The 72,089-nt window shown below is 34.8% G+C and overlaps 1 protein-coding gene and 1 long non-coding RNA gene across 5 annotated transcripts; one reads left to right on the top strand and one right to left on the bottom strand.

Moving 5' to 3' along the window:
• Positions 1–22,650: 22,650 nt before the first annotated feature.
• LOC149562351 (RNA/RNP complex-1-interacting phosphatase) lies at positions 22,651–45,493 on the top strand. Of its 4 annotated transcripts, none has more exons than XR_016363925.1 (5): positions 22,651–22,836; positions 22,884–23,509; positions 23,644–23,796; positions 29,952–30,104; positions 45,118–45,493. XR_016363925.1 is itself a non-coding variant. In XM_089825874.1 (3 exons), the coding sequence occupies exon 2, from the start codon at positions 22,965–22,967 to the stop codon at positions 23,487–23,489; it is 525 nt and encodes a 174-aa protein (XP_089682000.1). In that variant the 5' UTR covers positions 22,651–22,836; positions 22,884–22,964; the 3' UTR covers positions 23,490–23,509; positions 23,644–23,959. The 4 variants fall into 4 exon arrangements, 1 of the variants encoding a protein (XP_089682000.1); XR_016363924.1 differs by lacking the exon at positions 45,118–45,493 and adding an exon at positions 43,314–44,529; XR_016363926.1 differs by lacking the exons at positions 29,952–30,104; positions 45,118–45,493 and adding an exon at positions 43,314–44,529.
• On the bottom strand, positions 29,377–47,881 carry LOC149562352 (uncharacterized). The gene is made up of 2 exons (XR_016363927.1): positions 47,266–47,881; positions 29,377–29,767 (listed from the first exon to the last, which is right to left on the bottom strand). It is a non-coding gene; the product is annotated as an uncharacterized LOC149562352 (long non-coding RNA).
• Positions 47,882–72,089: the final 24,208 nt, after the last annotated feature.

Consider the following 72,089-nt stretch of genomic DNA (forward strand, 5'->3'; position numbering starts at 1 on the left):
TCCCCCTTTTAATTAAATAAAATCCCCCTTTCTTCTAACCCACTTAATGTGCACACATAAAGCATTATTTCTATTTTGCAAATTAAAAGAAAAGACTTCTTTTGTCTCATATGCAAAGTCAACTCTTTGTTTATTGGTTGACTTGTGTGTGCACATGGATAAATCTCATTTTCAAACTCCACCCTTGATCTTGCATCATCTTGATTTGATCTCCACCATCCGTATGACTTTAAAAGAGAGAGATTTTCCCCTCAAAGGATCCACACTCTTGAGTACTGTTATGCTCCAGGTTTACTATTTGAAACCTTAAGAGCTTTTGTGGAGAACTTCCATTTTCTTGTCTAAATTCTCTCATACCATAGAATTTTAGTGTATTTGCATGATAGATTAGTTTCATTTACTATAATCTAAGATTACATAGCTTAAATAATTGGATTTGTAACACTCTCATTTTTGTTAACATAGCTGCATTTTGCATATTCATACTAGTTTAGTCTACATGTGCATTTCATATTTGAGGCATTCTATGTAGACATTTTCATTCTTGCATCTTGTCTCTAAGAGAACCTATTATTGCATGGTTTACTAGCAAGAAACATATTTCTAAGGCCCAGCTGAGAGCCCTCACACATTCAAATATACTTTCTTGCACTCCATGGATAGGGAGCTCTAAGCCAGCATCCAAGCATTCTGAACTCATGGAATCATTCAGATAGAAGTGTTTAGAGTGTGACACCTTTTGACTATATAGCTACAAGGTGTCCAGAGAAGAAGAATGATAGAAGTGGAGATAAATACATAGGTAAAAGAGATGAGAACAACAAAGACTATAAAGATAAAGGAAAGAAGGCTTACTACATTGCTAAAGAGGAATCAAAAGATGGATCTGATGACCGTGATGAAGTTGTGTATGTTTATATGAAAGATGATTTTTATGAAGATGAGGCAATTGCATTAATATCTTATGTGAACAAAAGTGATAGATGGATGATTGATAGTGGATGTTCACATCACATGACTATAGTGCTAGATTTGGTAATGATGCACCCTATCTGATAAAACGTAAAGGATCAATAAAACTGACATAAAAGATCATGTGTGACAATGCTTACTATGTCAAAGGACTTAACTATAACTTGTTGAGTATGTCACAATTGAATAGTTTAGGTTGTAAAGTTGAATTTGATAACATCAAAGAAAATATCTATGACAATGATGAAAAACTAATTGGAAATGGAGATTAGACTAGAGGTAATCTATTTTATCTTGACATGAATGATGCTACTTGTTTTGTTGTAGAATTTGATGATGTGTGGCTATGGAAAAAGAGGTTATGTCATGTTAACTTTGATAACTTAGTCATTATTAGTAACATGAAAAGAGTTAGACGTTTTTCAAAACTTAAAAAAACTTGATAATGTGATTTGCAAACAATATTAGTTAGGCAAGATGATAAAATCTAGTTTTAAATGTAAGACTCATACCTCAAAAGAAATTCTAGAATTAGTTCATACTGATTTATGTGGATCAATTGATGTTCAAATCTACAAAGGTGACAAGTACATTATCCTATTTGTTGATGATTATTCTAGGATGATGACAGTTATGTTTTTGAAATAAAAATCTGATGCTTATCAAATGTTTAAGTGGTACTTGCCAAGAGTTGAAAAGGAGACTAGTAAAATCTTGAAATGTCTAAGATCTGAAAGAGGTGGAGAGTTTACATCAAATGAGTTTGAAAACTTCTGTAATGGTAGAGGAATCAATAGACAAATTTCTACACCTAGGACCCCAAAATTTTTGTAATGGTAGAGGAATCAAGAGACAAACTTCTACACCTAGGACCCCTACAGAAAATGGGATTGCAGAAAGGAGGAATAGATCTGTAATGGATTGTGCTAGAACACTGATGATGGAGAAAATAATTGCTTTGAAATACTGGAGAGAAGTTGTAAGCACAACTGTCTATACCCTAAACCGAATACAAGTCAAAAAAGGTACAAAATCCACAACTTTTGAACTATGGTATGGATACTCACCCAATGTAAAATATTTTAAAGTATTTGGAAGCAAGTGTTACATTCTTAAGGACAAAAAAAATGGTTATTTTGATGCAAAAAGTGATGAATGTATATTCCTAGGCTATTCCACAAGAAGTGAATCTTATAAGTGTTTAAATACTAACACTAACAAAGTTGTGGAAAGTGAAAATAAAAAAATTGATGAATACATAGATGTGCATGAAGTTGAACCTAAGAAGAAACCTAAAGAGTACAAAACCTTCATGTACTACTATGAAGACATGAATGTTGGTGAAGCTGAGAACCAAGTTGTAAATCAACAATAATAAGTATTAGTGACTACTGAGTCACATATAATGGATGTGAAGTTGCATTCAGGAACCAAGTTGCAGACATAAGATAAGGTAAATTTTGATACTAAGATTGGTGTAAATGAAAGGAATGTCAAGTTACTTGATAGAAAAGTGCACAATGACTCTAAAGTTGATAGACCCATTGTAGAAAGAAGAGCAGAACCAAGATTGTCAAAGTATGTCAGAAGACATCACTCTACTAGACAAATTATTGGAGATAAAGAAGCTAGGCCAATGACAAGGAATAGGTTGAGAAATGATACATGTCTTTTAAGTATGAATAACCGAAGTCAGTGAAGGATGCATTCGAGAATGAAGACTAGACTAAAGACATGAAAGAAGAAATTGATTAGATTGAGAAGAACAAAAAATGAACTTTATTACCTAGACCAAAGAGCAAGAATGTGATTGGAACCAAGTGGGTATACAGAAACAAAGTGGACAAGAATGGTGAAGTCACAAGGAATAAGGCAAGTTTAGTTTGCAAGGGATATGCACAAGAAGAAGGAATTAACTATGGAGAGATATTTTCCCTTGTTGCAAGATTGGAAGGAGTAAAAACTCTACTTGCTTACTTGGCATACAAAGTTTTTAAAGTTTATCAAATGGATATGATGTCAGCATTTTTGAATGGTATACTAGAAGAGGAGTTTTACATAGAACTACTAGAAGGATTTGTTGATCTAAACAATAAGAACTTGGTATGTAGATTGCATAAAGCTTTATATGGTTTGAAGAAAGCCCCAAGAGCATGGTATAAGTGGCTTCACAACTATATTATGAAGATTGGTTTTGAGAAGATTGGTGATAACAACAATCTATACTTGAAGAAAAAAGGAGGTAAATGGATTTTACTAGCTGAAATATTTGTTGATGATATCATATTTGGAGGAAAAAATGCATTGTGTAAGACATTTGCAAATGAAATGAAAAAAAAGTTTGATATGTCTATATTTGGAGAGATAAAATTCTTTGTTAGTTTGCACATATATTAGATGAAATATGGTATTTACATCACTTAGTCCAAGTATGTGAAATAAATATTGAAATTTTTTGGTATGGAAGATTCAAAACCTATTAGTAATCCTATAGTGATAGAACACAAACTATCCAAAACTGATCATTCTACTCAAGTAAACCAAACATTGTGCAGGTTTATGATTGGCAAACTATAATATGTAGTTCATAGCAGACTTGACATTGCATTAGTTATTGGGATTTTTGTAAGGTTGTCTTCAAATACTAAGGAGAATAATTTAATAGATGTTATAAGGATCATGAGATACTTGAAAGGAACATAAGACTATGGTCTATACTACAAGAAAAATGACAAGTTTGAGTTGAGAGCCTATACTGATGTTGATTGGGCTAGAAACATTGATGATAGAAAGAGTACAAGTGGAGGAGCATTTTTCTTAGGAAAGAGATTGGTCACCTGGACCAGTAACAAACAAAATTGTATATCACAATCTACTGTTGAAGCTAAATATATGGTTGTTGCAGTAAATTTCACAAATGTGGTATGGATCAAACAATTACTCAAAGGAATGAAGGAGGAAATTATTGAACCTATGGTACTTTATTATGACAATACAAGTTCTATAAATGTATCAAAGAACCTTATGATGCACACAAAGACAAAGCACATTGCAATCAAGTATCATTACTTGAGAGAGTTGGTTCAAGACAAAGAAGTGTGAATGGAATATGTGAATACAAAAGAATAGATAGCTGATATATTCACAAAAGATTTACCTAAGGATGCACATGAATAACTTAGAGGTAAACTAGGGGTAATACCCTATCCAAAGCTACTTAAGAAGCAAGAGTAGTGCCCTGCATCAACTGAGTTGAATGTCATATTTTTAAAATTTGATGTAATGGATCTTACTTTAGGAGTTGCCTAAAGTAATGAAGGAGTTGAATCAAGAAATTTGTAGTCACATGCAAGGTGATAGAGAGAGAACTTGAGTTTATTATATCTTCATGTGTAGATGACAAGTCTTTGGCATTATTGTCAAAGAGGGACATAGTAGAGAGAGAGAGAGAGATCAAAGAGGGAGATATAAGAGAAAGAGAGAGCATATAACAAAGTGTTGTACCTAAAACTTGAAGAATGTATTGAGGGAGTTATCAAAGAGATCAAATAAAAAAAGTAAAAAGAAAGAGGCACATATATTGATAGGGGGCGAGATTTCAATATAATGTATTAATTTTCTTTTTAGTATTGTTGTTGGTATTGGTTTTCCATCAATGCTAAAGAGGGAGATTGTTGAAAAGAGATTGTTTGAAGTGTGGAACCTATCATGGAAAAATCATTATTTTATCAATGACATCAACCCTGCTACTTGTTTGTGAGACAACTTCTTTTTGGTTTGAATGTTTGATTGATGAAGAGGATTTGTAAAGATAAGATAACAAGAGTACCTAGAGAAAGGTTGAGTTATTTTGTGTATAAAAGGTGCACTAATACTGAGCAAGACATTGATATTATTATGTATTGTTGGTCTACTTAAGGATAAAGTGAATGGTTACTTTAGTTAAAGTTGGTTGAGCAAAATTTAGTATGTGTTGAGCATCAGAAAAATAGCATGTGTTGAGCATTAGAAAAATAGCATGTGTTGAGCATTAGAAAAATATAGTAAGTACTGAGCATCAGGGAAATGACAATATTGACCGAGCAAGGAAGACTTAGTTGATGCTGAGCAACTCAATGTTGGCTGAGCATCAGAAGATTGTGATATTGCTATCAGGATTTAACTGTGTGATTTTTGACTCAAACTCATTGACCCATATTTCATGAGTAGTGATTCAACATGAATTCATCTCTCATGAGAATAAATGGAACACTTAGCACTCATTGGATCTAGGTGATGCTCATAAGGGTGAAGCACCGGGACTTCCCGGGAGGTCACCCATCCCAGTACTACTCCAGCCTGAGTGCGCTTAACTGCGGAGTTTTCTCCATGGTTAAACCCAAAGCCTTCACCAAGTGTTGTGCCTTATGAACCATTCATTAGAAAGCCCCTTAAGCTCATCAATTGATAAGTAGGAGATAATTTCCACAGCAAGTCAAATTGTGATATTGCTATCAGGATTTAACTGTGTGATTTTTGAGTCAAACTCATTGACCCATATTTCATGAGTAGTGATTCAACATGAATCCATCTCTCATGAGAATAAATGGAACACTTAGCACTCATTGGATCTAGGTGATGCTCACAGGGGTGAAACACCGGGACTTCTCGGGAGGTCACCCATCCCAATACTACTCCAGCCTGAGCACGCTTAACTATGAAGTTTCCTCCATGGTTAAACCCAAAGCTTGCAACCCCATTTGCAAAACCTTCACCAAGTGTTGTGCCTTATGAACCATTCATTAGAAAGCCCCTTAAGCTCATCAATTGATAAGTAGGAGATAATTTCCACAGCAAGTCAAATTGTGTTATTGCTATCAGGATTTAACTGTGTGATTTTTGAGTCAAACTCATTGACCCATATTTCATGAGTAGTGATTCAACATGAATCTATCTCTCATGAGTAGTGATAGCAATACCACAATTTGACTTGCTGTGGAAATTATCTCCTACTTATCAATTGGTGAGCTTAAGGGGCTTTCTAATGAATGGTTCATAAGGCACAACACTTGGTGAAGGTTTTGCAAATGGGGTTGCAAGCTTTGGGTTTAACCATGGAGGAAACTCTGTAGTTAAGCGCGCTCAGGCTGGAGTAGTACTGGGATGGGTGACCTCCCGGGAAGTCTCGGTGCTTCACCCCTGTGAGCATCACCTAGATCCAATGAGTGCTAAGTGTTCCATTTATTCTCATGAGAGATGGATTCATGTTGAATCACTACTCATGAAATATGGGTCAATGAGTTTGACTCAAAAATCACACAGTTAAATCCTGATAGCAATATCACAATTTGACTTGCTGTGGAAATTATCTCCTACTTATCAATTGATGAGCTTAAGGGGCTTTCTAATGAATGGTTCATAAGGCACAACACTTGGTGAAGGTTTTGCAAATGGGGTTGCAAGCTTTGGGTTTAACCATGGAGGAAACTCCGTAGTTAAGCGCGCTCAGATTGGAGTAGTACTAGGATGGGTGACCTCCCGGGAAGTCCCGGTGCTTCACCCCTGTGAGCATCACCTAGATCCAATGAGTGCTAAGTGTTCCATTTATTCTCATGAGAGATGGATTCATGTTGAATCACTACTCATGAAATATGGGTCAATGAGTTTGACTCAAAAATCACACAGTTAAATCCTTATAGCAATATCACAATTTGACTTGCTGTGAAAATTATCTCCTACTCATCATAAGACTGTTATTGCCAAGTGAATAGTGTGGATGTTGAGTGATAGTAAAAAGAGTTTAATTGAAGATTTGGCGAATTTGAGCTGACAAAGTCAATTTCTTGAATTGTGTGAAGCATTTGAAAGATTTATATGATGGGTCAGTGGCATCGAATTCAAGATAAACCATTTTTAGGTGAATTTAAAGAGGGTTATAGAAGAAGTTTCTAGAAGGGACTAAAATGAAAAAGTGGGTAAATTCATTAAGTCTTACCTAACCCTAGAATGGATGATTGTGGTTAAGAGGCAAAAGAGCTAAATTCTCTATTTATAAAGATAGCAGGCCAGAAGAAATAGTTGTCATGTGCAAGATCTTATGGAAGATAAGAAGTCTAGGGTGTTGCTTCATATGGTAGCCAAATAGAAGAGTCTACAATTGGCATACAAAGAAAGAAGGCTTGAGAGGATGAATGCTTGAAGGATGAACAAGTTGTCAGAGATGAAGAGTATGAATGCTAAGAAAAATGGAGGATTGAACCAAAGATTTCTAATCTACAAGTGAGTTGTGTTTTATTATCAAATCAAGTCTTGTTGTTACTTTCTAATCATTGTATCAGTCTGGATAAATCCTTTAGATTATGGTTGACCTAACAGTCATTTGTAAATCCTTTAATTGGGTGACATTCTAATGTGAAAATTGGTAGCATGTTACATGTGGTATTTCCCAAATTGGGTTTCCACATAAAATCTTTGTGTAAAATTGTGTGATTGAGTTTTTGATATTTCATGCTTATATTTATGCAAAGTTATTTTGACCTAGGACAATGACCAAGTTAAGGTATTGGATATTCTAATGGATGCATGCATGATATGGTTTTATGGATATGAATTTGTTAAGCACTGAAAAGATTTATTTGTACATTTAGACCTTGGATAATTGATTCACCGCCTTCCCCCCCCCCCAGTTACTCTAAACATTCCAATATGAGATTGTTGCATGAATTAAGAGTTGTGGAGGAACTATGACTAGAGATGAAGTAGTATAGAAGATATTGAAAATTTTGACCCCTGAATATGGACACAAAGTTGAGATCATTGAAGAAATTATTTTTGTGACACCTAATTTCACCAGAGACATTACTTGAGACATTACAAGTATTTGAAAAACTTTGAAGAAGAACTAAGGAGTGACAAGGAAAGAGACAATCTTTAGTATACATAAAGACATAACTAAACTTACAAGGAGTGTGAGCACAAGTTGAGATTGTGCTATAGATTGGACTATTAAACAAGAGGAAGATAAGAATATTGATGAAGGACTTGCATTGCTTATGAAAAGAGAGCCTAAATATAAGAAAAACATTCTTTTTAGACTTGCAAAGAACTTGGTCACTTTTCATCACAATGTCCAAGAAAGTAAAAAAAGACAAAACCTATGAAGCCTTATAAGTCAAATTTTACACAAGATTGTGTCTATGTTGACGATGATGAAGAATTCAGTTTTATGGTGATAAATTTCTTGGAAAGTGATGATGATGATGAACTAGGATTTGTTCATATTAAGGAAGATAGTCCTAAAACGGAAGTGAAAGAAGTAGAAGAGAAAGCTTATGTATCACATGTTGAGAACAATAAGTATGATTGGATTATAAATAGTGGTTATTCTCATCATATGATAGAAGATATGAATAAGTTTGTTGAGTTTAACAGTTATGATGGAGGAATAGTTAGAGTTGGAAATAATGCATGATGTCAAATTGAAGGAAGATGATCTATTGCAATTGATGGTAAAAATAATGTTGAGGATGGTTACTTTGTTGATGGTATGAAACATAATATTTTGACTGTTGGGCAAGTTGTGGACAAGGGATATCAATTGCAATTCACAGAAAAGACTTGTGTAATCAAGGGTAAAGATGGTAAGTTGATTGGTATTGGTACATTGACAAGAGGTTATGTATTTCAATTGAATCCTATTGAAATGACATGTTTGGTAGAAAAAGTGGATGACAATTGGCTATGGCATAAGATATTTTTTCATTGATACCCTTGTGAAGATAAGTACTACACATGTAGTTAGAGATTTGCCTAAGATTGTGAAAACTTCTAACATGATTTGTAAGGAATGTGTAATGGAAAAACATAAGAATAGTTCATTTCCAAGTAAAGTATTTACTACATCAACAAAGTTCAAGATTATGCATAAAGATTTGAGTGGTCCTACAAGAACAAGAGAATTCTATGGAAAAAGGTACTTTATGCTTTTTATTAATGATTTTACAAAGATGATGTGGGCAACATTTCTTAGAGAAAAGTCTATAGCCTTTGAAAAGATCAAGATATTAAGAAAAGAGAAGAGAATGAATCTGGTTTAAATATTAAGTGTTTGAGATTAGATAAATGAGCAGAATTCATTTCAAATGATTTTAACATAATTTTTGAGGATAATGGAATAAAAAGACAAAATTTAGCCCCTAAGACACCACAACAGAGTGAAATAGAAGAAAGACAGAACAAATCAATTGGAGAAGCAATTAGATAAATGATGTTTGAGAATGATGTTGCAACATATCTTTTGGAGAGAAGTACTGAACACTACAGTATACACAATAAATAGAATACAATTTAGAAAAGGCATTGGTAAGACACCTTATGAACTTTGGTTTGGACATATACCTGTACTGTGAAATACTTTTAGAATCTTTGGGAGTAAGTGTTATATCAAAAAAGATTATGATATTGGAAAATTTAAAGGTAGAAGCAGTGAAGGTATGTTCCTTGGATACTCTTTGAAGAGTAAGGCATATAAATATTTGATTAGATATTGAAGACTATTGTTGAGAGCACTAATGTGAAAGTTGATGAAAAGTTTAGAATTTAGGAAAGAATAATTGATTACAATTTTGATGACAATACTAATCAAAGGACTGACAATCAAAATGTTGAGCAGGAATTATTTAATGAGGTTGACACTGATTTACAGACTAAAATACAAAGAGAAGAACATAGAGAAGAACCTACATCAAAACCTAGAATTGAAATCATAATAGAGAAATGAACGCTTAGTTATGTTGTGAGCAATCACCCTGTGAATCAAATCATTGAAAGTGCAAACAAAGGAGTGATGGAAATAAATAAGGTTAGTGAAGAATTATGTTTGATATCTCAAGTTGAACCTAAGACTACAAATGAGGCTTGTAAAGATGAATTTGGATTAAAGCTATGAAAGAAGAATTAGAGAGATTGAGAAGAACAAGGCTTGGGAATTGGTTCCTAGACCTAAAGATAAGAATGTTATTAGAACTAAGTGGGTATTCAGAAAAAAAAATGAATGGGAAAGGAGAAGTGTTAAGAGACAAAGCAAGGTTAGTATGCTAAGGTTATTCACAACAAGAAGGAATTGACTTCGAGGAAACTTTGGCCCCTATTGCTAGATTGGAAGCAATAAGATTTGTTTTGGCATATGAAGCTAACAAGAATTTAAGGTTTATCATATGGATGTAAAATCTACTTTTCTTAATGGTGATCTTGAGGAAGAAGTTTACATTGAACAACCTAATGGATTTCCTTGATATTAGACAATGATATGGTTTGCAAGTTGAAGAAATCATTATATGGTTTGAAGCAAGCACTTAGAGCTTGGTATGCAAGATTGGATAAAAATTCACATCATTTGGAATTCAAGAAAGATAATGCAAATAGTAACATGAACTTGGGAAAGAATGATGATGGATTATTGATTATTGTCATATTTTTTATGAATTATTTTTTGAGGAAATGATGAAGCTAGTAATAATTTTTTAGAAGAAATGAAGAATGAATTTGGGATGAGTATGATTGAAAAGATGAAATATTTCTTAGGATTGCAAAAAAATGAAGATGACATTTTCATATCACAGACCAAATATCTTAAGGATTTGTTGAAGAAGTTTGGTTTGGAGAATTCTAAACCAATTGGGACACCTATGGTTATAGAATGAAAAATTTCTAGTGAAGATGAATCTTCTAGTGTAGAACAAACAAGGTACAAATCTATGATGGGAGGATTGTAATATTTGACTCATACAAGACCTGATATATCTAATGCAGTTGGGATTGTAGAAAGATTCCAAGAAGATTCTAAAGAGATACATGTTGCAAGAGTAAAGAAAATATTTAGATGCTTGAAGGGTACACTTGATTATGGCTTATAGTATGACAAATCACATGACTTTACCTTATGTGTATCTATGATACAAATTAGGTAGGAAATGTTGATTATAGAAAAAGAAAAAGTGGCACAACATTCTTTTTGGGAGGAAGATTGGTTTCATGGTTGAGTAAGAAACAAAATTGCATATCACAATCTACAATAGAAGCAAATTATGTAGAAACATCAAATTATTGTAATCAAATTTTTTGGATGAAGTAGATGTTACAAGACATTGGTATTGAGTTTACTAAACCTATTATTATTCACTATGATAACACAAGCACAATTAAGATGTCAAACAATTCAATATTACATTTGAAGATTAAGAACATTGAAATAAAATATCATATTTTAAGAGAGAGAAGGTAACAAAGAAAGAAATCATATTGGAGTATGTCGGCATAAAGGAGCAGATAACAAATATTTTCACAAAACCTTTGCCTAAGGGTACATTTGAGTACTTGTGAGGTATGCCTGGGGATATGCCCCAACCTATTTTAGAATAATTGATCCAAGATTGCATCACTCCAATATATTCAAAGTTTAATCTTATATCTGAACTGTATGTTGGTGGTACTTCCTTGGGGGAGAAGTCACTTTTGAGAAGATATGTTGAGAAATCTTTAAGCATTATTTAATAGTGTCTTTTGAAACTTGATGAGATTTTTCATATTATTTTGGAAATGATTATTGTTAGCATAATGGTACCTTTTTCATTGATGTCAATGGGGGAGAGATATTCATGAAAAACATTGTTGATCAATGGGGGAGACTAGAACCTAGAAAAAATCTTTACAACATGTCCATATCTATAGTGGAGAGATATTTTTACAAGGAGAGATTTACATTCATGGGGAGCAACATGAAAGGGGGAGTAAAAAAATGAGGAAGAAATATATTCGGTATTCATGGTACTTTGATGTTTTTCATCATGTGTTGTCATTATTTTAGAGGGGGATGGCATGAATGCCTATGGGAGATTGACGAATGTCTTGAGGATACTATAAGAAGTATTTTAAACATGATTGAGTGCTTATTTGTTTCATTCATGACTTGGTTTGTCGTTGATGCCAACATATCATCTTTCTAGATAGTTCTAGCATATTAGTGAAAAATAGTTTTGTTTGAGAGGTCATAGGTTGTTGATTTTATTTCAATGGAGTTAAAAATGTGTTCTTGGATGTTTATAGATGCTATGCTTATGTTCACAGAAAGAGTTATGAAGTTTTTAGTGAGTTACAAAAGAGTTGGAGAGGACTTGTTGTACAACAATTTGCAGGAAATTGTATGTTGTTCTTTGTGATGTATCTTTTTGGCAAGGTTGAAGCTTGGTCAATGAGCTTGGATTTTGGTCAGAGACATGTTTGTGAAGCTATGTTTGAGATGGAGCAATCTATTTTTTTAGTTTGTGAAGACTTGTGAAGAAAAATGTGCAGATTATTCCTTGGAGATTGACTATACTTTGTAATTGATGTAATATACTTTGTAATGTGTGGAACCTAATTGTAATATCTTATGATGGTCATATATTATTCAATGTACACTAGGAAAGCCTCAAGGAAAAAGCAGTTAGTTTTGAGGATTTGGTATAAAGGTAAGATGTTTTTCTTGGTTGTAAGTGTGATAGTGTGTCATATAATGTTATGCAAGCTTTTGACACGAATCTGGTAAGGTTAGAGAAATGTTTGATGTTGAGGATAAGTGATGAACTTCAAAGGAATTGTATTGGAAAGATAAGTTGTTGTTTCAATTAGATCATTTTTCTTGGATAGGTTATTTTGAATTGTTTAGTGAAAATAGATCTAAATCAATTTGGACAATGGCTTTAGTTGTCTTCTTATCAACTCCTAACAGGTTTGACACATCTCCTAATTGGGTTGGAATCTCCTGATAAGGACTTAGGGTCTCTTAATAGAGACTCATATGTATTGATTATATCCATTAGAATCCTAACAAGGTCACAATATTTCAAAAGGAACTTTCTATATTAGTACATTTTCTTGTGGGAATCATTCCCATAAGGCTTTACCCTTTGATCAAGGGATTCCCTAGTTAACATATCATGTGTCCATTTCATGGTTATTATCTTGTGGTTATTGCAATCTATTGATTAAATATTTTAGTATTATTAAAGTTGATATAATCAAATTATTCTAGATTTAAGAACCTGAAGGCCAATCATTTTCCATCAAGCAATACACAAAGGGGGTTTTGTTAAGATGTTTTGTCTTCATGATGTCTCCCCATCCAGTTTGATTCATAGTTAGGCACTAGGCCCATTTTAGTTATTAGGGCTTTGATGTAAAGACAAGTCTTTCTCTCCAATTCTACCTTCTTCTAGGGTCTTCACTAGGCCACTTCTCTAGCCTATTAGGGTCTTTCACTAACCCTAACTCAAGAGGATTATATTACCAATCCTCCACCTCTTCAACTTGTCCACACCAATGATGAAATCTGCTCAACCCCTAACATGCTTCATGGATGCCTTCTTGCTTCACCCAGATCATGTGTTCAAATATGACCAAAACCTATCATCAATGGAGATGAAGTTTTTTTTCTAGGTCATAGGTCCATGACATTTATCATCAACCCAAAATACATTCAATTCGTTATCGATCTCAAGAATTTGCTTGAAACTAGGCCTAAAAGGACTACAAGGAATTAGGCCTCCAAACTCATCTTTTGGAACAAAACTTAGAAAAAAGTTTAACAAGGTGTAAAAAAACATCATATCCTAATGCCATTTTAAAAGATCTTTTAGATTCACCTGGTCTCACTTCCCTAACTTGTTCATACAGTGGGTTGCTAATTTTAAGCCTAAAATTAATGATTTTCCAACATACTGATAGAATTCACAAGGGTTTGTTCAAATTCCTAAGAAAACATGTCATCAAGACTTCTCCTTGGGAATAGGACTTCTCCACACTCATATCCTTCTCTCTATCCACTTGGATTGAAGCAACCAATGCACTCAACCCCATCAAATGTTGGTTCGACCACTGTGATCCCTAACCATGCTCACTTGGTTTGCCTAGGGCATCACTATAAAAGGCCAAACTTGATTTATATGACTCGAAAACTTGTGCACCTATAGTACAAGGATTCATCTCACACATTCTAAGAGACATAAAATGCCATGGTAGAAAGGTGAGTTATGACTCCATCTTCCAGAACTGCCTGGTTCAAGCCAACGATAATGCAAAAACCAAAATATTTACAAAAGTGCAATGAAATGGAAACAACAAACTATCTAATCACACATAGGATTAAGTACTTACATCTACCAACTTAGAAAAAAGTTACAGTATGGAGTTCAATCCATTAAGTACCGTAATGAAGCAAAAGACTCTAACTGTGGTAAAGCAACTCAACAAAAATGCTTGTTCATTAACCAAAATTTCATCAAAGTGTCATCCAACTCCTATCATATATTGAGGAAGGCCTTATATAGGTCCAACACACTTTTTCCAACTGCTTTGAGGTGGTTATTCCACCTAATGCTTGAAAATTCACTTTTTGCAATAAAAGTTTTCATGACAACTTTTGCAATTTTGCAAAGTTGTCATGCAACTTGACTACTTTTTGCCTAGTTAGATCAGACTTGGTCAAAACCCTATAAAACTCTACCAAGTTCTAGGATATGTCACTTATGACATGAAACTATCATTCCACCCCTCATTTATCCAATCTAGCCCTGTAAATGCATAATTTCCACCTTTGACAATGATGATGTCAAATTGCACATCAGCTAGAAACTTTGGACAAACAAGTAGTATTGAGGACCTAATTAGACCTCCTAATGGCTAAGTCACACTCTAGAATTCATTATCCCCTTTATTACACTAGTGGCATGGCTAAGGCCACTACAAGCCAAAACTAGAGTAGGAACCCTAGGTTACCAAGTAGTCTTACCTAGGTGCTCCTGTACCATGCTCCCCACAAAGTAGATCATGTTACTCTTGTAGACAAAATGTCATCAACAATTCCCAACTTCTTGAAGTTTTTAGCTACCACCCATGTTTCCTCTGACTCTGGTTTAGCTCTCCACTTGATGAGGTATTCCTTATACACCATGTGTCTAGTAGTCTTCTTGACCCTTGAATCCAGTACTTTCTCTGCCTCTAGTTCCAACTTTGGGGGTAAAACATTCAGTGTTGCATTCTTGCCAACCTCATGTTTGTTCATATCTACTTCTATTAGAGGCCCCTTAAATTTGGTTAGGTCTTCCACATTAAATACATATGAGATGTTCAAATCACTAGGCAGATCCACCTTATATGCATTAGCTCTATATTTAGCTATGATCTTACAGGGTCCCACTTTCTTCATATGTAGTTTGGTGGGTACTCCTTTCTACAACCTAGACTTATTCAAGTGTACCATGACATAGTCACCTATTGTAAACTGAACATCCTTCCTTTTCTCATCCACTATAGCATTCAATCTTTGTGTAGTCTCATGTATAGTCTTCTTCACCTATTCTTGAATCTCTTTCATGGTTTGAGTGAAGTCTTCTACCTAACCAATCCTATACTCCATAGTTCCAAGGTCTCTAAGTTCACACACACCCCTTGGGTGCATCCCATAAACAATCTCAAATGGGCTCCTATCTATGGTCTTGTTCACACTATCATTATATGCATACTTTTCTTGAAGAATATGTTACAAGCTAGAGTTGTCATTGCACCAAAAGATCGACCTGTTAATGTCTGATACAACCACTAGACTTATAGAATACAAGAGGTGGTTAAGCCATGTCACAAATCCCAAAAGGAAAGGCTAGTGGTTAGTCCAACAATTTCCCCCCTCAGCGTTACTTGAGGGGATTTGAACCTATGATCAAGCTTTGATACCACTTGTTACAAGCTAGAATTTTTGTTGTACCAAAAGATCGACCTGTTAATGCCTGATACAACCACTAGAATTATAGAACATAGGAGGTGGTTAAGCCATGTCATGAATCCTGAAGGGGAACGCTGGTGGTTAGTCCAATAAAATAACCACATCCCATGTCTGACCATACTCTTTGGTTAGGCATCTTAACAAGTTACCCAACACTGTATTAACCACCTCAATTTGGCCATTAGTTTGAGGGTGGTAGGATGAACCAAAAGATAGGTTAGTTCCCAACCTACTCCATAAGGTTTTCCAAAAATGGCTCATAAACTTGACATCCCTATTTGACACAATGCTTAGGGGTAGTCAATGGATCAATATAGTCTCTTTAAAGAATATATGTGCAATATGGCTAGCATGATGGGTAGTTTTGCAAGGTATAAAATGACCTATTTTGCTAAATCTATCCACCACAATATAGATACTATCACAACCCTATTTTGTTTTAGGTAACCCAACAATGAAGTCTGTGCAAACACACTCCCATGGCCTATTAGGGACTAGTAAAGGTTGGTACAAACCTGCATTGCTATCTTCTCCTTTTCCCTTCATGCACATTACACATTGTTCCACATATCTTGTCACATCTCTTGACAATTTTTCTCAATAATAGAACCTTTGAACTAACTCTAGGGTCTTGTTGATGCCAAAATGACCACTTAGGCTTCCATTATGTTTTTCTTGGATAAGGTTATCTCTTAGGAACACATAACTGATTCCCTTTGAACAATAGCCCACTTTGCAAGGTATAATCAACAAAATAACTATGCAAATGATTCTAAAACTCAGAACATACCTTATAGGCTTTGAAAAAGTCCTCATCATCCTTTCAGAGGTCCTTGAAACTTTGTATGCCAATGCTATATAGTTGAACTTCTTGAATGGTTAGTGTCCTCTTGCTTAGGGCATCTGCAACCTTATTCAATTGCCCCTTATTGTGATTGATGGTGAATGTGAATGCTTTAAGATATTTTGTCCACTTCAAATGCCTATTGCTTAACTTTTCTTGGGTATTGATGTAACTAAGGGCTTGGTTGTTAGTAAATACCACAAACTCCTTATGTAGAAGGTAATGTCTCCACTTCCTTAGAGACTGAACCAAAGAATACAATTCCAAGTCATAAGGAGAATATTTCTTCTTGGCTTCATTTAGCTTCTCACTGAAGAAGGCTATTGGCCTACCATCTTGGCTTAACACACCCCCTACTGACATCCCACTTGCATCACACTCTAGGGTAAATAGTTTGTCAAAACTAGGCAATTTAAGGATAGGTTGTGTGGCTACTTGTTCTTTCAACTTTTTGAATGCATTCCCTACTTCAGAATTCCACCTAAACTTGGTCTCCATCCCACCCTTGATGGTGTCTAGTAATGGTGCACAAATACCACTGAAGTTCCTAATGAATTTTCTATAAAATTAACCTAACCCATGGAAGCTCCTTACCTCTGTTGATGTGGTAGGTAGTGGCCAGTTTAAGATAGCTACAACTTTGTCTTGGTCCATCTTCAAAGACCCCTTGGATACTACAAATCCTAGATATACAATCTCTTGCTTCATGAATTCACATTTCTCCAAATTGATTGCCAACTTCTCTTCATGCAAATTCCTTAGTACCATCTCCACATGTTCAACGTGTTCTCTTGTCTTACTAGAGATGAGTATATAATCAAGATATACCACCACAAATCTTCCTATATAATCTTCCAATACTTCAGTCATGAGTCTCATGAATATGCTAGGAGAATTTGAGAGCCCAAATGGCATCACAAGCCACTCATACAATCCATCTATGGTCTTAAAAGTTGTCTTCCACTCATCACCTTCCTTTATCCTTATTTGATGATAACCACTTTTGAGATCTAATTTTGTGAAATATTGAGCTCCTCCAAGACAATACACTAAGAGTCTTGGACTGTGATTCATCTTCCTCCAATAAGGACTGAATTTTGAAAGTTCTCCCATCTTTCTTGAAGGAAATGGAATTTTCCTTCCCATCATAGACAACACCTCTGTCATAATGCCAAGTTCTGCCAAACAACAGATGACATGCATCCATAGGCAGTATATCACAAAGTAATTTTTCTTTATAGCCTGTAATTGAAAACACAACCCAAGTTTTCCATGGGAAGGAAAATGGAATTTTCCTTCTCATCATAAATAAAACCCTTGTCATATTGCCAAGGTCTGTCCAATAGTAAATGACATGCATCCATAGGCAGTATATCACAAAGTAAATTGTCTTCATAACCTGCAATTGAAAACTCAACCCAAGTTTGCTCATTTACCAACACCCTTTGTCCTTGGTTCAACCATGTCACCTTGTATGGGTTAACATGAGGTACATTTACCAACTTGAGCTTGTCCATTGCTTCCTCTGATATGATGTTATCTATGGAGCCTGAATCCACAATAACTTTACACACCTTGCCCAAAATCTTACACCTAATTTTGAACAAGGTCTTTCTATGTTTGGGTTCATCCTTGGCTGGTTGTCTAATCAATATTCTCTTGAACATAAAGTTTTCTCCCCTCTATGACTCAACATGATCTACCTCAAATACCTTAGAACCCATTGTCTCCTCATGAGCATATGCAACTCTCTTATCATTGTTTGAAGAAGTAGGCTTGTGAGGACATCTATAGGCATGGTCACCCAACTGGCAACAAGTGTAACACTTCATATTTGCAAAGTATGAGTTACTCCTACCTGCACCTGTTCCTCTATTTGAGCCTCCTTTAGTATCTCTTCCTCTTGTATAACCTCCCCTTGAAGTAGTTTCACTACCCTGCTCAACAAGTTTAGACTTACCTTGATTTCTTTGATCATTGCCTCTTCTTTGGTAACCACCTGTATGCCCTCTTTGGTCTCTTCCTCGACCTCTTCCTTTGAAATTAGAGTCCCCCTTCTTCCTATTCTTTTATTCCACCTTAAGAGACAACTGATGGCACTTATGAATAGTGGTAGGGGTCCATAGGCTTAATTCTTCTTGGATATTCCACTTTAGTCCACCCAAATACCTTGCCACTTTAACATTTTCCTCTTCTTGAATCTTGGACCTTAGGCATAGTTTTTGAAATTCCTCTGTATAATAGGCCACATCTAAGTCTTTTTGCTTCATACCTTGCCTCTTCCTATGTAATTATACCTCATAGTCTTCATGTAGATAATTCTCTTTGACTTTAGTCACCATGGCATTCCAGTTAGCTATATGATTTTTGTCCATACTGATCCTTTCATCCTGCATGTATTTCCACCATGTCAATACTAAACCTTTGAGTCTTGATTTTGCAACCTTTACCTTTTGTGCCTTTGTGACACCTTCACACCCAAAGTGATTCTCCATTCCCTCAATCCATTCCATAACTTTATCAATGTCCATCTTCCCACTAAACAATGAGATTCCTTCTAGTGCTTTTCCTCCTAGTGCCTTGGTGGCCTTCAAGAATGCTTCTTCATTCAATGGAGTGTTTGGTTCAAGTATGATGTATTCCTCATTAATCTTTTCTTTGCCTCTATCACTACTTTTACCTTCTTTATCTTTATTGTTGGTTGCTTCAACAACTTCTTCTAGCTTAGTCACCCGTCTATTTGGCCAACTTTGCACTAGTCACCATTATTGTTTCACCTACTGATTCTTCTTCACTCTGAAACATCTATCCACAAACCCAAATCTTTTGGGGCTCTGCTACCACTCTTATGTAAAGATAAGTCTTGCTCTCCAACCCTACCTTCTTCTAAGGTCTTCATCAGGCCACTTCTCTAGCCTATTAGGGTCTTTCACTAACCACAACTCAAGAGGATTCTACTTCCAGTCCTCCACCTCTTCAACTTGTCCACACCAATGATGAAATCTACTCAACCCCTAACATGCTTCATGGATGCCTTCTTGCTTCACCTAGATCATGTGTTCAAATATGACCAAAACCTATCATCAATGGAGAGGAAGGTTTATTTCTAGGTCATAGGGTCCATGACATTAATCATCAACCCAAAATACATTGAATTCCTTATTGATCTCAAGAATTTGCTTGAAACTAGGCCTAAAAGGGCTGCAAGGAATTAGGCCTCCAAACTCACCTTTTCACACAAAACTTAGAAAAAGGTTTAACAAGGTGGAAAACAAACTTCATATCCTAATACCCTTTTGGAAGACCTTTGAGATTCACCTAGTCTCACTTCCCCAACATGTCTGTACAGTGGGTTGTTGATTTTAAGCCTAGAATTAAGAGTTTTCCAACATGCTAATAGAATTCACAAGGGTTTGTTCAAATCCCTAACAAAACATGTCATCAGGACTTCTCCTTGGGCATAAGATTTCTCCATCCTCATATCCTTCTCTCCATCGACTTGGATTGAAGCAACCAATGCACTCAACCCCATCAAATGATGTTCCAACCACTGTGATCCCTAACCATGCTCACTTGGCTTGCCTAGAGCATCACTGTAAAAGGGCCAAACTTGTTTTCCAGAGACTGCATACTTGCACACCTATAGTACAAGGAGTTATCTCACACATTCCAAGAGACCATACAAATGCCATGGTGGAAAGGTGAGTTATGACTCCTATCTTCCAAAACTGCCTAGTTTGAAACAACGACGATGCAAAAACCAAAATATTTACAAAAGTGCAATGAAATGGAAACAACAACCTATCTAATCACACACATAATTAAGTACTTATATCTACCAGATTAGAAACAAGTTATAGTATGGAGTTCAATCCATTAAGTACCCTAATGAAGAAAAAGACTTTGACTGTGGTAAAACAACTCAACAAAAATATTCATTCATTAACCAAAATTTCATCAAAGTGCCATCCACCTCTTGTCACAAATCGAGGGAGGCCTTATATAGGTCCAACGCACTTGTTCCAACCACTTTGAGGTGGTTATTCCACCTAGTGCTTGAAAAAAACACTTTTTGCAATAAAAGTTGTCATGACAACTTTTACAATTTTACAAAGTTGTCATGCAACTTGACAACTTTTTGCCTAGTTAGACCAGACTTGGTCAAAACCCTATAAAACTCTACCAAGTGCTAGGATATGTCACTTATGACATGAAACCATCACTCCACCCCTCATTTGTCCAATCTATCCCTCTAAATGCACAATTGCCACCTTTAACAATGATGACGCCAAATTGCACATCACTTAACAACTTTGGACAAACAAGTAGTATTGAGGACCTAATTAGACCTCCTAATGGCTAAGTCATACTCTAGGACTCATTAACCCCTTTATTACACTAGTGGCGTGGCTAAGGCCACTACAAACCAAAACTAGACTAGGAACCCTAGGTTACCAAGTAGCCTTATGTAGGTGCTTTTGCACCAAGCTTTGTTCAGGTTAAAGATCTTTCTAACTCCCAACCCACCTTTCTCCCTAGGCTTGCACATTGCATCCTAATTCACTGGGCTTATTCTGTTTCTTTCTTCATTCTTAGTCCAAAGAAAATTTCTTTGGATTTTTTTGAGGTTTTAGCCATTCCACGAGAAATTTTAGAGAGAGAGAGAGAGAGAGAGAGAGAGAGAGAGAGAGAGAGAAGAGTATCCCTTACAGGGAAGCCACCAATAGTTGGAGCTACTTAAAACCTTCCCCTTCCATCCCATTTTTTTTTTCTGCATTATGTCCAAAATAGTATTCTAAAATTGATTAGAAAATTCCTACATTGTGAGGAGGTGACCAAGGAAAGTATTAGGAAGACCAATAGACTAACATCCCATAATAGCATTAATTCACCTTTATAGATCAAGCTCTTTATTAAAGAAATACATCTTTTTCTTACTATAGTTTATTTGCTTCCCATAGGTGAAAGCATAGTTATCAAACAACTTACGCCAGATCCTTGTCTCAACCAAATTATTGAGGAACACCCAGAGAGGAAGGTGTCATCCGCAAATTGTTGGATAACCTTTTGAGGTAAGGACGTAGCCGCTTTAATCCCTTTGATAACCCTTGAACTGCCCAAACTCGAGAAGCATCTTCCCAAAACCTTCGCTACCATTATGAATAAATATGGGGAGAAAGGATCACCCTGCCTCAACCCACGCTCAACACCAAAGAAGCCCCATGGAGTACATTCACAAGGACAGGAAAATTAATTGTTTCAACCATTGTGACTTACGCTCTTATCCATTGAGCATATGACTTCATGAGTAGTTATCACAACATCCAAAATTTGTAGACCCAGGACAAATCCATTTTGGGGTGAGCTAATATTACCAAGGAAGGGTTTTATCTCTTTTTTTATTAGTAAGAGGCCCAACCCATGGTTAGTTATCATTACTAGTTGTGATTATTTATTATTATTAGTTAAGCTCAAGTAGATTCAAACCCAAGACCTCTCAGAGACAAGGCTCACCTCTCAGATACGAGGTTCATAATTTATCATTGTGTTGTAGGCTCTTCCCTAAGAAAGGGTTTTATCTTGTTAATAATAACCTTTGAGAAAATTTTATAAACAATATTACAAAGGCTAATAGGTCTAAAATCAACCCAGACCTTAAGGATCAAACAACTTAGGGACGAGCACAATAAAAGTATTATTTAAAACCATCTGAACGTCTTAAACATCACACACTAAGGCTTGATTCCTAGGTTAAAAGTGTTCAATAGTCAAAATTGACTTATTTTTCCCACCTTAATTTCTTCCTTAGCGTGTGATGTTTAGGAGTGGTCATCCAAACCCGAAGCCCTATATACTTTCACGCAAAACATTGCCTTCGTTGTCGTGAGCATTCAACACTATGGACTAAGAATTGATGAGTGTCTCTAACATTAGAATCAATTATCCTATATTAGGTTTGGCATACGCACGAGAGAAGAATTGAACCTATTACTTTTAATATGAAATTATTATGTCGCACGCGATATGAGAAAGATAAGATATTTACGAATTTTGTCTTCTGCTGATATTTCACGAGGATTCGCAAGGATACAAATTTCTGAAATTGAAGTGTACCCTTGTGCAGAACAACAAGAAAATGATTGCGTCCATTCTTTAAAACAAATAATAAAAAATAAAATGATTTCATCAGAGACCAAGGGTCCGGTTACATGCGTAGAAAAGCGAGGTGGGTTAGTACTATTCACGTTGTTTATTGAGGTGTAGAAAAGCGAGGTGGGTTAGTACTATTCACGTTGTTTATTGAGGTTAATAATTTTATATTTTTCATTCCTGAGATTGAATTGGTCTCCTTCAATGGCCGTTCCCATGTCTTGCTGTTGCCTGCGTATAAGAGAAGCATTTTCTTCAAGTGGGTCTCAAATTTCCGGGAAAAGCCAATTTGGGTTTGCACTCTCAAGCCACCTAAGTAGTCTAGGATCGCAACAGGGTAAATCGAGCAATTTGGGTTCCTTTGCATTCCGATCCAGTTGTGTCCCTGGTGACAAGGGAGAACATGAAGTCAGCGAATCAGAAGGTTTGCAGGCTAACGAGGCACCTCTAGATAAAACCAACGAAAAATCAATATTGGGTACCGGAAAGACTAAACCTCTTATATCAAAACATAAGCTGAATTTGAATTTTAGAGGGCCAAAGATATCTTTTTTAAAGAGATTGAGATTGGATCAATCTATTGATGATTTACGGAAATTCGCAACGCCTCGGAATAAGGGTGATATCAGGGATGTCATGCTAATGAGCATTTCTTTTGCCGTTTATGTTTACATATCACAGAAGATTGTGTGTGCATATTGTGCGTGGCACTCTATGCTAAAGCCCTGATGGTTATAAGTTCTCTTCAGGTTCAATTGAGAAGCCTATGTTACATAAATTTCTTCTGTATTCTTAATCTTATTTATATAAAATGAGCCTTTATGTGCAAGCGATATGAAGTTGCTGATTCTTTCTTCGGTTTGTGGTGACATGTTTACTGCAGATACGTTTTATTGGCTTGATAGAAAAGAATTTGGCACATTAAGATTTACAATGCACGATTTGTACTGTATTTCTCTAATTTTTAATGAAGGTCCTAGTTTCTCGCCTGTTGTTGTGGGGTCTGAATCCAATGATTAAATGGATCACCAGCGAGGTACCCTCTTCTCTTGCTATGCACTGAACGCCAATATACAAACTATAAACTGTAATTAATTCTGACTAGCACTCTTCTGATTCTCTTGATTCTGGAACTCTTGTTGTTCTAGTAAATTCTGTTTCCAAAGCCTAAAATAATAAAATAGACTGATTAAAAGTTCCATCTGCTTTCTAGCATGGCCACTAATAGTTTTACTAAATATAGATCCTACCATTCAATCTTTTGAATATATCTCACCAAAGGTAAACCTTCTGCCAGTGCGCAATTAAATCTTTAACGTGGACATACTTTTTCTAGGTTCTTTGATGTAAGTCAAATAAATACATCTAAGATTTTGTTAATTGGAAGACAATAGTGAATGTTCCAGAGGAACTGAATTTATCGTTTTTGTTTATAAGATAATTTGTAGGTCGAATCACATAAGCAGTATTACAAGGCTTAAAGAGGGCTGCAAGAGCTGCGCAACTGAGGAGAAAGTAGCACAAAGAGTACCAAGGTCATAGACCTAAAAACAATACCTAATTAAAAAAAATTCACACAATAGATAAGCTACCAGAAATGTTGAGAATAAGGAAACAGTCAGATGGTAAGGCAAAGAGAGTCTCAACAAATTCAGGGATGTTTATCCTTCACAGGTGTTTGCTAGAATGAATTCACAAAACTCTTGGTGCAAAGTGTCAAAGTTGTAGCCCTTCCAGGTAGCCCCTTAAAACATCCATAAAATCTCTTGAGGCAGCTAAGCTGAAAGTGCCCTTCACGGGTAGCCTTTTGAAACATTTCAAAAAATTTCAAGAATAAAAGGCAAAAAGGCCTTTCCAGGTAGCCACTTGAAACAACCAAAATAACCCACATTAAAAATCCCAGGTTGCTTTTGGAAGAGTCAGAAGAACTTGGTAAGATGCAAATTGGAGAGGGTGAAATATTGTAGCCCTCACAATAGTTGCTTGAAACAACTGGAAAAATACTCGGTAGGCTTGAGAGTGTGAAGCATAGTAGCTCTTCACCTGTAGGCATTGAAACAACTGAAGAAAAGCTGCCTGCATTCTGTATGAATGAGTGTACTGAACTATCCAGGAAACACCAGGAAAGAACTGATTTAAAACAAATTGAAGATAAATTATTCATTTCGTTGAGAATAAACTATTATATTTTTTGTTTAAAACACAATTAGTTTTGGAGAGCTAATGCCTGAAGTATTATCTCTGTGATGGTAGACCAACTGGTTATGATAAAAACCACACAGCCCTGTTCAATGTCTATGGCCAGACAAGTGCTCGGAGAAGTCATTAGATGGATGCTCCTAGATATGTGCAACTTGTGATGAACATAAAGACTGAGAAATTGCTGTTAAATATGGCTTCATTCAGGGACAGTCAATGTCAGAGTCAAGAAAGCCCTTTGCACAAGTTGCCTCAAGAAACTTCTGATTGAGAATTTAAACTATATGAGTGTAGAACAATTCTTGAATGGCACGGATTAGTGATTGCGGTTGATCATGTATAAGCTGCTGAAAAGTTCTTTGAAAGAAAGGCTTGTTTATAAGCAAGAGACAAGAGATGGAACTGAAGAGCTTGGAAAATGTTTCACCAAAAGAGGGGTTTGACCAGGACCATACTGGAGTCTAAGGAAATACGGAGAAGGATTCCCATATTTGTTTCTTCAGATGACTTTCTTCTTTATTTTGAGATCTTAATAACACAAAGCTCTCAATTTAGAAGGAACTAGTGTGAAGACAATTCCTTTCCACAAAAAAATTATGGCCATCACCAGCCCTTCATGGAAACTGTTTCCAAGATTGCTGCAATTTGAGCTTTACATAACTCCTTGGCTGGAAGTTATTCTGGATCCCTCCATCTCAATGGTTTTAACCGACAAACATGTGGGGACTGCTCATGATACATTAGGTCACTCATGAGTTGTGTTCCATCAAGTTTTGGGTACTGGGGCGACAGGGGATGGCTGGATGTATTTCCAGTATGGGAGTACTTTTGGGTCCTTTTTTAGGTATGGTAGGGGATTGCTATTAAAAAATAGAGATTTTTAAAAAAAAAATTTAGAGAAATTTTAAATATTCATGCCATAACATTGTTAGAGCATTCGTCATAGGCATTTTAGAAGTTTACTAATAACATTAGACTTGAATTGAGATTTCACATGAGACTTGAGAAAAATACAATATACAAACCCACCAATTCTAGAAATAGAGAGGAAAACATTATACCTTAACACTCAGTTTTCGTTGTTGCCCTTGACTCAGCTTGCTCCATTGCTCAAAACTTATCCTTTAAAAGAAAACCTGCAAAACAAATATTTGTGTAGGTACTAAGGATATGGTTTTAACCTACAAACACGTGTGGACTGCTCATAATACATTAAGGGCCTGTTTGTTTGTTGGAATTGAACCGGAATTGGTATTTGCTAATTCCTAAAATTTCTAATCCGTGGTTTAGATGCGCCAAACCAGAATTGGTATTTTGGTTTTGTATTTCCATGCTGGCCCAAAATGAGCATTTGCTGATTTGACCTCAAGGGGGGAATTGGAGTTGGCAACTTCCAATTCCCATTTCTCCTAATCCATATTTGATAAACATTTTGGGTCTGGAGAAAGGTGTTGGATATAGCTCAGAAAACAGAGATGAGCAGCAGTAAGAAATAGCTGAAATAAAAAAAATCAACGCCAAAAATACCTTAGGAAAATTCTTCTAGAATGAAGGGAAAAACCCAGCTACACAATAAAATATCATTTTATTGATCATAAAATTCAAGTGTACCATGTCTTTCACTTGATGCGATATATATAACATAAAGAGAGACTCTTCACATTCCACTCGAAGGTCTCTTCAATTTCCTAAACATAACTCTTTATTACAAATACAACTCTTCAAATTTCCATGCCTTCACGCATGTTAAATGACACATGTCTTTATATTTAATATTAGAATTATCATCAATGTCATTTTTAGCTGAAGGTGACTATAATGGAATTAACGTCTAGAGATAAAGATTTCTATTGCAGCTACAAACTTTTAACACTCCCTCTTAGCCAGAGAGAAATCTTTAGCTGAGCAGTCACAATAGGCTGCAACCAAAATGTCAATGATAAAATCTAGTCACATAGATCCTATAAAATTTCATGGAATCACTCAACATGAAAATCCTGCGAGAAACACAACCAGATTCTCTTATGACGCTGAGAGAACAATTTACTCATGGAATCACTCAACATGATGGACTTGAAACAATTACTCATAATCATGGAATCACTCAACATGATAGACCTGAAACAATTAGTCATAATCATGGAATCACTCAACATGATAGATTTGTATGAATCACTAATAAGCCTATAATCACAGATTCTCTCAATGTGAACTATCATGGAAGTACTCAACATGACATCCAACTCCTATCACGGATTCTCTCCAGGTGATGTCATCATGGATTCTCTCCACATGATGATCACTCCCAAAGCGAAAGAGTTATTATAGTTGATTCGTACAATCTTATGAATTCACACAAGAATAGAAATAGGCATAACAAAAACAAGACTTAGTTCCATTTAAGTCTCAAATCTTACAAATACAACAAGCATTACAAGCATATATGAGAATGAGGGGGATTCCATAAGCACTCCCTCTTAATTGTGAAGCCTCCTCTGAAGCTAAAATCTCCCTCTAATGCTCAACATCTCCCTCTTAATCACAAGCTCCCTATGAATTCAAAAATATCTCCTCATGATTGCAATCAGCATTCTCATATTAATCTTGTAGGATGCACCCTGCAACCAACTAAAAGAGATTGAGTGAAAAATTAATCCATTATAAATATTAATGCTAACACCCTATTGTTTCCAATACAAAGTATAATTAATAGAAATCTTATCTTTTTCTCAAAAAAATCCTGATTTTGATGATGGAGCTGATCTAGCTCAACTCTTCAGATTATCTTGCCACAAATAGTTCTTCACCTTCCTGTGCGGATGCCACCCTGCTTTTCCAAATTCTCTCCACTTCTCTTAAACAATAGTGACGGGTTATTTAATAAAACATACATATGAAAATCTAACATTACATTGTATGGAAAAGCCCTATCTCCTGTGATCATCAGTATTTCTCTCACTATTACAAATATATATTCCTAAACCATTCGATGCTCTAAATAAGAACTCTTATCACTACAAAGTGTAAAGCCGTGCATAATTTACACTCAACATCTATATACAGCACAACTAAAAGCAATCATGATGCTCCTTACAAACCACAAAAAAATCTGAGAAAGCATACAAATAGTACTATCGTAGAGTCCATCATTACAGAAATATCACGACACCATCAGTATATCATTGCCAACATAAATTAACTCCAAGGCATATCAGAAAATTTCCAACAGACAGAAAGAAGAGTCCAATCACATAGATAGGCTACATTGCAATAAAACTCCCCCTTACTGAAGGCTTCCTTTCCCTAAATCATAGAGAGTAACTGAATAAAAAGATGAACCGACAAATATCAAGGATGCCAGGTATCACAGAGAGGCCAAGAAGATTTAAAAAAAACAAATATACGATAGATTGGAAAATAACACATACTAAAAGTAGCGCATGAAGCCCACCAAGATGGTCGATCACTGCTGGGAACACATACAATAATTTCTTTTATTAAAATGCTCAAGATATGATGCCATGAGACTACCCTTTCTTCCTTGTCATCAACGTCATGACAATAGTGAGAGCTGCTTCAAACTTTTCCGTTAATCCTATTAGACGAAAGATCTTCCCATGGAATTAATAAGAGGCTCCCAATAAAATTGCTCAAATCTAATATGTATGGTTAAATCACAAAAACTACAAATTCCTAGTGAAAGCTTAAATGTGATGGTCTAAATCAATTTGACCAAACTTTTTCCTATTTTACAATAATTTGCATGCTTGATGAGAATCAATGCAACTGAACAACATGAATATGAATGAGATGATTTGATTCTACCAATGTAACTACGAATCAAAAAAATAGAAATAGCTTCAATTTTGCAATGACTTTGAATAAAGTCTCAAACTTTTTAGAGGAAAGTAATGAAATGCATGACAATGTCCACATGCACACCGAGTAAAAGACAAACATTGGAAGCAATAGGAAATCTTAGAATACACTGAGGTGCGAACATTGAAATGAGACCAGATGGATGATAATCCTCCTCAAGAACATACAAGATTTAACATGTTGTAAAAACAAGATAAAGCACTAAACTGTTATTACAAAACTCAACATACCTTCTTATTGTTGATATCAAACCTAGCTCTGATACCATGTTGGATATAGCCCAGAAAATAGAGATAAACAACAATAAGGAATAACTGAAAAAAAAATCAACACCAGAAAGACCCTGGGAAAACCCTTCTAGAATGAAGGGGAAAACCCAGCCACACAACAAAATATCATTTAATCGATCATAAAGTTCAAGTGTACCATGTCTTTCGCTTGATGCGATATATAACATAAAGAGAGACTCTTCGCATTCCACTCGAAGGTCTCTTCAATTTCCTAAACATAACTCTTTATTACAAATACAACTCTTTGAATTTCCATGCCTTAACGCATGTTAAATAACACTTCTTTATATTTAATATTACAATTATCATCAACGTCCTTTTTAGCTAAAGGTGACTATAACAGAATAATTGTCTAGAGAAAAAGATTTCAATCGCAGCTACAAACTTCAACAAAAGGATCACATATTTTTAAAATGCAATGTGTTTTTCCACTTCATTCAATCTGATGCAAAGTCCCGAAGAACACGCAAAATGCTCAAACCTTGATTTCCATGGTACACTGAATTTTCTTGCTGCCTAGCCCATCTTCACCTTTCATTGGATGTCTCCTCCATTTCATTTTCCCACCCACCTTTGCATTCTCTGTCGCAAACATTGTATGCAAATGGCTTTTTAGTTTCCCTTGCACTAAATGTTTGGCTGTTCAAAAATGACCAAAATTCATTAGTTTTCCAGAGCATTCATCAAGTTTTTTTTTTGGTACAACTAGTCCAGTTCAATTCAGAATATATATGCCAGAATTGATTCTTTGCATGATTAGTTATTGAATTGAACCATACTAGTGAAATAATATATTTACTTGTTGAAATTAACTTGAATGCAGAGATTTACGTGGAGATTTCACCATGAGCTTGCAGCATAAATTTTTGCATCGTAGGGTTTGAAGTTTCAAGGTTCAAGTTTGATTAATCATTGATGCAAATCTTTCTAGTCATTGCAAAGCCTCCAAATCACATCATACGCCGACCTGCATCTGGTCAGTTAGATCCTAATCAGCTCAATTTTATGTAATTTGAAGCTTTGGCGCATATGTGGCAGCTTGTTCACTGAAGTTATGAAATTAGCTTTATATTTTATATTTGGTTTTATCACGATATTGTAGTGAAACTATTAGTAATGTAGGGTTTTAAGTCCAATTTGAGGTCACGAATTTGTCACGTGACTGCAAAGCTCTCTGATCGCATCATACAACAGCCTTTGTGTATCTGTCTCAATTCTAGTTTTGTACAACCAAATACAAGGAAAACATCTTCCCCATCAAATTCTAGGTGAACCAAACAAGTCCAATCATATTTCCAAACCCAAATTTTGGATTAACCAATCCAACATTTGACAAATTCTAGTATTAGACAAATGTTGCATTTGCTAATTCCAGTAGCCAAACGGGCCCTAAGTCACTCATGAGCTATGTTTCACCAAGTTTTGGAGACTGAGTTGATCTATACCCAGGCCCTTTTTGGTCTCGGGACCAAGATTGCCTTGAGTGTTAAATTGTTTTATTTGGTGCCCCAGTCGGCTTGCTTTGTTTTCGATCCCAAAAACTATTATATAAGGGAGCTTGGGCATTTCATTTTCACAACCACACATGCATGAAGGACATCAAGCACACCTATTATACACATACAAGGAGACCACTCAAGGAATATATCAAATTCTCAAACATTTCTCAAGCTTCAAGGATTCATTGTGTATATTTCCTCTTCAAGATCTAGTATTTTGTTGGCCATCAAGGGAGGAGATCTACATCTTGGCATTCTTATTTTTCTTCCTTTGTGCACATATACATTCATGGCTTCATGATTTGGTATTAGATTAGATTCATTGCATTTGTTGAGATTTCGTACATTTCTCTTTTGAAGACTAAGCGTCAACAACATCTAGCATTGCGAAACTCTTTCTAACAAGGGCTTCATGAAGTAAGGTGAATTATTGCATTTATCTTACTTCTTTACATGCTTGTACATCCTTGTCTCTTTCAAGGTTAATTCCTAAACAGGGTCTCAACCAAGGCAAGCCCCTCCCCCCAACAAAATTCCATTTTTCTTGTGTGTAGGAACGAGTTATTGGAATTGTGAACTCGGAATTGAAAACCTATTGTCGGAAGCTTTCAAAAGATTTGAGGTTGACCGGACTTCTGCCTTCCAGGAACACATCAACTTGGTGGAACATATACCGGTATGGGTCAACCTGTACATGGAGATGTGCACTTTTATGAGATTTCTAGGTTTTCTATCTTGATTTTATATTTGGTTTCAGTTTCTGCCCTGCAGTTTCTAGTCTACTGTTTTTTGAGCTGAAAGGTGTCTTCCATTACACATCTTCAAGGCTAGTCACTTCTCTCTTTTGTCCTTGTTTCTTAGATCTGATTTCTTACTTTAATAGGGTTGTACATGTGTTTCTTGCATTTAAATCAATTAACCTTAGGTAAGTTAATCAATCAATCCAATCAATTCAATCTAATCACATTGCAAATCTAAGGCTAATGAACATTGCATGAAAGAGGACTTGCTTGCGTACTTCCTTGATATAATTTGGGTTTAGTATTGGCATCCATTCACCTCACTTGGGTTGTGCTAATCTAACTTGAGTTATATTGAGAGTTATGTTTGGAAGCCCCTCCTTCTCTTGTATTGAATGGCTTACAGTGAAGATGTTTAACTAATGAACTCATCTCATGTAGTTTACATTAACAAATTGATCATTTCCATTTTCCCCCTAAAAAATTGCATTATTAAAAGATGTTATCCTTCTCAAACTTGATGAGTTTTCTTATCAACTCCATATGTCATTCCATGTAGTTGTTAGCTGAGGAATATCTCTGGGGCACCCATCTAAAGCCTATATGATCACACAACCTATTAGTAAAATAATGGCAAATATTCGTATATTGGAAAAGGGGAGTTTAAACAATAGAAATGTTGACATACATAAAGGCTGTCACAAGGTTTGAGTTCAAATTCGAGTTCATTGATCATAAAACTTGGATGAGATTCAACAAGGGTAAAAATTCAGAAAAAAATTGACATTAAATTTAACTTATATGAACTTATTTATTTTTAATATAAGTAATATATCCACAAATTTGTCAAATTGGTCAACATTATTTTAAAATAAACTAAGATTATTTCAAATAACATTGTTAATATTAAATATCATAAAATTTGGATGAAGTTCAGAAAGGGTAAAAATTTGCTGAAATTCGAACTTCATGGATGAAATTCAGCATATTTTTTGACTTAGCATAAAGGGATAGGGTGGAAAAATGACGCAGTGCAAGGTAGGAGAATCCCCAAAGGAGATGTCGTAGCCCCCAACAAATAACCACATGGCGGAAACAAAATAACAATGCAAGATTTGATACCAAATCATAACTCCTTATTCATAAAATAACTATTACATGCAATGTGTCGGGCTGTAAGGCCTTTCCGGTTACGGCCAAATACAATGGCAATTACAATAACAGTTCTGCAAGATCCGTCAAGATCCAACCAAAACACTAGCTAGTCCAGATCCACATTCTGGTAGAAACCTCCAAGGAAGATCTCAACTTGTGCTCGCAAGCCACCAAGCAACCTCCTTGTTTCTAAACTGTAGCCGCCAGCTCTTCTCAAACTCTAACCAAGATCCAAGTGTAAATTGCCTCACATTCGGTGCTCTATCCACACACTGACAACTCCACCACCATCCTATTGTAAACTGCCTCACATTCGGCACTTTGTACACAGACTCAGGAAAACTCACTCCTCGCTTCCTCCTTCTCTGCAAGCTTCTCCTAAGAAGAGATCACCCTTCAAGCTTTCACACCTTGAAGCTTGATTAGAAATGCTCATATGCCTTGCTTAAAAAGGCACTTACCATCCAAGACATTACAACCACAACCAATGTGGAATAAAAGGTAAACGCAACTACCCTTCAACAAATATTTAATTCCCACCCAAATACAACTAAGCATGATGCAGGAGTATCTTGGGTTTCTTTGTAATCTTGCACATTAGTTTATTCTGCCTAGTTCCAATTTGGCCGACTTTGCTCACATTTAATTTTGGTATAGTTAATTATATTTGATGAGGGCCGACTTGTGGTTTCTCTATGTTCTAGAATTATCCGTAAGCTATTTTGGCAAGTATAAGTAGGGTGTTTAGGTTTAGGGTTAGGGCAGATTTTTGGTGGGAGAGTTCAAAAGAAAAGAGATATGTGGATTTAAAAAGCTGATTTGGAGATCTGGAAGTTGTACATTTGTAATTCGCCGTAACCCAGAAGGCCTTACAGCTGTGCATGTATGCTGAATATTTGATGAATCAATAAATATATCCTTGTTCTCTCTTTCCTTGGTGTTGTTCCTTGTGCTTGCTTTCGTTGTGTTAACTCTTATAGGGTGGTTTGGATAGCTGGGTGTGCCTTTGGCCTAGTTATTCATCTATTACCTGCATCAGTTGGTATTAGAGCCTGAAGTTCATCCTTGTGGAGATTGGATTGTGTAGAACCCTGATTTGGATCTGATTGTAGGGTGGCAGATCTGTGGATTTGACCTATAACTTGCAGAGGGTTACGATCTTGCAGGAACCTGATTTGTAAAGATGGTTCATGGTAGAGGAAATAATGTTGATAATGCTATATTGGATTAGTTAAGACAAATTGCAGCCAGATTAGATGTTGTGGAGACAGCCCAGAGGAGAGGAGCGCATCTTGAAGATGTAAGTGATGATGAAGCAGCAACACCAAACCATAATCCAGAACCTGAAGAAGATCGAGATGAGGAAAGATTGTTGCGATTATTGTCTAGGGCAAATTCAAAGCCTGCTGTAGAAGTTGTTCCTTATGATGGGAAATTGGATACAAATACTGTGTTGGATTGGATCTCTGATATGGAGAAGTCCTTTGAGTATGAAAACACTCCTGATAACAGAAAGGTGAAGATTGCAGTCACTAGGCTGAAAGGTCATGCATCATTATGGTGGGAGCACTTGCAAACTGATAGACAAAGGAGAGGAAAGGAGAAGATAAGAACTTGGCCAAAGATGGTGAACAAGGTAAAGAACAAATTCCTTCCTGCTGATTACCAAGTTAGCTTATTGAGAAAGATGCAAAATTTGAAACAAAGGGACATGACTGTGAAAGAATATACGGAGGAATTCTATAGATTGGACATCAGATCTGGACATGTGGATGATGATGTTGAGAAAATTGCAAGGTACATTAATGGATTGAGATCTAAAATTCAAGATGAGATAAGTTTTGTGAAGTTGGAAACTGTGGAAGAAGCATACCAGTATGCTTTGAAGGCTGAGGAGATCTTGACAAAGAAGCATGAACAAAGACAAAGAGGTAGAGGTGGTAGATTCCAAAGAGGTAGAGGTAGATCTTATGGAGAAAGTGGTAGATCTGACAATTCTATGCAAAATAAAGGCAACTCTGAATAGAAGAGTGATGATATAGGCAAGATCGAATGGCAAGGTGACAATTCTTACCAAGGAGGCACTAATTCTTATTGGGGAAGAGGTAATTCCTATTCTAGAAGTGGATTTCATGGTAATTGTTTTAGATGTGGCAAAGAAGGGCATATATCTTTTGAATGTAGATCCTTTGAAAGTGGACAGAATAATAGAAATGTTGTGATTCAAGAAGACATTGAAAGTTCACCAAGTGGACCTGAAGTTGGAGAAAATTTGATGGTGAGAAGAACCTTATGTAATAAAAGAAGTGATGAGGAACCTGTTTTAAGGAGAAGTCTTTTCAAGACAAGATGTAAGATGGCTGGAAAATGCTGCAAAGTGATCATTGACAGTGGGAGTTCTACAAATCTGGCATCAAAAGAGCTGGTTACCAAGTTGCAGTTAGAGAGGCTGAAACATCCCAAACCTTATCATGTTTCATGGATCAAAAATGAGCATAAGATATTGGTAAGTGAGCAGTGCCTTGTGAAATTTAAAATTGGACATTATGTTGATGAAGTTTTGTGTGATATTATGCCCATGAATTGTTGTCATATTTTGTTGGGTAGACCTTGGCAATATGATAGACATGTTGTACATGATGGAAGATTGAATCAATATACTCTTTGGGTGAATGGGAAGAAACAAACATTGTTTCCTTTGATTGAAGTTCCAGATGAGGTTAATTGTACTACTGTAAAGATTTGTATGGTTAATGGGAAACAATTTGAAAAGGAAGTGAAGAATCAGGTTTGTTTTGCCATAATTTCAAGAAAACCAAGTTTTGTCAATGAAGGCCAAGTGCAAGAGAATAATGCTAACCGAGTGCCAGATAGTGGTGACCGAGTGATAGATGGTAGTATTGACCAAGTGCCAGAAGAAATTGCAAAATTGCTCAATGAATATAAAGACATTATTGTTGATGATTTTCTTGATGGATTACCTCTAGTAAGAAGTATAAGTCATTGTATGGATTTGATTCCTGGAGCAAGTTTGCCAAACAAAGCACCATATAGATTGACACCTATAGAGAATGAAGAATTTGACAGACAAGTGCATGAGTTGTTGCAGAAAGGTTTGATTAGAGAAAGCTTGAGTCCATGTGCTGTACCTGCTATATTAGCACCTAAAAAGAATGGAGAATGGAGAATGTGTACTAATTCCAGAGCCATTAACAAGATAACAGTGAAATATAGGTTTCCTATGCCAAGGATGGATGACATAATGGATTGTTTAAGTGGAGCAAAGTATTTTACCAACATTGATTTGAAGAGTGGCTATCATCAGATCAGAATCAGAGAAGGTGATGAATGGAAGACTGCTTTCAAAACAAAAGATGGTTTGTATGAATGGTTGGTTATGCCTTTTGGTTTGACTAATGCACCTAGTACTTTCATGAGGTTAATGAATGAAGTTCTGAAAAGATTTTTGGGTAAGTTTGTGATTGTTTATTTGGATGATATTCAGTAAGACTAAGGAAGAACATCTTGAGCATATTAGACAAGTATTGCAGAGGTTGAAAGAGGAAAAGTTGCTGATTAATTTGAAAAAGTGTTCTTTTATGCAAGAGTAGATTGTGTATCTGGGATTTGTGATTTCAGCTGATGGTTTGAAGATGGATCCTGAGAAGGTTAAAGCAATTTTGGAATGGCCTACACCTGAGAATGCGGGTGAGGTAAAATCATTTCATGGTTTAGCTAGTTTTTATAGAAAGTTTATAAAGAATTTCAGTGCTGTTTGCAATGCTATGACTGAGACAATGAGGGGAGATAAAAAGGAATTGAAGTAGACACATGGAGCTGATAAGAGTTTTGAGACTGTGAAACAAAAGGTTATAGAATTACCGGTATTGGCTTTGCCTGATTTCAACAAAGTATTTCAAGTTGAATGTGATGCAAGTGGTAATGCAATAGGAGTTGTATTAAGTCAAGAAGGTAAGCCTGTTGCTTTCTTTAGTGAAAAGTTGAATGATGCTAGAAGGAAATATTCTGTGTATGATCGAGAGTTTTATGCTATTGTTCAAGCATTGAAGAAGTGGAGACATTACTTGATGCCTAAGGAGTTTGTGTTGTATAATGATCATAAAGCTTTACAATACTTGGGAAGTCAACATAAATTGAATCAAAGACATATGAAGTGGGTTGAATATTTGCAGAGTTTTACATTTGTGATTAAGCATAAGAGTGGAGTTACTAACAAAGTTGCTGATGCATTAAGTAGAAAACGTTCTCTGTTGACTGAAATGAAAGTTGAAGTTCTTGGTTTTGATGAGATGAAAGAGTTATATGATGCTGATCCTAATTTTTCTGAGGCATGGAGAGAGTGCAGAGCACCAAATCTAACAGATCACATAAGTAAGTATGATGAGTATTTCATTCAAGAAGGTATGTTGTTCAAAGGCATTCGGTTGTGTATTCCTAGAAGTTCTATGAGGTTGAATCTAATTAAGGAAAAGCATAGTGGTAGATTAGCTGGACATTTTGGAATTGATAAGACATTGGGTTTGCTGAAAGAAAAATATTATTGGCCACAAATGTATAAGGATGTTCAAAATTTGTAAAGAGTTGTGGAGTTTGTCAAGTTGCAAAAGGAGTGAGTCAAAATACTGGTTTATATACACCTATTACTGTTCCTGAGAAACCTTGGACTGACATTAGTATGGATTTTGTTCTTGGATTGCCTAAGACAATGAAAGGGTATGATTCCATATTTGTGGTAGTGGACAAATTTTCTAAGATGGCTCATTTTATACCATGTAAGAAGACATTAGATGCTGAGCATGTTGCTGAACTTTTTTTTAAAGAGATTGTGAGATTGCATGGATTACCAAGAAGTATTATTTCTGACAGAGACAGTAAGTTTGTTGGATATTTTTGGAAGACTTTGTGGAAGAAGATGGGTACTGAGTTGAAGTTTAGTTCTACATTCCATCCACAAACAGATGGACAGACAGAGGTTGTGAATAGAAGCTTGGGTAATTTGATAAGATGTTTGGTTGGGAATAAGCCAAGTAATTGGGAGATGGTATTGGCACAAGCTGAATTTGCATATAACAATTCTGTGAATAGGAGTACAGGGAAGACACCTTTTGAGATTGTTACTAGAATGCATCCTAGAGGCATATCAGATTTGAGAGATGTTGTTGGTGAAGAAAAGAGAAGCGCTGCAGGAGAAGAATTTGCTGATTTTATGCAGTCTTTGCATAGGGAAGTGAAGTTGAGATTGGAACAAAGTAATTAGAAGTATAAAGAGAATGCTGATTAGTCTAGAAGACACCATGATTTTCAAGTTGGTGATGAGGTGATGGTTCATCTGAAGAAATGAAGATTCCTAGCTAGAACATACAGTAAGTTGAAGATGAAGAAATTTGGACCTTGTAAGATCTTGAAGAAGTTTGATAGTGGTAATGCTTATGAAGTTGAGTTACCTGATGACATGGATATATCTCCTATATTCAATATTGCTGATTTGTATAAGTATCATGAGTCAGAGGATGAAATTGCTGTACCTGATGATTATCCTAAGAAACAAATTGAAGAGGTTGAACAGATATTGGATCAAAGAGTTGGTAAGAGCACAAGAGGAAAAGATTACTATGAATATTTGGTGAAGTGGAAGAATAGACTAGTTGAAGATGCTACATGGATTTCTCAGTCTGAGTTGGATTCAGCTCAGGGTGTGACACTTGCATGATTCAGGAGAATCATTTTTTTTTCCCAACCCTAGTTGTCTGATGCAGGAGCATCCTAGGTTTCTTTGTAATCCTGCACATTAGTTCATTCTGCCTAGTTCCAATTTGGCCGACTTTGCTCACATTTAATTTTGGTATAGTTAATTATATTTGATGAGGGCCGACTTGTGGTTTCTCTATGTTCTAGAATTATCCGTAAGCCATTTTGGCAAGTATAAGTAGGGTGTTTAGGTTTAGGGTTAGGGCAGATTTTTGGTGGGGGAGTTCAAAAGAAAAGAGATATGTGGATCAGCTAATTGGCCGTAACCCAGAAGGCCTTACAGCTGGACATGTATGCTGAATATTTGATGAATAAATAAATATATCCTTGTTCTCTCTTTCCTTAGTGCTGTTCCTCGTGCTTGCTTCCGTTGTGTTAACTCTTGTAGGGTGGTTTGGATAGCTGGGTGTGCCTTTGGCCTAGTTATTCATCCCTTGCCTACATCAAAGCACCACCATGTGGCCCAACAAATATTAAATGCATGATTTAATAAAATGTCCACAAACTTCTACACACCTTGATAAATGGAATGACAACCATTTTTATTTATTTTTCTATTTATGCCACCTATGCACCTCGAAAATAGAAATTCCGTTTTTTTCTTCCTCTTTTTCCTTTTTTTATTTTTATTATTTTTCCTCTAATTTTCTTCACTCTCTGTCTCCTCCAAATTTTTTTCTTAAAAAAAAAAAAAAAAAAATTCCCATGCAAGATGCTCTTGCATCAAAAAATTTAGCCTCACAAAATTCAGCTTTCCTTTGGGACAGTTAAATAAATTTGCAGCTTTTAGCAGCAATGTAAAATGCCTTCGAAATAGCAAATGGCCATTCATTTAGTCTCACACTGGGAGTACTGTTTCCTTGAACCACTAAATTGGTATGCTACAAATACCACTAAGTGAATTTGAGTGTCAATAGGTACAAATCTAACATGTTACAACTTTGAGATACCAAATACAGTCCTAGCAGCCTCTAAATATTCAACTACCATCAATGGAGAACGTTGCGTGCACTCTGTGGCACTTGCATCACATATGCCCCAAATAGGCCTTGTGGAGATGAACAACAATACCTTTTGTCCCTTGACTTTAGGAGGAAAAGGAAATATTTCCTTCCCCACTCCTTTAATGGTTTTTAGAGTTCTTCAACATTTCTGAAACTAATGCCCCACATGATCCAAATTGGATCGTAAAAACTAGTTACGTTGTAATGTCCTCTCTTTCCTAGTTTTCAAATAATGATCATCTTGCTAGCCTTTAGTTCTATTCCTGAACACTAGAGCAAATAAATAATAAATAAATGATGTGAATAATAAAATAAAGGAGTAAAATGCTTAAATTAAATTTTTAGCACTTAATTATTTTACTTTAAGTCATAAAAAAGGACCAACTTAAGTAATGACCTAAGCATTCCTGGGCAATTTCCACATGGTGAACTTTTAAAATATTATTGAGGTGAATATTGTAAAATTAATGTCAAGCCAATTTATAGATAAGATAAGATAATGATATTAATGTCCAACAAGAGACCAACAAGGGTCTAAGGGATTGAAGATACAACAAGGAATAAAACAAACCCAACAAGAGCACCAAACAGTGTCTAAAGAAGAGCGAAAAATAAAGCAAAGAAAGAGAAAAGCAGACAAAAGAGAGGGACTAGCAATCCTTTTTGAGTACAAAGAAATCTAGCACTAAAGGATAAGGCCCAGAGCGATCTTGGGTTTGGGCCCGTCTTTGAGTAACCCTGAATAAAGGGTGTCCCTGTTTGGTGAAACCACGATGACCTCTAACAGATTTGTTGTGCTTGGAGGCGGATGTGTCCAGTGGCCGGTTCTTCCCCTGGCGGAGGATGTGGGCGGGAAGAAGGTGGTGATGAGCTGAATTGAGGCTTGTCTCTAGGGAAACATGCACTGAAGAGTGAGATCACGAAGCTGAGAAGTCTCACGTAGGTACAACGCTGAAACCGTTGGTCAGAGTAGCTGAAAAAGGCTGAGAGGGATATACATTCTTTGAATAAGCAATGGAATCTGCCTATGACTCATAATAAATGGGGCATTTGAAGATGAAATGGATATCAGTCTCAAGCTTTGACAAGGTGCAAAGACGATAGATCCAATCATCCCTAGTCAAATGATTATTTGTTTGGTAGCAAAGCTGGTGGGAACCGACTCTGAAGGACCCTAGAGAAATGCGAAGGGCATGACATCAGCATTGACTCAAGTAAAAGGGGCGAACGATAGTCCTGTCACAGATCTCTAAAAAGTGCTCAGAGTAGAAGGCCATCCGCGGTCGCAAGCCCCCAATTGGGTTAATTCAAGTTGTGGTGATGTACTGTCTATAGATGTCAAGTTTGATGTGTCTATTCAGCTCTTGCTGAGAGGGGAGGAAATGAGCGGGAGCTCCAATGAGAACTGGTAGGGAGGGAGGTGATCAATGTTGATCCCTATCGATCTCAGTAGTTAGTGGCCTGTGTATACCAACAACGAGCTCTAACCCTCAAATGAGATCTGGCAATCTCCACCGAGGAGCAGTAAACGTGGTATGAGTATCTGTGGTGACCGTCAATGGAGTCCGAAAAGCCTCTGAGGCAGTGAATGAACTAGATAAAATCGAAGATGGCACTAAGTCTGAAAGGATGGGCATCAAACTCGGCCAAAATAATATTGTGTGGAGTGAACCAGTGCTATCTAATAGTCCGACGGAGGAGAAGGGTCTGGACCTGCTTGACCGAGGCTCAATCCGAATCCTGAAGCGAGGGCCCCCAAACCACAAAGCCATAAAGAACAGTTGGTCTAACCAATGCGTCCAAGAGGGATAACTTGGACTCAGTGACCTGAAAGTGATGCCAGAAACACTGCCTTTCTAGAAGGGCGAGGGAGCCCATCCCCTTAGCAACTCTGGGTAGGTGAGCGGGTCTCATACTGAAGTAGGGACTAGAGTACTTCACCCCAAGATAATTATATGAAGAGACAATCTCAATCGCCTGATCCTGTAAGCTAAAGTGAAGATGCGAGGTCTTCAGAGAGTTGAAGACCATAACCCGAGTCTTGCTTAGGTTCACAATAAGTTGATTTTCCTTTGGAGGAAAAAGCTTACAAGAGGCATGAGTCTGCTTGGGAATTCATTTGAACTTGATTCCATATTGATTTTTTCCTCTGCAAGAGATTTTCCTCTCTGGTTTTCAGGACGCAAATCGTGAAGGCATTGTGTTTTGGACAGCCAACCAAAGCACCATTACTGCATACTTTAAATTGCTGCATATAGGAGCCAATATAGGTTGAGAAGAAGACAAATTTCATTGTTTTAATACCTCAAAGTGGTCTGCGATCAGTCTGGTCAATCAAAACCTCGATTTCAGAGCTGGAGTTTGGGATGGCTATAGAAGCATCAACAGCAAGTTCGACCAGATTGGATAAGACATGTCTGGAGTGTTTCAGTGGCCTGCAACTTGATACAGCAGCAAGGGTAAGTGGAAAACGTGGCTTAAATAAGGATGGGTGCTTTTCAACAGTACTCCAAAGGTCTGCATTTGATGTGAAACGATTATTTTTAACAGTAATCAGGTCAGTGGTATTGAAAGAATCAAACTTGGAATTTATAATCTGTGATTTCAGTCTGTGTTACTTTTTCTTGAACTTTAAAGGGAATGTAATAATATCACCTATCGTTGCATTAATATTCCAATCTGTTTTTGAAATAGTAAATGAATTTTTGTTGTTAATCAGTTCCATTTCAATAAATAATTGAATATTGCATGAGTTTCAAAGAGAATAGAGAAAGGGATATTTTGTATGTCTAGCTGACTGAACCTCTAATCTCAAATTCCTTGTCAATGAAGTGCATGACTTAATAACCAGTTTTAGTGTTCCTTGTAAAAGCTATTCAACAGAGAATCAGTTCGCAGAAGACATAAAGACATAACACATGCAGACTGATTCAAGGCGATGCATACACCCAATGACCATTGGACAGCTGTGAAATCAAAATCTCAGATGACTTTGTCTGCAACAAAAATGGTCAGGCCACCTGTGAATTTATGCCAAAACCATGTTGCACAAAACAGGACAACATGATGATTTCACATAGAAAATAGAAAACTGATAGACCTCAGGACCCATGGATGCTGAAGCATTTAGAATTCTGAAGTCCATTTTTTCAAAAACCTTGCACTGTTTGGACTCCTTGTCTCATCTATTCACTTAGTTTTTGTATATGTGAACTCTTCGAGTGTCATGTATAATTTCTTGGTTGAGTGCTTTGGGGATCATAGTGGTGTATTGGAGTAGAGTGTGTTGGAGCAAGGTACAAAGCACAAAATATTAAAAGTTGTAAGAACTCTATTTTAAGGCTGTTAGTGTTTTGGGAGAGCTTAGGATAGGCATATTGGTATGTAAGGTTGCAAAAGATAGTGGTAAGAGTAGGTATGGTCCTTGGTGTTATGAGTATTTCCCGTTTTGAGTTTCTACGGGGTAAATTCTGTGTTATGAGCTCTAATTTTCCAGGTTTCAGTTCTTGCTTCTTTCTAATTTTGCAACTACCTACAATCATTTACAATACTTAACAAACTTTTTTTAAGTATAATTAGTTGTTTATTATAGCTAACTAATAGAGCAGTTGCAATCCCCAATTGGATGCTACTCGTGTTATACTATTCAAGCCCTTTTTCATGCACTATCTTTGATTGATTTTCATAAGCACGTGATGTTACTGTGGATATATGATACTTGTGGACTTATGGTTATTGATAACTATGCTTCGATCATTCATGTTTAATCATGTGGATTCAACATTGTAAATGAATTAAAAGGAATTATATTTTTAAAAGTGCTGTGGTGCAGCTGGAGTTCCTGTTAAGGGCTGCAAGAACAGTTTTGACCCAAATGCACAGAAAATATTATAACAGAGGTTTCAGTGTTTGCCAGTGTCTGTAAAGAGAACAACCTGCATGATATTAACAGTACAGCAGATAACTGCTAATTTTTAATAGTCATTGCAATTGTAACTGTTAAACCTTTTTGTTGCAGGACTTTGTAATGATAATTATAAGAATACAATATAAACAGAATTGTGGCATAAAGATCTGAGAAGACAATGCAAACACAACAACCAAATGTTCTAACCTGTGAATGAAGAATGCTACTTAAAAGAATCTTGTTTACAATGAATAAATCTGCATTGTGGAAAGACAAATTCATATCTAGATATGATGGCTTTTCAAACTGCCAGATGGGCTATGGACACACAAGGATTTAAGAGACAACAATGCATAGGTAAGCAATAGTCTAGACTCTAATGTCATAAATCAATGCACAAAGAAACAGAGCACTTAAACTTCAACAGGTTGGAGAGAGATTTTGATTAGCTTCTATATGCATAAAAAAGGTTACTTTTGATGGCAACTGTATCTGTACATGCCTTGTCTATGCTCCCACATTATGCATAGTCTACCAGGGCAATTGTAACCACATCTGACAAAATTCCTCTATGCATGATGGTTTGATTGATGTCCGTATTCTTTTCCAAAGCTCCCATATTGGTACACTATCAGGGGCTGTAGCCGCATCTGACAAAATTCTTCTATGCATTATAGTTTGATGGATGTCCATAACCTGGTCCAAAGCTCCCATATTGGCATACAACCAGGGGTTGTAAACACAGCTGACAAGTTCCTCTATGCACTATGGTTCGATGAATGGCCATACCCTGTTCCAAAGGCACTCATATTGGCACATCCAGCAGGCATTTGGCAAAGGTTGTGAAATTTGGCATTGCACCTGCCTACAATTGCTTGAGAGTTTCTAAGGCCTTTCAACAATTCTATTCTGTGCATATCCTGCAATCATTGCAATCCATGACATAACATTTATTTGAGGCATTCTATCAACCAATTCACACACCTTGTCCATACTTCCAGACTTTGCATAAATGTCTACCAGGGAAATTGCAATTACATCTGATAAAATTTATCTATCCATTTTCTTTGATGGATGTGATTACTTTGATCCGAAGCTCCCATTTTGGCACAGGCAGCAAGGATGCTGGCAAAGATTGTGGAGCTTGGCTAAACGGCTAGCAATTGCATTTGCTGAATGTTTCTAAAGCCCTTTTAATAAAGATCCATTTATGTATATACTGCAATCATTGCAGTCCATATGACTTTGAATGTGTCATTGGAGAAACAAGTAGCAGTATCCTTATTATTTATGGCTCCCTAAATAAATGTCACAGTATTGCATGGGATATTCATCTTGATCTTCATTTAACCTACCAAGTGATTATTGATTTGAGATGTAAAAATAACTTCATGTTGTTTGATTTAGAAGAGGCATTCAACCACAAATATGGGTATTTCAAAATAAGCTTAGTATTCTTGGTGCTATTGTCTGTGTTTATGGTCCTGTTGGATTAATATAACTTTTCAAATCCGCACAACAATCTGGTTTTACATGTCTATAAAAAATTGGTTGTGGTAATGCTATTGCTTTTGGTCAGACATTACAAGCGGCTGCTGTTTATAAATGTATATGCATTCCAATATAAATTTCTTGCTTTTAAAAGATTTTTCCTTTGAAGGGATCATTCTTTCAATTCAAAGTAATCACTAATCCACATCAAAAGGCCAAACGAGGATCTTTAGTGAGGAAATTATTTGGATTTATTTTAACCTATTTGACTATTTCAAATGGAGATTAAGATTGTTAGCATATAACATACCGCTGTATATTTAAAGAGATTTCATAGTAAAAAAAATCACACTTATAGAAAACACAGTTTATAGAAAAACATGCATGCAATACACACTATTCAAATAGCTTATTGGTTTTGCAGTGGTTGTTGGGTTGGGTCATCCCGTGGAGCAGTTGTAAGCAATTATTAACAAAATACAATTCATACCGGTAGAACTGTAAAATGAAAGTGGAATGTGCAAGGATGGCTTCTATGCAGAAGCAGGAAAAATGAAGCCAGAACAAGACTAATTAAAGCGAGGACCTTTCTTCATTTTGTGCTGCTTGTGCAAATGGTTGGGTGCTTATGATTTCCAAATCCGGATAAGTTTTTTTTTTTTTTTGGCATTCTGAGTGCATACAAGAGCTGCGAATGCTGATCTCTGCATGACGTGGGGCAAAGATTAAATATTCACATTATATAACCAGTTTCAATGTAATGTAATTTGTTTAACACATTTTTTCTAGAATACAATTTGTGTGTCTAGAGTTAGCACAAACACTTTAGCCAAAGGTGATTACATGCAGTATTTATACAGGCAGGATGCTAGAAAGCTTTGTCTGCTTATGTTTTCTCTTCTCAATGCTTCTGAGCAACCCCATATCAATTGTAGCTGCACTTTATATATATAAAGTGGGACAATTTCAGATCAAAATATTGGTAGAGAAATTTTATCTGCTGGCAATTTTCGTAGGTTTAGATCTTGCAATCTGTAATTCCATGCAAAAGAAAGTCAAATAATATTTTATGCAGACTAATCGCAGAGGAACATGACTAGATGTAGAGAATTGAACTCATGTAGTATTGAAGAATCTTGAGAATACATTGAAGAGTGAGTAGAATGCTACAGATACAGTTGAGGCTGCTTGTTTGATGAGATCAGACCATGAGGGTGTATACAAATTCATCATGTAGCTCGATAAAGAAGAACAAGAAAGTAATCGTACCTGTCACTTCAGTGATTGGTCCATACAACAAAATGGCATGCTAAGAAAGGGACCTAAACTAGCTAAATACATTCCTGGAGTACTTTCTCTATAGAACATAATTCATGAGACCTGGAAGAAGATAGCATATCAACTGGAGATATACATAGATACCAAATTGAATTGGCAATAGACCTATACCATGTTTTGTATGTGACTAAACCAATTGATCCATTATCCGTAAAGGGCACTAACCTGACCAACAGCATACGTTCTTACAAAATGCTTCCCGCAATGCTTTCATTACAGAACACAATCACTTCCGGTGCGATGAGAACTTACACTATCGAATAGCTATTGACCCATGTGAATATTATAGCTTCATATAAGACAACGCAACAATAACATTGTTTCTACTCCTGACTTAGTGTGAATATTTTAATTACATTTTTTGAGCCTACAAGCAGTTTTTGCAGAGTACAATTTGCATGATTAAAGGAATCGCAAACAGCTTAGCTAAATATGTTTGTTTATAGGTGGTATTTATACAGGCAGGATGCGAGAAAGCTTTGGCTCTTTATGTTTCCTCTTCTCAATGCTTTGGAGTAACTCCCTATTAGTTGTAGCTGCACTGAGTATATGCCAAGCGGGAAGATTTCAGATCAAGATAATGCTAGAACAAAACTTGATCCCCTGGAAAGTTTTGTGGGTTTAAATCTCGCAACCTACAATTCCAACCAAAAAGAGTTCAATTTAGGCAGCCTAGTGAAGATCGATGAAACAGAAGGCCCAAATCCCATGATTTGAGGTAACAACTAAGCTAAAATAGAGAACACGGGAAAGCACAGCTTATACTATGGGAAAGCTATTGTTTCAATAAAAAATGTTTGAATAGCCTATCAATATATGGTATTACACGTGCGCTGAAACCTAGTTCACTGACAGCTAGAGCCTAACTATGCTATAATCTATAATTCAAAATAAATACTCTTCCGGTTAAAGTAAGTACATATTTTGACAAGTTACTTTGTCAATTAGTTGAATGATTTTCCGTTTTGTATGTCAAAGATACATATATGATATAGCTATTAGCAATTACAATGCGAGGAAATTACAGCATAAATGGACAATGAAAAAAGGCATATTCAGTAGCCAACAAATCCACCATTTTGGAATTCTATGCATCAAATATTCCATAAGAAGCGAACTTTTAAAAAACTGTGTTGCATTCTACACATTGTTCTGCTCAATCATTTTCTGTTTTTTTTGTGAATGTTCATACGAATTTCTTCAATGAAATCGCTTGACGAAGAGGATTGCATACCATTTAGGAATGAAGAATCACGAGAACGCATTGAACATGAAGTAAAATGCTGCAACTGTAATTGAGGCTACTCATGGCTTAGTGTGATTGGGGTTGTCATCGTCCCATGGGAGGTGAAGTACAAAAATGTCATGTAGCTTAAGAAGAAAAATCAAGTTGCGACTGTAGAAATCTATCCATTGAACAAAATGGCATGATTAGAAACTGATGTAAACAAGTCAAGAAAATAGGGCATTGTAGAGTACGCTCCTGCATTGCTTTATCCTGGAGAGTATAAATCTTGAAAATTGGAAGATGATAGCATATCAACTTGGGATATACATTGATACCAAATTGAAATGACAATAGACCTGTACCATGTTTTATATGGAACTAGATTTTACCTATACTGTGTTCTAATGTAACTAGATAGACCTAATGATCCATAAAGGTAGAACTAACTCGATCAGGAGCACAGGGGATTGCAAAGAACATTCCTATAATGCTTTCTTTCTTATTTTCACTGCAATTAGAGGTTGCAGAATTGATTAACTGTTGACCCATGTGAACACTCTTGCTACACCACATAAGACACCCTAAACAATGACAACGTTGGTATTCCTCACTAGATGTAACGTGTAATTGAGCTGGAGTGCGAAAGGAGCAAGCTATCTTAAGAATCCCAGAATATGTAAAAAAGAAGCAAGCCTAGATAGATAGAACCCGCAGAGTAGAATATATCCTCATCGGTATGTATGATTTATAATATATAATCTCTACTATGCCTTAGGAGCTATAAATCGCTCAAGGAAGGATAATGTACACTTCCACAAACCCTTAGGGTCCGTTTGGTGAGCGGAATAGGAATACGTATTCTGGAATAGAATGTATTTTTGTTCTCCGTTTGGTTCAGCCAATATTTGATGGGAATTTGCGGATCCGAAAATTTATGTTTTCTAAAATAAAATAAAATGGAATAGGAATACGTATTCCAATACCACCTATTTTGGTGGAATTGCAAAACTCCATTTTTGGGCCAAAAATGGAATACATATTCTATTTTTGCTTCGTATTCCAATCCCATTTTGGTGCATCCAAACAAGGAATTCAACATTTTTGGAATACGTATTCCTATTCCGCTCACCAAATGGGCCCTTAATGACCGCCATCTACATCCATACATGCATTGCTAGTAATGTGAATATAGATAAGTGGATGAACGGATTTAAATATGCACTTCAAAATCGGTAACATTGCAATCACTTCTGATTTGTGCTAATGTTGATTATCATTTGGTTGCAAAATTAGGAAAGATCTCTAAGAAAACAGAAAAATGGATAAGAATACAGACAAATTTTGTTAAGAAACTCAAATAAAACAAGAGACGCAAAGCGTCGTAGTTTCTACCATATGTGTCATGATTATAGTATTAGTATTGTAGAGTGTGACAATAAAGGGTTGAGATGGAGGAATACACTTCAATTTGAAGGAATGAAAAATGCATTAGAACAACATTCTTAATATCCTTTGATCTTTTAGAAGTTTAAATATCTTAATTATAATTGTACATAGAACTAAAGAAGAAACATAGACAATTATATTTTGCATTAATGTTTGTAGTTGAATGCGAGTAGATAACTTATAGCTCTTACCAAGTGTAAAATTGTAATTCCTTACTTCACTATGTCATCAGAATTTTAACATCGTCTATTATCATCTTTGTATGCTATTTTTATTTATTAAAAATATTCAATCAACAACTTGACACACAAAAATGATATAAGATATTTTAAATCTTAAATACATAAACATAATTGTACATATCATTTTAACATTCTTTGTTATATTATTTAGTTTTTATTTTCTAAAACTAAAATTATTTATTACATTATTTACTTTTTATTAGTTTTTATTCTTTAAAGGACAACATGAGTCAAAATTTTATGAGTTAGTATTCTATTATTATTAATTTGACTAATGATAAAGTAAAGTGTTGTGTGACATATATTTTATAATAATTAAATTAATTGCACAATTAATACAAAAAAAAAGAATTTGAAGTTTTCCTTGATTTTTGGTGTCAAAATTTAATTTTCTCCATTACTATTTAGTAAGATCCAATAAGATTTCAATTAAATATTATTCTTATTTTTCAAAAATTAAATAAAATTGTTCAAACTTTATAAAGAATTTGAAATCTCAAATTCTTAAAATGATAAAGTAAAGTGTAGTGTCACATCATCTTTTATGATATTTTCAATAATATAATTGCACAAATAATGCTAAAAGTTAGAGCTTTAATTTTTATTTTATTTTTTGGTTTCAAAAATTAATTTTCTCCCTTACTATTTTTAGTGTGAGCCAATAAGATTTTAGTTAAAAAACTTGTTGCCATTTTTAAAAAATAATAAAAATGTTCAAACTTTATTAAAGACTTAGAACCTAAAATAATTCTTGAATCTTACTGGTTAAACTAACATATTTTATAATTTTTTATTGCATGTAATGAATGCATTAGGGAACTAATAAAATCAAAACATGGGAAAATGATCTAGATATAAGTCTTATTGAAAATTATTGTGGGAGTATTCTTGAGTCGACCAGTCAATGACTTTGATTCATCATCGAGACAAAAAGATTATGTGAAAAATGATAAGATGCAAGATAGCTAGTAGTTTTATAGATGTTACAAGATGAGAAAAGAAATAAAATTTGTTTGAGTGGTAGAGGAGATGTCTATTGTTATAGATCTCCCAAATATTGTCCATAAAAGGTTTGAAAAAATGATTGCACATGTACTAATAGTCAATTAAGCACATACTAATAGCTGATCATTTTTTAGTTTTCTAGGTTGCTGATTGGTCCATTTGTGCAAAAAGCACTATTTTTTGGTGGGCAACTATTGGGGGGCAAGCTTGGAATTTGATGATCGTATTGGTTGTTTTTGCATTTTGAACCGTGTATGATATGCTAAAAAATTGTAAGCCTGTATGAATTTATAGGCTATGATTTTGTAGCAAACCATCAATATGACAATTAAATTTATTACGAAACCACCATTATTTGTTATAGCAACTTAGTATTTTATTTAATATTATACATAAATGTGAGTTTATAAGATGTATAATATTTATGTATGATACATATGGATTATTTTATATTTTTAAGTTTGTGTTTTTTTGTTTATGTTTCTATTTTGATGACTATATATATATATATATATATATATATATATATATATATATATATATATATATATATATATATATATATATATATATATATATATATATATATATATATATATTCTTGTTGAAATAGAATATAATGAATTTTTAAAACGTATTTTTAGTAATTTAAATATGTATTCTTATATTATTTATTTTTGAATTAAATGTAGCAAAAACAAGGGGGTCGACCCTTACAATAGACTAATTGGCCTACCACTAGTTGATTACCACCAAACAAAATTACCCCCTACTTCTATCAATCTAAACAAAAACAACACCTGAAGGATCATTATAAAAAGTCTTACGAGACATCTTATAATCAATGCCTTAAACAAAACTATTAAACTGAAAAAGTTTATAAACAAAGGCAAAACTGCCTTAAATCAAACAAAGTTGAAGAACTAGCAAACCATTAAACATAAAAAACCAAGGGGAGCAAGCCCTAATTGAGCTTCTTATCATCCTTGCCCTTTAGGAGGATGTTGGCCCAGTGCTTAACCAGGAAGTCAAACAACATTCTAGAGTCTTCATGGGTCAAGTCTCCCTAAGTAGTGGTTGTTGCGTGTGTCATCTTGATGGTGAACTTTGCCAAAAGTCTTACTCTTTCCTCCAGGGTGTGCACTCTCTCCCTCAACTCTTTGTTAGCTAGCTTAAGAGACTCTTCGTGGACCTCCTACTTTCCACTTGGATTACCATCCACCATGTCCTTGTCAATTTCCTGCAAAATTGGGGGGTTAGAGATAATCGTATCTTTAGGAATAACCTTAGTAGGTGAAGACACCATCATAGGGGAGCAAGCTCTTTCCACCGTGTTAGGAACTATTCATGTGTGAGGTCCACACACCCCATAGTAATTGAAGCTGAGACATGGGTCATTTCTATACTTCCCTTATTTACACCACTCGAGTCAAACCTTGAAGAGCCCAAGACTTCCACCTCCTTCCCCTCCTCATTCCCCAAGTCATAGTTCAATGTCTTCTACTTTATTCTTTGCTTGGGGTGGGCCCTCTCCTTTGAATCTGAATCCTCCTCTTGCGAAGTAGTGGACCTCAACTTCCTTTTAGCATTAGATTTCACAATTCTTCCAAATCTACGCCTACCCCCTCTCTCCTTATCTCCCGAGTCCTCAAGCTCCTTCTCTTTCCCTTTCTCTGATTTCAATTTTTTACCAAGGGGGGTGAATCTTCCTCTCCTCTGGGGACCCACTTGGTGAAGGTTGGGGGTAGGGGCTCTAAGGTCGGTAATTCTTAGTGGGATTTGGTAGGGACAGGGGTTATGGAGAGTTGGAATATCAACCTCCACAATCCTAGGGGGTAACAGGGCCAGGTGGAATTGGTAAAGTCAAAACATCAACCCTTGATGGAGAATAGTATAATTAACCCCCTTCTTCATCTTCTCTTTAACATCAGAAACTGTATCAACTAATTCATGTAACAGGAAGAACATAATAGAAATATAATCACAATGACAGAAGTGATTTATGAGAAGGAAATGATAATAGTAAAAAACACCATACCTCCCTTCAAGAGTCAAATACTTTATTAGCACTAAGCAAACCTCATTCCAAGGCTCAGAAATTTTCTCTCACAAGAACCCTCCACGATGGTGAATGCCACTTTCTCCCTTTCATCACCAGGTCTGTCGGCAAGGAGATAATTTCCTTAGAAATCTAAAATGTGATGCCATTAACATTAACCTTTCTATCCTCCCAGGAGTTAACAAATTGCCGAGAACAACTCTCATCAAAGTCGTTTAGCGCCTCCATGAACAGGACCAATCCCCCTTCTTTAAGAATGTACCAAATTAGGGGTTTACAGGCACTCTCCTCAATCATCGAAGGCTCAATACGTAGAAGATCTCCCCCCATACCAACAATCTTCACCAAAATTATCTCTTCTTTCAAAACTCTAAACCAGAGGTAAATACAAAAAATACAGTGACACGCGAAAAAATGGGTTGCACTAAGTACTCATAAAGGCCTTTACTATCATGAATGCATGTATCACATCTTGGCTTAGTTATCATGTGCCAACTGCCTTTCCCCCAGATCCATCCTTTTTCATCATTCCCAATAATCCAAAACCTTTTAAAATTTGAATTTCTACTCAGCACCAAGTACGAAGACATGTACAGGAAAATTATAAAAAATGCACCCATATCGTACTTCGATATTCATTCCTTACCATCTGTCCATAGTGTCTAGGTCCCATTACCACTCATCACCGAGTTTTCACTAAGATCCAAAAAGTCTTTCCAGCTATACTTAATCATGGGATAATATATTTATTCACTAAAAGTCTTACCGAATTTGGTAATACTCTAAATTCTCTCCAACAACGTAAGTCATGCACTCTCAGACCTAATGCCACCATCTCATTTGCTACGCCATTACCCTCCCAAAAAATATGATGTAGCTGAACTCTAGGATGATTAATAAATGTCTTATATCTTCTATCACCCTTTTGATAATCCATTTGTCTTTCATGTTTCCCTTCACTATTTCTATAATAATTTTTGAATCACCTTCTATCTCCACATTCTCCCATCCCCCATTGATAACCATTTTTAAGCCCCAAAAGAGCATCATGGCTTCCGCAACATTATTTGAGACTTTCCCTAGATTACCAGCATAGGCTAGAAGTATTATGCCCTCGCTATCTCTAATTATACCCTATCCAATCAAACCCTCCTTTCTCACAGCACCATCAAAATTAAGTTTAACTCGGTTCTCCTTAAAGGGTCTCCATCTCATCCTTTTTCGAGGAAGTTGCTTGGAATTGTCAACCTCCATGAAACCTTCTTCAAGGTTCCAGTTACTAGCAATCCTTTGTTCAGTCACATTGGATGGAATTGTCACTTTCCTCCACTTGCAATTCCTTATATTCTCCACAATCAACTTAAATATAATACTTGTAACAATAAACTTAAATATAATACCTGTAACAATAAACTTAAATATATTATTTGTTACATAATTATATTAATTTAAAAATCTCCTAACTTACATGAACCTAGAAACTTGCTTCTTTTATTTGATTTTCTATATATTAGTTTTCAATTATAAGTTATTCATAGAGATCTATTACTAATTAATATTTATTATTTTTATTTTACAAAATAACTAAATTTAAAATGATATGTTAAATTATTTTAAAACAAAAAAATTGACATTCATTTTTTCTTAAAATGTAAAATGAAAGGCGTGAAGAAAAATTAGTTGTAATTAAAAAATCACATGACATGCAGGAGCAACTGTCAAATTTCAGGGTTGTTGGGGAGTGAACATAATAGATTCTAGGCAAATGTTTTAAAATGACACTTTTAGACCACCTTACACTCTATGACACAACCCAATTCATAGGATATCAAATAAATCAATAATACTTTGACACGTGGAGTTTAAAAAAAAAAATGAGATAGTTACAATTACTTCATATGTGGGAAAATAAGAGGTCTGTTATAACTTAATCAATTGTTAGCAATAGCAAAAAGGCCAAAAAAGAGAGATGCCAGGCATAAATCATGAAACAATCTCGGTTTTAACATCTTCCACTTACAACAAAACATTTAGGGTCCGTTTGGTTCTTGGAAGATGACAGGAATTGGCTTTTTCAAAACTCGGATTTGAAAATTTGTGTGTTTGTTTCAAAATTTGCAAAATGGAATTAGCATATGGGACTTCCAATTTTGCCTCAAAACCAAGTTTTCCAACTTCCTAAAAAAAATAGGAATTGAAAATCAAAACTTGGTTTTATTTTTTAAGGAGTGTAAAAACAATAGATTGGACTACTTTTTGAAATTTGCCTTCACCTCCTAGCTTACGCATAAAAATGTGTCTTCACACACATCTTCCGAGTGAAACAAACACTTTCAGTAAAATCCCAAAAATTGGAATGAGGATATACAAAACCTTGATTTGGCTAGACCAAGGTTTGTAGAAATCTGGGTTTTTTAAATTCCACGAACTAAATGGACCCTTTTAATGGATTATGTGCACCCATTTCCAGTACACGTGCCAAGAAAGGGCCTTATCTTACCACAACTTAAACATTAGACTGCAGATTAGCCCTTTCAATTCGCAAGGCATTTTGCAACACTAAGGTATGAAATCTGATTTCAAGGCCTTTGATTTTTACATCATCACTGCCTCCAATAAGCAAACTGGGCTTGGATATCGTGAAAAAATGCAAAAAGACATGAAGCTAAAGATCAAAAGCATGCGAGTGCTCAAGAGATGCTCCTCAAATGACAAATGCAGATAAAGAAAATGCAAATTGGTGGGAAGGAGAGGAATCTACACACAACACAACAACCTCTAATGGTGGAAAATCCCCACTTCTACTCTCTCCAATCCTCAAACTCTCCAACAATACGCGACGTTTACAATCTATCAATCAATGGAAGATAACCTTTGAAGAAAGTGCCCATGCAAGAATAGTCCATTACACCTTATCACTCGAGAATTCAGCTATTAACCACTTGGGGGGAGGGTATGTCAAAGACATGGGTTTTCTTTCAAGTTCTGGATAGAAAACATGGAGGAAGGTGAGAGTAGCAAAATCAGAGGAGAGGACTAGAGAAATTGGACTTTCCATGACATATTTATAGGTTCCTTTATTTGCTTTAGGGCTTGTTTGGTGAGCGAAATACAAGCAGAATAGGCATATGTAAATTCCAAAAATTTTGAATTCCTTGTTTGGATGCACCAAAACGGAATTGGAATACGAAGTAAAATAGTAATACGTATTCCAATTTTGGCTCAAAAATGGGGTTTTGCAATTCCACCAAAATAGGTGTTATTGGAATACGTATTCCTATTCCACTTTTTTTAATTTTAGAAAACATAAATTTTGGGGTCTGCGAATTCCCATCAAATATTGGCTGAACCAGATAGAGAAAAGGAATACATTGCCCCATTTTCTATTCTAGAATACGTATTCCAAAATACGTATTCCTATTCCCCTATTCCTATTCCCGCAGCCAAACGGGCCCTTAATGCCATATATTTAACCTTTTGTGGAATAAAATCTATTTTGCAATTGCTAGATAACCTTACTTTTGTGTGTATGATTAGTTAAATCAAATCCCTTATTAATGATCAAATTAGAGTAAACCCATAATAGAAGTTTTTCTCCTAATCAAGAAATGTAGGTTTAAATTCTTTGTTTGTCATTGGGAAATTTAACTCTTACTCTCTGTACTTTACAAGAAACCTGGGTGGGTGACATTTCTTCATTCTATTCTTTTTGAATTCATTAGCACTGGAATATAAGCATTTGTTTGTGAATAGCAATTGAAGCCTAACTGATATGAACCCGTATTGAATGACTCATTTTTATTTACCATTAATTTCCTCAACTCAAAAATGTTCATGTGTTTCTTGTGCTAGGGGATACAGATCTAGTTTTAAGCATGATGGTTAATAAGTTTAATTGAAGATCTTTGAGTTCTATGGTCTAGTTTTTTTTATATGACCATGAAAGGTCATCAAATGACAAGATTGTTAATATGAACTAGTAAAGAATGAATTTTCTTTTGAATGGTAATTACTATAAACTGCTATGTTATTCCTTCCACCTAGGAAATGTTTCAACCCTTGTAAGAGCTCTTTAATTCCATACTTGAAGGTCAAAGGAAACAATTTATCCATGCATTAGGGTCTCCATCTAGTTGTCTTCTCTTTCCCTATCTATTAAATTGTAGGGATGTGTCAACTATTGATGTGTTCCCCAGTTATAAATTAATACACAATGTGTAGTGAGACCCTCCATCATCAAACAATGTAATCAATAGTGGTAGAAAGTATTACTACACTTAGCTATGTGATTAGAGTTAAATTTCAAATTTGGAGCGCTTAGTTTTGCTCAACTCTTGCATACTATTGTACACTGTTTATGTAAATGATAAGTTGTGGATTTTTATCAAATAGATTTAGTTAGATACAATATAGTAGACATTATGAAATGAGGAGTATAGATACTTAATTATTTTTGGCATTGCTTGATAGATAGTTTGGTTCAAGTCGGCCATTACTATTACTATTACTCCTTACTTGAGTATGATTAGTGAATGGTTAGAAAATGTCTACATGTTGTAAGAATATCTACATATTGCACAATAAGAAATTATTTTTTTATGAGCCAAGGAAATATCATTGGGTTTTTTAGATATTAGACTTTTATTTTATGTTGGTTACAATGAGAAGTTCTATACTAAGATTGAGATGAAACTAGACCATTGAGAGATGTTTTGTTCTATGAGGATTCATGAAATATTATGAAATTTTGATGTACTTATCCTTTGATTCCTGAGAGCTTCATGTGTTGAAATAGAATATGATTCTTGATATATTTCTTGGGACTTGACAAAATGTTTCTTTCGTTGCTTAATATGCACTTTGTGTAGCTGTTTTATAAAAAATGTTCAAGATATGTTGGACTTCTTGAGATGTTTTGATACTGTGTAGGAGTTGTATTGGGTATATGCTTTGATGATGAAATGATTTAATGTGAAATTGATAATGTCTTATACCAATTGAGTGATGGTTGTATATGACATGTTTTGATGATGCCACATACTGAATTGCTTATGATGCTTATCTTACATGTGTCACATGCATATATGAGAGTTATGATGTGAATTGGAAATAGGGACGATAAATTTATTTGATTATGATAAGATTGACCCAATTATGTGGGTGTGTGAGTGTCTTAGTGGTTGTGAATGGTTTTAGAACATGATTTCTTCTAACCACATGATTCCACTACCACTCTGGGTTTTACTTGTTTAGACTATCTTGTTGTTAGGCTAGGTATCTTTCATTTCATGAAAGATTTTGGGGAAGCTTAACAACTTTGTGGTAGGGTGGTAAAGCACTCCTACAATATTCTCGTCCTTATGTTCTTAGATAGGTTTTGGAGCTTGTTTTAGCTTGGTCATCCTGCTCAGATCATCTCGGTATTATGGTATCTCATATATGAGTTTATTTTAAATTAAATGATAATTAATTAATGTTGACTAGTAAATATTGAAATGATCTTGACCCTTGTAGACTTTTCGCATTTTATGGAGATTGGTGATGTGGCATTGGTTTTGTAGGGGCGATCTTTACACTCTATGAGTTCTACACAGACCTCAATAAATGCGATAAAGTTGAAAGGTTAGTTTTAAGCTCTCCACTCACCTACAAAGGGTTCACCAAAAAAATTGACAAATTGTGACATATGAATTAAGAGTTTTAAGTGCCTGAAATGAACTTGGGCGACTCTTGGCCGTCTATATATATATATATATATATATATATATATATATATATATATATAACAAGATTCATAATAACAATAAATAAGAAACTAATAAGTTTAAAACATGAGACAAAGAGGCAATAATAAAAAGAGTAATGAACAAGATTCATAATGATAATAAAAAAGAAACGAAGAAATTTAAAAAGGGATACAAAGAGACAAGAAGGAAAAGGGTAAAGGAAAGAAAGACAAAATAGTCGGGGAATAATTTAAAATCAAGAAAAATATAAAAATTCAAAATGAAAAGAAAAATCTGAAAAATAAGAAGAAGAAGAAGAAGAAAAAGGGAAAAAGAAAATAAGAAAATAATAATAATAATTAGTTAAACTATAAATAATTTAAAACATAATAATTAATTTAAAAAGAGATAATAAATTTTAAAAAAGTAGAATGTTAAAGATAAAAAAATGAAAATATAGAAACAATGTAAAGGAAAGTAGAGCAAAACTCAAAATCGATCTTAAAAAAGATAAGAAAAAGAGAGGAAGAAAACTAAAAAATCAAAATTAATTGAAAACAAGAATAACAACTAAAATAACTAAGAATCAAATTTAAAAGGGCAACAAAGGACAATAAAAAATAAATATTGTGACAATGAAGAAAGGAGATTAGGGAGAGGAAAACAACCTAAGACTATCAAAAATAAGGATAGCTAACTAAAAAAGACCACAAGACAATGCTAGAAACAAACAAGATGGCAAGAAGAAGGGGAAGGAGAAGGCTTCAAGTATGTGGGTTCAAGAATAAGGAGTTCTCATCCCACAATATCCATAAGGCTACTCTGAATCTTATCATTTGTCACATAATATTTTGTCTTGATGATGGATCAGAGAGAGTGATTTAAGACATTGACTCAAATTCTCACACAATTGTTCTCCATAAGGATCCTATATATCATTAATGTATTGTGAAAATATTATTCTAGCTATGAGGAAATGAGCTAAAATAGTATGTCAACAAATTAATATGACTATAAGTGAGGAAAAAATAATGTAATATGTTTGTTGTTGGATATTGAAGCACCAATGGGGTAGTAAATTGATATATTTGATCTTGTTTAATACTAATATATATGTTTTTTATTCAATTTTCTTTAATTTTTATCACATTGAATGTATTGATGAGTGTAATGAGTCTGTCAATTCAAACAAATTTAGTAGGTAACTATTAGATATGTCCCAACACATCATTGCAACATAAATTAGTGTTCCCCTCATTGACCCATGTAATCCTTCATTTTTTGTAATTTATCCTTGTTTCATATACCATGTAGTATGAGTTTTGTCTAGTTGGAGAGGTATGGTAGATTTTTTGGATGTTGGGTTTGTGGTAATGCACCTATGGTAGAAAATTATCCACTTCCTTCATGAGAAAATTTGGCTAAGTGTGAGTTGAATGGAAGTATGGACACTAGGGATGGTGGTATATCCAATTGCCCTTGTTTTCCTCTCTAGGGAGGGGTTCCATTGTTTGTTGGTCAACAGTATAGGAGTAGGACTAGTCATCCTTTACAATGAGTCAATCGTGGGGGACATTGAACTCTGCTTATGCCTAGAATTTTAAAAATAATACTAGTGGTTCTTCTTGAGTGAGTCTAGGTCCTGCAAACATTGGTGAGTTGGGTGAAGTAGTCATGGTGAAGTATAATTTCTTTTCTTTGTGTATAGAGGCTTTCACACTAATAATTTCATGGAGGCTCTTGCCATCTTGTTTGTTGCAGAATGGTTGTGTGCGTGGTTGGCACGAGATTATTTGTGAGATTGGTTCTTAGATGGTTTTGAACTTGCTAACTTGATGAGAGCTTATGGATGTTAGATGACACTTGGCTTTGGTTATTAATCAAATTCTATAGTGGTGAAGGTCTCTTGAATTTGTCATTTTTACACACATATCTTAAGAGTGAAATGGTATTGCTAAATATTTGGCTAAATAGGCTTCAGTGCAATGCATCATTGGAGTATTGTTGATAAGAGGAAATTGCCTCCTAACTTATCTCATGTTTTTAATCACCTTGTTGATCAAGATAGGGTTATGTAGAGCTTTTTGTTAAGCTAGCTTTGTCTTTTTAGTGTGTAGCATGAGCTTAGTTGTGATTGATAATCTAGGTGTTATTTTATTGGTACCACTCTTATGTGCATTGTTTGTCTTTAAAATTATCATGTCCAAACTTACACTTGAAACATACATACAAAATCAATAAAATAACCTATTTAACCTTAAAAGACACCATGTGACTATATTAACATAGTAATAATTATACATGTTCACAAGATGTAGTCACTCAAGAGAAAACCTTACATGAGCAAGGAGTTATATCAACTTCATTTACTAATAAGAATGCATCCACAATTTGACAAAGTATGATGACAACCTTATAAATTATCTAGTTCACTAATCAAAGAAAAAGATAAGAGATCATTATGAATAAGCATGGCTATTTTTCATTCTTTGACATTAGTAATGACATCCTATTGCAACCAGTAATCTGTCACCTCTACTAGAAAACAATAATTTATACCTTAAGTATAGTTTCTAAGAGGTAATATAGACATAGTTTTGTTATAAATAAAAATTTCAAGGATGTGTACATAGTTTTCCTATCTATTGTTAGAATTGTGGAAAAGATCTAATGGATGTAGAATTTGAATTGATATAACCATGAGAGAATAATGAAAACAAGATGTGGTATTTTTTTCTTTTAGTAAAGATAGGCACTGATGACTATTATTTCTTCAAATTTTTATTATAATCTAAGTTTATTCATAAAATCTTGAGAAAATTAAATACCTACCAATAAAAATATATTCATTTCTTTCTACACATAAATGAGATTTACAAGAAAGGGAACTAAAAGCTAGTATAACATATCCAATGCTTTTGTTGATCATAGTGACCAAATAATATAATAAGAATGTAGGTAATATGAATATATAAAATATAAGTTCTCATTTTTGTAAAAATATGATAATATAGACACCTAAAATGACCTTTTGTTCATATGTTGTGATTTTACTAACATTCATCTTAATTTAAAAAAAATAAATTATTATTTAATTAATTTGCATCCTTGTATTATATTCTAAATTCAAATTCATAATTTCTTTCTAATTCCATAATTAAATAATTGTAGTTGACTATTTAATTATTGAAAGTCTAATTAATATTCATCACTAATTCATCTATGAAGTAATTAAATAGTTGTATTATTTAATTATTCCCCATGACTAAACTTTGATTAAATAATTATATTATTTGATTAAACATTCTCTTTTTTATTTTTTGATGGGTAATGGGCCAAAGCTAAGATTGATTATTCTTATTTGTTGAGATTAAAATTATTATCATTTGTGAAGCTCGAGTAGACCCAAACTCAAGACCCCCCACATAAGAGGCTCACAACCTACCATTTTGTTATAGGTTATTGCCTTCTTCTTTGTTCTTATTACATTTCTACAATAGTTACAATTGATTAATTAATTTCTCACTCATAATTTTTTTAAAAATGTTAATTTATTTAATTTACCAATTATTCCTCTCACAAATAAACAAGTTTATTTATTTATATTCTCCATGTGCAAATAATGAATTCTTTTTTTATTTAATTATATTTATTCTTCTAATTCTAACTAATACTAAATTTCAATTTACTAATCAATCACATTTTCTAACTCCTCAATCATTTTTTTTTACCAATCAATCTATTCAGTTATCAATTCAATCTATACAATCTTTAATTCCTTCTAATTATTCCTCCAATCAATATATTATGTTCACACACCAATCAATCCAGTCAACTCTTCAATTTAACCAATAAAGTTTCATTACAATATCAAGTCTATTTATGAAGTTATTTAAAAAAATTGGTATTGGGAGCAGTGTATAAAAACTTTGAACTCGATTTTGAAGGTTTTAGAGGCTACAAAAAGGGGTCAAAACTTGGTTGACCAAAGCTTGTGTGAATTAGGCATTGTGATGAGGTTGTGGGATTTCTGAAATGGGGTCATAATAGTCAATCAGAGACATTGACAATGAGTTATGGTCTTTGGAAGTTGCACCATCTCAAATGGGAAAAAATGTAATTTCTTCAAAATTTATTGAGTTCTTAAAGTTGTTGGGGCCTACTCTAATGTACTATAATATTAATATTAATAATAATTTTGGGTTGGTTGGCCTCAAGGTCTACGGTTAAATTTTTAAAACCTTCTTGGGAGGTGGAAAATTGCCTATATAAAGAAGGCACTTAGGGTTGTCTAGGATAGTGTTGGGATGTTGGTGGTGGCTTTGGCTTACATAATATTGTAAGCAAAACTCCCATGTGACTTTAGATGTTTTATTTTTGAAGTTTGTAATTCCATACTTTGGGAGATATTAAGAAGCTAACTTTTATTCTTTTAACTTGCTATTATTTCTCTATTTATGTTATGTGTTTGTGTTATTAATGGGAGTACCCTTCATCACTTTTGAATTCTTACATTTTCACATTTGAGCTTGAAATTGAAAGCCCACATTCTATCAAGAAGGAGAAAAACAAAGGAGGACAAGTCTAGTTTGCATATGCATTATGTTACTCGATTTCATATATTGATTATTTATTATTATTTTTCTCTCATTCCCTCTTTTGATATTAGGGAATGCTAATTATTGTTAAGAAGTCTTTGCGGTTAGATTTGTGTTTATGTTGTAGGTCCAAATTTGAGAAAAAACCCTTGATTACAGATAATACAATTGTATACAATAATACGTAGCGTAATCAATCCATAGATAACTATATATTTTATACTATTACTTTTTGACTTGCTAAAAAATATTAGAGTGATTGTTGAAGATTTTTTTAATAAAAACACATTAATATTTGAGATTATTTCTCACGCTATGCTACCTTATTCACTAAAGTCATTTATTTAATCTACTAAATTTTTAGTTTATGAATTTTGTACGCTTTGTGTAATAAGTATCCAAAAACATAAAAATATATAGACTATCCTAAAACCCAAAACAATGTTTGAGAATTCTATGAATTTCTTGAATGGTGCAAAGAAGTTAATTTTCTTCACTCAAAATAAGATGATAAGCACACAACTATAGCTATAAATATAACATGTCATCACTTTCTCAAAAAATATATACTTGAATCTTTGGATATTCAAACTAAGAAGAATAAAATTCTTAGAAAATCAAAAAAATTACAAAATACATAGTAGAGAATTACAATTATAGTGTAAAGGTTGGGTTTCGGGTCCCTTCAATACATGTTTTACTTTTAATTAAAAAACACTAGTCAAAAGGTTTGTATGAAAAGCTTTTAGAAAATCAATAAAAAATCCATTAAACTTTTTTTTTGATAGGTAACATTTATTTATTTTAATTAAAATGATGATTCTTACAATAGTGTGTCATAGTGTGAAGAGGACACTATAATAGTCCTCATATAACCCCCATTAACGAAAAAGCTAATGCATCCTAGTAGCAAAAGGTATTAACACCTTCATACTACTCTTGACCCATTACATTAAGTGAAAGAAAAAACTAATAGAGCCACCAGACATCTAGAACTAGACCCTGCTGTATCAAACCTTGAACCAAGTTGCAACTTCCTTCTTGGTGAAATTTAGAATGGATCGGTCATCCTCCATGGAGCACTGCTGCCTTCTAGAGCCACTTATTTCCACCTCCCCTATCAGAGACTTGTTCACCCACATCCCTACTCATGTGGGCTCCCTAGAAGCCTTGCATTTTCCCTTGCCCAACTGGTACCTCAACCGTTCTCTAGGTGGTTGAGCGCTCTTCCCTAGATTTGTCTTCATGAAACCCTTTTTCCACTCCTCCAACACCTAGACCTTTTCTTGTAGAAATTTGACCACTTTCCTCTATCCTTTGACCACTTTTGGCATGTTTGCCTTGCAGGGGTTGCAAACGACCACACAACCAGATGTTGTAACAATGAATCGCCACCTCCAATCTACCTCCATGATTCCTGCCCCATTTCTAGCCTTTTCTCCAGCTTGGCCCTATCAATGACCTCATCGACTCCTAAGAGCCATTGAAAGTTGATACACATAGCGATGACCCTTAGAATTTCCTCTTTTGTCTCTCCGACAAGCAGTGCTAGAGCTACAAAGAGGGAAACGATGTCTAGATTGTTAGGAATAAGGTGTCTCAACCTTGGATAATTTATAATCTTATTATTTGTTTTGTAAATGTATTTTTTGCAAATAAAGTAATTAAGTGTGAGTGTACATGTCTAGTTGGCATGTTGATGTGTCACTCCATTTGTATGTGTTGGCATCTTGAATTGTGTGTAAGGAGATCATGGTTGAAATGGCTATGACAGATTCCTATAATACATAAGAGCTATCTCTGGAAGATTCGATGATGGTCGAAGATGTGAAGAAATGTGGCAATTGATCATTGAGTACTATACACTTGAGTCTCCAACTCATGCCCTAAAATTTTTTTGGGTTCCTATTTTTTTTGGTGAATGGTAAAACCCTAATACAATTGTTTTTTAGAAGTTTCCCTAAAAGGGAAAGCGCATGATATAAGCATTTTTAGGGTTGCAGATTGGTGAGTGAGAAAGTGTATTTTTGGTATGGTAGGTTGCTACTGGATTGGTCTTCTATGTCATTGTTCTCCTAAAAGAACTTGTATTACAAGTGCATTGTAACCTTTTGTATTGAAGATAATGCATTGTGCAAGTTTTGGATGGGTGGGGTTGTTTTGCCGAAAGGTTTTTCCTCACTGGCATATCTTTGTGTTTATGTATTTTCTTTCTCTACTAGTTTTCTATATCCATGATTTGCTCCAATATTATTGTTTACATAATATCAAATCTGAAATTGTAAGGATTTAATAGGAATTTGCACAATACTTTCCTTGAGGGATTAGTGTAGGAAGTTGTTTCCACACCTAAGTTTCCTTACACAAATTGGTCATCCCGCCCCAGTTGGAGTCTATATATTCCAAGCCAAAAGTCTTCATGATAGTGCTCATGAGTTCCTAGTCTTCAATGAGAAAAAGCATTCTTCAGTTGCCTCACCAAGATTTTCCCTTCATAAGCATGTGCTTGATTGTTTGACTCCAATGCAAAGTTTGCCTCCATTTCTGAAATCTCTGCTCATATGCTTGCATAAAAGATATTTCCCCTTGCTTAAAAAAAATCCCATGAAAGATTTGGAAGCCCACATTTCAAAATCTTAATGAGCGCGAATCCTTTGACACACGCATAAGATTACTTGTTCATGAGTTTCCTTGGTAACGAGGGTTAATAACTATAAATCACTCCTTCAAAAGAGGCAAGTGCACATAATGCCACTTAAGAAACACTAACCTTAATCAAATTTAAGAAGCCCAAAGTCTTTAAAAATGTCATTATGGTTCCCAAAGAGGGCATTCGCTCCCAAGTTGGCCAATTTGTTTGCCACCTTATTTGCCTTTCTTGAGGGCATTCGCTCTCAAGAGGCATTTTATCTGGTTAATGTGATCATTGATGCCATGACTCCAATTTGCCTTTTGTTTTCCCATTAATGATGATATCTAAGTCTCCTTCTAGATGCACTCACGTGATAACTAGCTTAACTCCTAATATTAGAGTCTCTTTTGCTACTTTGCATTTTGCCACATTGTTGGTCCCATCCCTTAGTATTTTAGCAACAAGAGCTACAGAGTTGTCAACATGATCCTATGCTATACATCCACATCTTGAAATACCCAGTTTTCCTCGGGCAGCCCCATCAAAATTAATTTTGATCCATCCAAACTCTAGTGGTTGCCAATAACACCTTTCCTTCCTTTGTCGAGGATTAACCCTTGAAGGCCCATTAATGGGCCAATCCATTAAACCTATTAATAGAACATTATAAACACAATTCTTCATTGGTTCTTTTCTCTAAGAGTTTTTTGAACCAATTTTTATTAATATAAGTATACAATTTTTCCCGAAAAAAATATCATAAACACAATATTGCAAGATTATAACCTTTACAACTCAAAACACTAATTTTATTAAGTAGAAAAAGTGTAAAAATGTTAAATATCATAAAGATCAATTGTTTATTTTTATTATAAAATTAAATTAATTTTTTGGTTTTTTCTTCCATGCAATAATATATTTTCTATAATTTTTGAAATGATCAAATATATAATCATAAGTCTTTGATCAACATTACATGAAGATTTAAAAAAAATAATTTATTTCATTACTTTTTAATTTACCCTTGATCATCTATATATTTGCAAAAAATTATTCATTCATCTAAATACCGACTAGAGGAATTTTTATCCTTCCAATCATGTGGCTTGTTATTGGCCCACTTCCAAGCATAGAGGTTCTCAAGAAAATTTAATATCACCAAATTTAAATAAAATGAACACACATTTAACACAAAACCACACAATTATTTACAACACCCTAAATTTCAAAGAGATTCATATAGAGTAGGAGAAGAGGGGAACATTATAGTGACACTATGAGGGAATACATTCAAATAGGGAAAATAAATGATCAATTCAAATTACCACAAATTACCATCTCTTGTATTAGTTGTATTTTCATTAATGTCAACCTCTAGTGTGGCATTGATGTTAGCTTGTTGAGGATGGAAAATGTAACGCCCCGCCAAGGGACCATAAAGAAATGACCTAAAGTTTTACTAAGTTTGCCAACATTTTTTTTTTGAAGTAAGAAAGTATAACATGCACATCAAACACATAGTAGTGGAAGCAATAACATACAATCAATTTAAAAACATACATAACAGGTTACATTTCTTAAGGATCCCATGACATTGAATTACATATAAATTTAATCTAATACTAAATCCATCACTACCACATCCATATGAAAGAATAATCATAAAGTCCAATGTCCATTTAATATACATTTGTTCTGAATGCCTCTCGGTGAATTAATTAGGAATGCTCAATCATCCACTATACATGTCACATGGTATGAAAGGCTTAAAAGAATATACATATATAGAAATGGAAATACATCATCCTCCTCAGATCCATGATAAAAGTATAATGCAAATAAAAGAAGCCATACACCATACAGGATACATCCATCCATCATAAAAGATATAACAACCATCATGAAATATAACCATCCATCATAAAGTATAACCATCCATCAATGATATATAGAAAGAATTATAGTAAATGCAAATAAGGAATGCTCCAGCCACAGTGACTAGGGACGGATCTCAATGGTTAGAGTGAAAAAGCACTACCACTCAACCACGTGGAACCTAAATGGCCCACTCCCACCATGTTGAGGAGATAGTCTCAAGTCCCAAACAAAATATCAAATCACATATATCTAAAGTACTCTCTAAGTCTAGGAAATCCTAAAAGTATTCTAACTCAAAGGGTTCCAAGATAGGTCGACATCTATACCCAAAGGCACACAAGACATGTAGGAAACTTACTATGTAAGCAGGCAAGTGTCATCGCACGAATCACACTAGAGTTACCCTACTAGTGTCTCAGGACCCTGACCCCCTAGTGATCCCTATGCGGCCACTAGTATCCTCTCATACTGACAAGGCATACTATGGAATGCAAGGTCACAATCAAGCATTCTCTCTACTCCCAACCTAGTCTATACTAGCACTCGGGGAATGGGCAAGAACATACAATTAACTCTTATTAGGTTCATTTTACTCTCATTTAGTGTAATGTTATCACTTATTAAACAACTTACAATGAATTACCCTAGTAGCCACTTAGGGCCCCGACCCCCATTGCAAGCCACTTCCTAACACTACAAGTAGATAACCTACCCTAGGCTCATAAATCAATAATCATATAAAAATCACCTCATTCCTATACAAGCGACTGGAAAACATCATAAAGATAATCATAATATTCACATCAGTTCTCTACGAGCAACTGAAAAAAATCAAAGATAAAACATAATATCTATTGGTTCTCAACAAGTAACTGGAAGGTATCCCAACAATACTGATCAAACACTTAAAAAGGTCAAGTCAGGTATCTCATAGCATAAATCACACTACCCTACAAAAATACTGAAGCATAGTAACTAACAATATAAATACACTCGACATAGAGCATACCATTACATACATGGTTAAGCAAAAGTAATCAAATCGAGTCAGCATGATACCACACTCACAAAACTCCTGAGCCTCTAGTAGACGTCCTATAACTAGTCAACAATCTAGTCAACCCTAAACCCCAAACACAGATAGCATATAGAAGGCAAGAAGCAAGTGCATGTTTTAGTTCATTTTGAATCACATGATTGGGTTAGATTTGAGGTTTTAGTTTTCATTTCTAAGTTTATTAACAAGTGAGAGGACTCTCTTTTACCCTATAGTTATACTGTATATACATCTGAATAAGTTAAGGTTTAACCCCCGTAATATTTGAAATCAACCTTTCTAAAAATTTACTAAGGGTATATTATAAGTCTGTTCTAAACTTACTAAGATAAATTCATATGGTTTCCCGATGAGATAATTGTATTTCCACTAAGTTAGAATTTGAATAATCTTCAGCAAATTTAAAAAGGTCTACCATTTAGTTAATACCTATAATAAATTAAATTAAATTTTATTTTGAAGTAAACTAATATATGTTTATATAACATTTAATTATCTATTATAAATTTATTATAAATTAATTAATTACCTTTTTAAATAACATTAATTATTTACCATAAATTAATAATCTTTAATAAAATTTATTTAATAAGATTAATATTAATAATTATTTTAAAAACCTTAAATAAATTAATTTTTAAATAACATTTAAAACTTAAAAAAAAAAAAAAAAAATTTAATTACATTTTTTATTAAGCCCGTCAGCTTATTAATGAGGCCTGCGACCTGTCGCAGTACCCTGTGGTCATAAGGCTTGTGGCGGTAGGTACACAGTACCTGTTGTCGTAGTACTTATGATGCAAGTACTATCACAGCCACTGCAGGGGGTGGGGTATGAGGTAATTCCCTCCCCCCCATAAATATATTAAAAAAAAATTATATTAATTTTTTTTTAATAACCAAAACGTAATTACATGATCACTCCCCCTTTTTTTAAAATAGATGCAAATTTATTTTATTACGATTTGTAATCAACAAATTTTAATAAAATAAATTTATTTAAAGTGTGTGTGTGTGTGTGTATATATATATATATATATATATATATATATATATATATATATATATATATTAAACAAAACAAAACCTAGAATTAATCTGATGGAGAAGGATAGCGTACTCATTTATTACATTTTTCCTCTAAGCATATTTTTCATTAAATTCAAACCCTACCGATAAATTCCTCATTACTTTAATCTACTGAATAGGGTTATACAAATCTTTTGATTTCCCAATAAACAAATTATCAATTATCCATATTAAGAATGCATATTACTGAAAACATTCGTCACAAGAATTCTAGAGAAAACACTCAACAAGCATGATGAAGATAGGAAAGAAAAGAGTATTTCAAGATATGCAAAATTCACAAGCGTTTACTTGGACATTGATGCTAATTGCAATGCCCCAAAAACTATAGAGAAGAATCCCTCCTTTCAGAACCTCCTCTTTTATGAAAATTCCTTCCTTCTCCAAAAATTTATGGTGCATTGAAAAATGAACCCACAAGTTGTGATATGGACTTCTCTCTCAAAAATCAAGGCACTAATTGTGTGTTCACCCCAGAGAACTCCTTGCTCACAACTCTTAACTCAAAATTAACTTTTATTTATCTTTCTTTCTATCTTCTCCATGCCCATTGATTAATTAATTAAGTTACTTTATTTTAATTTTCACTTGACCCTTTTAAAATTAATTTAATAAATTTAATATCATGCACGCATCATGCAATCAAGATACTTTAATTAATTAATTTTTTTTCCCACTTCTAAATTTATCTTCAAACATTGAATTTGATAACTATTTATTAACTTAAATAATGATATTATTTAGCATTTATTTAAAAATGAACTCTAAATATATTATTATTAAGTTAAATAAATATTATCACATTCTAAATTTATACTATAACTTTTATCTTCAAATTTAATTCTTTTATTTAATTAATTTCTCAATTAATTACATATAACTTAATATTAAAATATCATAGTAATTTTCCATTAAATTAAATCATTAATTTAATCTTTTAATTAGACTTAATTAATAGAAAATTCACCAAAGAATCATAAAGTAAAATATAAAAACTCATCATAGTAGAACACATACAAAATCAAACTAAAGGGTTAAAATCACGAATTAACATCATCTGACGCATTCAGAGGGTACATGACTCAGATACTTGTCCTAATTGTCAATTAGGACAAATGGCTCAAAGGTTTAGGATTTGGACTTAAGAATTTATCTCCCCTCTCTTACCATTGAGATAATGCGATAAGGTACGCTCATCCTGGCAATTCAGGAAAGTCAATACCTGGTACCTGCAACCTGCATAAAATCCATGCATGTACATACACAATATATACTAAGCTAAATAGGTAATGGCAGGAAGTGGTGCATCATGTAGATCCCGAGTAGCAGGTGATTACGACTCCCTTCCTTAACCACATTAGAAACACCATACATAAAGAAAATAAACATGCACAACATACACATGTAGTATGGGGTAAGTATCCATAATAAAACATGTGATAATCCATCTAACTAAACATCATTAATAACTGAACAACATTGTAATAATTATCATGCACACATGAAGTATAGAGTACCAAGTAATCTCATCATATATCAACTGATTCTGAAACAATATCTAATAATCTCAAGATAATGCTGCTAATCATCAAACATAAAACTTGCCTAAAAGAGTTTGGCAATGATAGCAAAATGCAAACTAGGAAAATGTAAACTAGGGGCAGGCACTACATCCACCCCCCCTAGGATTAGGCTTACTCCTGGAAGCCTATAAACAAGTAGGGATATAAATCTTGTAATCTAGATGCATCCTCCCATGTCGCTGCAAAGTCATCAGTAGGGTCCCATTGGACCCTTACCTGCTCTATGGTTCAACCCCTGAGGGTCAATTCTCGCTGCTCCAAAATGCGAATTGGCTCCAAAGCCAGCTGGCCATCCTCTACTTGCAATGCATTCCAATCAAGAACATGTACAACATCAGGGATATACTACCTAAGTACTAAATCATGGAAAACATCATGAACGGGAGCTAGGCTGGGCAGTAAAGCAAGACGATAGGCAACTGGACCAATCCTCTCAAGAATCTCGAATGGTCCCACAAAGCGAGGTGCTAGCTTTGAGCCCTTTCCATAACAGATCAAACTCTTCTGTGGATGTACTCTCAAGAAAACCTTCTCTCCCACAAAAAATTGCTTATCTATCCTATGTGATTAGCATACTTTTTTTGCTTATCTTGTGCTGTAGTTAAGTGCTCTCAGATACGTACTACTTGCTACTCCATATCATGAAGCATCTAAGGACCCAATAGGATGGGATCCTCAAGACTGTCCCAATTCAAATGCATATGATAAGGATGTCCATATAAATCTTGGAAAGGTGCCATGACAATAGAACTATGGTATCCATTGTTGTAAGCAAACTCCACTAGGTAGAGATAGTCCTCCCAATGAGTCTGCCTATCCATCACATACATCCTCAACATATCTTCGAGAACTTGATTCACTCTCTTTCTCTATCCATTTGTCTATGGGTGATATGCTGAATTAAAATTCAACCGTGCTCCAAGATCATGTTGCAGTGATGTCCAAAATGTGGAAGTGATAATAGGATCCCTATCCAAAATGATCTTTCAGGGAATACCATGTAGTCTCACAATGTCGTGCATGAAGACATTAGCTATAGAAGCTGCAGTGTAGGAAGACCTTATTGGTGAAAAATGTGCCACCTTAGTCAACCAATCAATGGTGACCATGATAGCATCATGACGATGAGCAGTCATAGGTAATCCTACTATGAAGTCCATAAAAATGATGTCCCACTTCCATGAAGGAATGAGATTTGGCTGCAAAAGTCCTGCTCGATGCTGGTGTTCTACTTTAACTCTCTGACACTCAAGGCACCTAGCCACAAAATCAGCAATGTCGCACTTCATCCCTGCCCAATAGAATAAATGTCTCAAATCTGCATGCATCTTCTTGACACCTGGATGTGCTGAGTAAGGTGCATGGTGGGCCTCTGATAGGATCAATGTGCAAAGCTCATCCTATAAAGGCACATAAATCCTTCCTGAATGTCTCAAAAGGCCATCTGACTCTAGGACATAGTTTGAAAACTTACCCTCCAAAGGTCTTCCCAAATCCATCTCTCTACACACCTCC

This window comes from Cupressus sempervirens, chromosome 4 (genome assembly GCF_028749045.1).
Source record: "Cupressus sempervirens isolate cs-2001-9-10 chromosome 4, ASM2874904v1, whole genome shotgun sequence".
Classification (NCBI taxonomy): Eukaryota; Viridiplantae; Streptophyta; class Pinopsida; order Cupressales; family Cupressaceae; genus Cupressus; species Cupressus sempervirens.

Bases quoted from the DNA above. Each gene is read 5' to 3' on its own strand.
- LOC149562351 (XM_089825874.1), top strand. From the start codon at position 22,965: ATGGCCGTTCCCATGTCTTGCTGTTGCCTGCGTATAAGAGAAGCATTT.